This window comes from Haliotis cracherodii, unplaced genomic scaffold, assembly GCF_022045235.1.
Source record: "Haliotis cracherodii isolate W230 unplaced genomic scaffold, xgHalCrac1.p SCAF_10, whole genome shotgun sequence".
NCBI classification, from domain to species: Eukaryota; Metazoa; Mollusca; class Gastropoda; order Lepetellida; family Haliotidae; genus Haliotis; species Haliotis cracherodii.
Genome location: NW_027266265.1, coordinates 13,533,455 through 13,605,543, shown reverse-complemented (window position 1 = coordinate 13,605,543; position 72,089 = coordinate 13,533,455). Strand labels below are relative to the sequence as shown.

At 41.9% G+C, this 72,089-nt stretch overlaps 4 protein-coding genes across 4 annotated transcripts in view; 2 read left to right on the top strand and 2 right to left on the bottom strand.

Moving 5' to 3' along the window:
* Positions 1 to 24,337: 24,337 nt before the first annotated feature.
* LOC139446751 (uncharacterized) lies at positions 24,338 to 30,924 on the bottom strand. Its single transcript, XM_071228062.1, has 2 exons — positions 30,876 to 30,924; positions 24,338 to 25,558 (listed from the first exon to the last, which is right to left on the bottom strand). Exon 2 carries the CDS (start codon positions 25,548 to 25,550, stop codon positions 24,936 to 24,938), a length of 615 nt encoding a protein of 204 aa, XP_071084163.1. The 5' UTR covers positions 25,551 to 25,558; positions 30,876 to 30,924; the 3' UTR covers positions 24,338 to 24,935.
* Positions 30,925 to 37,397: 6,473 nt separating this feature from the next.
* On the top strand, positions 37,398 to 44,878 carry LOC139446743 (neuropilin and tolloid-like protein 1). Its single transcript, XM_071228049.1, has 4 exons — positions 37,398 to 37,494; positions 38,331 to 38,543; positions 39,244 to 39,381; positions 42,830 to 44,878. The coding sequence occupies exons 1-4, from the start codon at positions 37,398 to 37,400 to the stop codon at positions 43,126 to 43,128; spliced, it is 747 nt and encodes a 248-aa protein (XP_071084150.1). The 3' UTR covers positions 43,129 to 44,878.
* Positions 44,879 to 48,977: 4,099 nt separating this feature from the next.
* LOC139446733 (trichohyalin-like) lies at positions 48,978 to 53,192 on the top strand. The gene is made up of 3 exons (XM_071228037.1): positions 48,978 to 49,083; positions 49,359 to 49,478; positions 50,443 to 53,192. The coding sequence occupies exon 3, from the start codon at positions 50,451 to 50,453 to the stop codon at positions 52,509 to 52,511; it is 2,061 nt and encodes a 686-aa protein (XP_071084138.1). The 5' UTR covers positions 48,978 to 49,083; positions 49,359 to 49,478; positions 50,443 to 50,450; the 3' UTR covers positions 52,512 to 53,192.
* A 13,782-nt stretch (positions 53,193 to 66,974) lies between these two features.
* LOC139446725 (uncharacterized) overlaps positions 66,975 to 72,089 on the bottom strand; it is an 11,540-nt gene continuing 6,425 nt past the window's right edge. The window contains exon 2 of the mRNA XM_071228026.1: positions 66,975 to 69,525. Coding sequence (XP_071084127.1) covers positions 68,364 to 69,525 — 1,162 coding nt within the window. The 3' untranslated portion in view covers positions 66,975 to 68,363. The remainder of the gene's footprint in view (positions 69,526 to 72,089) is intronic.

The window sequence follows — 72,089 nt, the reverse complement described above, 5'->3', positions numbered from 1 at the left end:
ATGAAAATAAACTGTTCCACTAATCTGGGCCTGCGATAGTCACATGATCATACGCTTCCTCGTCATCGTCCCTTCCCGCGGTTCAGAAATTCTAAGAGCGTGTTTTCATAAAGGCAGTGAATTAACCATGGGAAAGGACGATTAGAGTTTACCCGGTTCGAGTGTGAAACACGGCAGATTTTTTTTTTAGAGTAATCCAAATTGAATTTGAAACCCAACATCGGTCGGTGTAGAGTTTCTTTCTCAAACAGGATTCTCGCCCATCCCGACCCATTGTAGAGGTTTGGTTCAATGCGGTTATCAAGTTTTCATTTTTTTAATTCTCAAATCGCCATCGACGGTGGTACATGGGCAGTTGTTTTTAACAATTACAAAACAACAATTAACATGATCACAATGGCAGCTACGTTTTACATTTAGATTTAACGGTACGATGTACAATTGAAATAAATTAAGACATTTTTTCAGTGAACAGAGTTTACTGTATGTATACAGGCTAGCCATTCATAATAACTGATGCAATATATTTAGATCTAGAGTTTACAAGGGCGTTGCGTTAGAATAAATAGTGGATGACAGGAGATACAATTATAGCATCTGTGAAACGGCCCTGCTCCGGAAACTCACTTTCCGGGCGATCTTGTTGGAGACGTGAACATTTATACTTAGAACAACACACCATACACCATACTCGTTAATCCGGATATTTGTTATTCAAAGCATGATCCCTGATTGCGGTGCAGTCCGGACAAACGAGGTTTCGTGATATCGAAAATATCATCCCCCCGTATATCGATTGTCTAACTGTGAGGAATGTAATAATGTATACAATCGCTCAGTTTACAACTCACGTCAGCTCATGACCTACCTAGAGCGTCAATCGATATACATCTTCGTTTTTGCGACTCGCGTCTGCCTCCAAATCGCAGCTCTGTACAGCCATGTTGGAGAATGAGACGACTCCATGGCGACAGCAGAGAAGCCACGGGGCGGACGGTGTTGATGGCAGACTCGGGTGTGCGGTGCATCGCCATGACATTTTATCCTTTTGAGTGCAGGAATGTTAGAGGTTCTAATGAGAGAGTGAGAGAGTGAATTTGGCCGTTTAACGCCGTTTAGAAATGCATTTCAGTTATATCAACGCCTGTCAGCTTTCTGTGGAAAAACCCGCCCCAAACGAGGTCTTAAAAACACTTTAATTTATTATTTGAATATTGCTGTGAAAACCGTATCGAGCTAAACGAAGACAATCCACAATCCAGTTATCGATAGATCGATAGTGTCAGTAATCAATATCGATCGGTATGGTTGGTTCTCGGCTTATCGCTCGAATGTTCAAGAGGTTTTCATGGGCTTTACAGAAATATGTTTAACCTGACATAGTGTTAGACTGTTGCCACAAAAAAATTCTATCCGGGAAAAACGCGCCAGATAAGGGTGTACTAGGCGACACAGGTGAACTGATAGCCTTGCTCCAAGGCTGTACTGAATAAGTACATGGGTGTACAGTAATTCTATCCTTATGACAGGCAAGTCTAGATAAGCGGACAGTATACCAGTCTCTTATAGGGACAACTTGTTCTTAATATCTATATAATCTAGAAATATGATTTTAACTAATAATATTTGCCTTATAGACCTGTGCAAGTCTAGTGAACTGACTTCGCGTGCAGTTACACACTGCTCGTATTCCACCTGGTGGCAACAGGGATGGGCTTCAACATCTGCTGCTAGTTTGTTGCTGGCAAACATAACGCGTATATTCTTACATTACCCCTATTAACGAGGATATTTTTCATTACTACGTTAGCATATATATATATGTTTTAGATATAATATTTCCCTGTCCTGCTTTCAAAGATTTAAAACATGTTTGTTTGATTGCCATGCATAGCAGTTGTAAAGCTAGATGTTTCTTGCACGGTCTATGGGGGTGCCATCCCGTTTTGGTACGCCGGAAGCCTAACCCTGTTAAGTTGTATTCCGGATGCCATAGTGCAGTACTCTGGATGCCATCTCGTTCGCGGATGCCAATATCTCAATGTTGAAATATATTTTTCCCTCTTGAGGGTCAAATCAATAGCATATGTAGCTCTAGGATTATGTGAACACGCTCGGTCATGTATTACATGTGAAATTCCAGTCTAATTGAGAGAGAGAGAGAGAGAGAGAGAGAGAGAGAGAGAGAGAGAGAGAGAGAGAGAGAGAGAGAGAGAGAGAGAGAGAGAGGGGAGGATTCCGTCCTAGTCGTTGGGTGTCGCAGTAAAAATATTGAGCCGGGTACACACATGCATCTGAATAATAGCTAGGTGTGGCTAGGCACAGGCGCACCGAAAGAAAATGCATTAAGGCAATTTTCTTGTAGTACGCGGTAAGCAATTTGAATATGAGCCAGAATTATTAATCATACATAGCCGTGAACACAGCTGCCCTTTGTTCTTAGCCATGTGAGCATATCAATTAAAGGAAGTGACGTAATAAAACATACATCCTGGCCAGTGCATGATATACAAGTAGTACCTATTTTTAACCAACCATAAAACTATTTAGTGAAGGTACAAAGTGCAAGCATGAGTCAATGTCAATATGTCATGTGACTCACAAGCTTCTCAAGAAGCATTTGATAAATATGTCAATCTAAATATAAATCTTAGTTCAAGTAGGACTCTGAGGACAATATGCACCGCACGGAGACTGCTGATAAAGCGAAAATGCCCAAACCAGATCAGCATTCCTTTTGCATTTAAGGGTGGGTGTGGTGGTCGTGGGGGTGGGATGTTTGGGTGGGTGGATGTGAGTGAGGCTGGGGCCTTGTCAGGGATGCACTATCGTGCACTGTTCCTTGGGCGGCGACGGGCTCTGACCTAAGGTACCCTGATATAGTTGGTTGTAGCTACATTTATTTTCCTGAGAAGCAGGGCGTGCTGTTGTTGCCATGGCAATCAGCCAAACTCAATTCTCAAGACGTCATTTCGCTATGGATATTGACAATTCACATCGCTTGAGAAAATGTGAAAGATGTCAAAATTGCTAGGACTAATATATACTCAACAACAAAAGTTCCTGTGACAGCAATATTTTAGTTTTTTTTTCAAACAAGTTTGGTTTTCAATATTGTAGTACATGTATGGAATCAAGTCACAAAAACGCAACTGCTACAGAAAAGCATGCATTCCATGCAAAAGTTGACTTTTATGCAAGCCCAATGCATTTCACTACCCAAGAATGGGTATAAAACATGTGCGTTAACGGGATTCCATATGCATTGGTTGGCATCGTGCTGACAACAACCAGTCAGAAAAAACAACAAAATAACGCAATTATTCAACATAACGAAATGCCACGCCTGTCCGAAAATGAGCCATTTGGTGTTTATGCCAACGTTGGCAACAAACGAATGCAGTCAGAGACCATCCACGAGTAACCAATAATCGACAAGACAACTGGATTCGAACATCATACCTGCCAAATCGATTCCAGCCAGCAACAGTGACTGCAAGAAGCATCCCTGGCCTTCGACGAATATCTTCACAAACCGTGCGTCGTCGCCTCAGATGTGCAGGGATTGTCGCCAGAAGACCCGCCAGACGTCCCATTTGACAGGAAACCACCGTCAAGCACGTCTACAGTGGTGCAGACAGTGTCTACGCTGGACGGCCATGCAGTAGGGACAAGTTCTATTCACTGACGTGTCTCGTTTTCACCTCAGCCACAGCGATGGACGGATTCGAGTGTATCGACGTCGAGGTGAACGTTACATCAATCATTGTGTCATGGAAGAAGATCGGTTCGGGTGCTGCAGCGTAATGGTATGGGGTGGGATTACAGCAAGACAGTGGACCCGTTTGATAGTGGTAGAGGGAAATCTCAATGGACAGCGCTACCGAGACGAGATCATCGGCCCTATTGTTCTACCGTTTTTGCGTCGTCATGGCCCAGGCATTACCTTTCAACATGACTGCTCGACTTGTTCAGGAGTCTCTTCAACAAAACAACGTGAATGTCATCCCCTGGCCGGCTCGTTCCTCTGATCTCTCACAAATCGAGCACAGGTGGGATGAGATGGATCGGCGCCTTCGACGTCAACCACGTGTCCCACAGACACTCCAGGAACTTCTAAACATTCTCCAGCAGATATGGACAGATATCCTACAGGACTTTGTGCGACGCCTAGTCCATTCCATGAGACGATGATATGTTGCTTGCATCGCAAGCAGAGGTGAACACACACGCTGTTTATTTGTAAATTGACATTTTGGCATGTTCATGTTTTTTTTATTTATGAAATCACGCATTTTCTGAAGTCAGTATGGCAAATTAAACCATTTGAACACTTACAGGAGTCTTTTATCTGTTGCAAACCGAAATTGTTTCAGATTTGGTAAAAAAAACGTAACTTTGCATTAAATCTTATTCAATGTCACAGGAACTTTTGTTGTTCAGTATATCTGCTCCAGAGGATGAAACACAGGGGTATGGTCCAAATGGGATTATCCTCGCTAACGGGCGGTCGGGTAGCCTCGTGGGTAAAGCGTTCGATCGTCACGCCAAAGACCCGGGTTCGATTCCCGACATGGGTACAATGTGTGACGCCCATTTCTGGTGTCCCTCACCGTGATATTGCTGGAATATTGCTAAGAGCGGCGTAAAACAATACTCAGTCACTCACCGTCCTCGCTTACTTGAGAAAAATAATTTTCTGGACTTGGACTGTCTTTGAGTATGCGAAATCAAAATGTCCGGTAACTATCTCCTTTCCTGAAGAAGGGTGTATCGGAAAGCTAGGTCACCTTCACCTGTATCGCAAATACAAGGTGTCATCACTGTACACATACAAGACATTCAAGATGGGAGAGCGTCTGTCTGGAGAGCGGAAGGTCGGTGATTCGACCAGTACCCTCCGTGTCATTAAAAAAACTCGTTCATAGATAATCTTTTTCACCTTGTTTGGCGCTCGGCATTACGAAGATAAAACAAGGACTGGTCGGTCGTATAGTCAGTATACTGTGTCTGAGTGGGTATTCATGTTAAACTGCTCATGGTATATCACTGGGCTGGGCTAGGACGATAAAACCTACATTAGTCTGGACTAGTACAAGCAGACACACACACACACACATACCTGGTGGCTATGTCAATGCAATAATCTTGAACTCAACGTTAAACCCCATTTCACCTCAACTTTTTTAATTTGGACAGAGACGCGAGTATCAAAACCATACGGTCTTGTCTATTGCTATATATTGAAATTAAGAGCTCACAGTAAGGTAAATTGCTTGAGGTATCCTAGCAACAACCCGGGGGTGTTCAGCTGACCTTGTCGAACATTGCTCTAACGCTGGTCGCTGTTAGCTGGAAAATAGACCACGTGATTTCCTTTCTATACAAAATATTTGCTATGTCTTATTTCCGTCAATGCATTTTCCTCCCAACCTTGCAGTCTGTTGAAAGGTTTGGTCTTATTACTATAGAGAAGTAGGCCGCCGTTCCACAAAGTGAACTTGGCGCTATGCTTTCATAACTCTCAATAATCTGACACAGGCATAGTCCAAGTCCAAAGGTCGCTTTATGTATCGGGGCCCATAACCCAAGGTTTGTTCCCATTAAAGTCTTGCGTTTTGATGCTTTATCTGTTTTCATGATGTTAAATGGATACCTTATTTTGCCTTATTTCCCTTGTAAGGGTACAGTTTGACTATGGATTATCAACTCAAACATCCACCTTAAACACGATACCGGTAAGCATGGAATACCAGTCTGATATAACGATTAGTCGGATATAGCGAACATAGTAGGATGCAAGGAATAGAAGGACACCATGAATAGGAGAATACAGCAAATAGGACAGTGTGCATAGTCGGATGTAGCGAATGTAGCAGGATACAATAAATGGAAGGAATAGATATTGCGAATTCATCAGAATACAATGAAAAGGACAACGTGAATAGCCGGATATAGCGAATAAAGTAAGGTATAACGAATAGGAGGACAATAGTTGGCTACAGCGAATAGAAAGACAATATGAAAAGTCGGATATAGCGAATAGGAGGACAGTATGAATAGTCGGATATAGCAAATAGAAGGACAACATGAACAGTCGGATGTAGCGAATAGAAAAAGCAAAGCATGAATAGTCGGCTATAACGAATAGAAGGACAATATAAGTAGTCGGAAATAGCGAATCGGAGGACAGCATGTATAGTCGGCTGTAGCGAATAGAAGGACAGCATGAATAGTCGGAAATAGCGAGTAGAACGACAGAAGGAATGGTCGGTTATAACGAATAGGACAGGATGAAACGTCGGCTGTAGCGAATAGAAGGACAGCATTAATAGTCGGATATAACGAATAGAAGGACAGCATGAATAGTAGGCTATAACGAATAGAAGGACAACATGAATAGTCGGATATAGCGAATAGGAGGACAATATGAATAGTTAGATATAGCGAATAGAAGGACAGTATGATTAGTCGGATAGCGAATAGAAGGACAATGTGAATAGTCAGATATAGAGAATAGAAGGACAGCATGAATAGTCGGCTATAACGAATAGAAGGACAATATGAATAGTTGGATATAGCGAATAGGAGGACAGTATGATTAGTCGGATATAGCGAATAGAAGGACAATATGAATAGTCGGATATAGCGAATAGAAGGACAGCATGAATAGTCGGCTATAACGAATGGAAGGACAGCATGAATAGTCGGCTATAACGAATAGAAGGACAGCATGAATAGTCGGAAATAGCGAGTAGAACGACAGAAGGAATGGTCGGTTATAACGAATAGAGGGACAGGATGAAACGTCGGCTGTAGCGAATAGAAGGACAGCATTAATAGTCGGATATAACGAATAGAAGGACAGCATGAATAGTCGGCTATAACGAATAGAAGGACAACATGACTAGTCGGATATAGCGAATAGGAGGACAATATGAATAGTCGGATATAGCGAATAGAAGGACAGTATGATTAGTCGGATATAGGGAATAGGAGGACAATATGAATAGTTAGATATAGCGAATAGAAGGACAATATGAATAGTCGGATATAGCGAATAGAAGGACAGCATGAATAGTCGGCTATAACGAATAGGACATGACTAGTCGGATATAGCGAATAAAAGGGCAGCGTGAATTGTCTGATATAGCGAATAGAAGAACTGCATGAATAGTCGGATATAGCGAATAGAAGGACAGCATGAATAGTCCGGATCAGCCACAGACAAATGCAACGGTAAAAATATCAACTTTCGCGGAAAAATTACCAAAATTCTGCTGCTAAACTTACACTATTCTGCAGTAAAAACATCCCCCCCCCAGACATTAATACAAACTCACATTTTTTCTTAAGTTTTACTCTCGTATTAGACAGTACAAGACATAAAATTATGCACAAACTGGTGCATGGTACCCAATATGTATTTATGGTTTATTATGTAGTCGTCATACCACAAGAACAATTAAAAGTGAGAATGATATATTTCAAAATACGTTTTATTGTAGGTTTCATATTTTGTATGTCTGAATCGCATGTTAAATGTTTGGGTATCACTCGAGTGCAAAATTCTATAGAAAAGCTTGAAAATATTGAGTGTATAGATGAAAAAGGGCAGTTGGTTCGAATTCTTTGATTCGGCTTGACTATGTATGTTTTGTCATAACCATATAACTGAAATACCTGTACTTTTCAAAGCAGCATTACACTCACTCACTCACTCCATCTTTTGTCATAACATCATCAGTCGTGCGTTGAAAGTTCTTGTTGACTACTGTCAGTGTACAGCCGTTGCAATTAATGACATGCGTGAAACGTGGACATTAGCTTCTCTCTTCTGGTCAGCCTAGCTTGGACACACACTGTCCAGTGGTTTGTGTATGTTTGTTTGTTTTTTGTTTACCGCCGCACTCAGCAATATTCCAGCTATATGACGGCGGTCTGTAAATAATCGAGTCTGGACAAGACAATCCAGTGATATGGCCATGGGTATAAATAGAAAAAGCACAGTAAAGTTCTTTCAGTAGAATTATATATATAATTTTAACTGTTGTGACCTATTTATAAAAGAAACTTCTAGGTCATATGACCGATAGGAAACTGACCCTAAGTGGTGGCTGACCGCATAGGAAACACGAGTAACTGACCTGAATGCCTTATATAGGCATCGGTATACTGATTTTGATAATTTGGTCCTCTGTAATGTGTAGATCAGGGTACAAGTCCTGCATTCTTCACTTTCCGGTGTAGTGTGTTTGCGTCCAAAGTCGTTCAAACACCGCCATGAATAAGCGCTTCAGTGCATTCACGTACAGCACTAACCCTGTTTCACAAAATAGTTGACACCTAGGCTAAAACAAACTGACTGCTGCGGTGAGGTGAGGTGAAATGGGGTTTAACGTCGCGTCCAAGATTATTGCACTTATATAGCGACGTGCATGCACGTGTGTGTTTGTGTGTGTGTGTGTGTAGCTGCTTGTACTAGCCCGGACTGATGCCTATTTATAGTGCTAGCTCACTCAGATACCATGCCGCAGTTTAACATGAATACGCCACTCAGACACAATATACTGACTCCGAGCCGACCAGTCAGAAAATATCTGTTTTAGCCCCTTAATGCCGAGCGCCAGCCAGGGTAACAACAAGTACTATCTTTTAACGTCTTTTGGTATGACGCGGTCGGGGATCGAACCCCGGGCCTTCCGCTCTCTGGGCGGATGCTCGACTACTAGACCACGGAGACGGTCCTGTGACTAATGCGTGTCGTGTAGACTAACATTTAGTCACTGAAATCTTATATTACACAATATCCTTCTTAACTCTAAAAATAACAAAAACTTCCCTGTGCTGATTTCAGTGATGCTGTGGAATAGAACTAGCTTCAGTTGGCTAGAATTGCTTTTGTATGCATTTCTAGAAATTTTTCATAAAATAAATATATTCCACGGTCATGGTGCAGGACTACGTGTCGTGTTCTTCTGTGTTTTCAAAGAATAAACGAACTAAAGCATTACAGCTCGAGTCTTGTACATTGCACAAACTTATAGTGCTACATTTTTACTTATAAAAGATATTTGTTTCACTTAATTTAAATTATACATAAAATAGGTCACAACGGTTAGAATTATATATATATATATAATACTAGAAAGCTCGTTCTCGTCAGTGAGTTTGTTTGTATAGAAGAATATTACTTACACAGTCCTATGATGAACCAATCCTGAACGTCCGACACACTACCGACCTCTACAGCATAGGGTTTCAAGCAAAGTTTTCGTGACTGAGACACAAAGATCAAACCAGTCAAATATTTGATCAGTTGGACCAGCTCCAGAAATATCTTTTCACTAATATAACCATCCACCGGTAGAAACAAGATATGACCGATATTATTGTTGTTTTAATTGAAAACACACATCCAGTTGTAGCTGGTTTTAGCTAGATTTCTTTGGCATGTGATGTTTTCGTGCTGGAGCGGTGAACGTGTTGAAATGTGATGTCATCACATATTACATTCTTTTGATCATTATAAAAATATTATGAGAAATTGCAGTTATTGTTATGTTTTATGGCGTGACTCACTGACATAACTGGGCCAGCGCGTTATGATATTTTTGGTGGTAACGTTTTGTGCATTGTTATATTAAAGAATGAATTAAAAAGGCGGTTAGGATAATATTCATTTATTTCAGTGTACAAAAGGCTGTCTGGTACACGTGGCACGGTGGCTTATGTATATACGGAGATATACCAGTCCGTCCCACGTCCCTAAACGTTTTATTTTCTCTTCTGCACGGCCCTAACTGTAATTTAAAGGTCTAAATGAAGCAAGTCTAGATTTTTCACAGATAACTTCCATCTCACTGGGGCTCCTTTTCAATCTATATGTAGTTGCTTGTTTCTATCAAAATTATATATTTTCAGAGGCTAAACGTAAGTCCAGGTGATTTATTTTTTGAAAACATGCAACCAAATGATTCAGTTATATATTTTTTATACGTTAACATGAACAGTATGCCTAAAAACGTGGCGTGCGCAGCCCTGCAACCCCCGCCTTTAAAAGGGGCCGCGTACGTATGCCCATAATCTGTCATAAAGTGCTGTAACAAATAAATATATCGATACAGCCCATGCAAGTCTATGCTAGTTTACAAGTCTATATTACTGCAGTTTCATGTGAAAGCGAAGAATGTCTCTGGACTCCTTTTGAATATAGTTTTTTTTAAAATTATTCAAGAACTGTATTTTAAAAATAATTAAAAAACTGTGAAATACGGCCACTTCAGAGAATAAATGTTACACCGGGTCAGTACAGGTATTTGTTACTTGTAAACTGGTTGGGTGAAATCGGAGACTGAGGACTGGCAGCGAGGCAGGCAAAACACATCTTGGTGTTGTCGAATGTATTTTGACAGCTGTTGTCCTTTTGGTGCCGACCCGTGAAGATCCGGGGTAGAATAGGTCTTCAGCAACCCATGCTTGCCGTAAAAGGCGACCATGCTTGTCGTAAAAGGCGACTAACGGGATTGGGTGGTCAGGCTCGCTGACTTGGTTGATGCATGTCATCGATCCCAAGGGCGTGGATTGATGCTCATGACATTAATCACTGGATTGTCCGGTCCAGACTCGATTATTTACCGACCGCCGCCATACAGCTGGAATATTGTTGAGTTCGGCGTTAAGCAACCAAACAAACATACCTTTTGGTGTTCTTTACCTTGATATGTAACCAAACATCGGAATAATTTATAACGGAACTGACCCTGGACTGAATATGGTGAAAAAGAAACTAGGTGTTACGAAATGCTGATTTTCACTGATCATATTGTTCAGTGTTTTCATCTTATTTTAATCTCGAGTGGAAAGAGCTGAGCGATGTCCGCCATGTTTTGACGCATCTATGACTGACGGAGTAGTCTCCCCCTGATGTGTGCGATCAATCTGCAATGTCGCATTGGACCATACATACATAACGTGTGCATCGTCTGTAAAGCAGACACCACTGAGTACACCTATGATACAAGAGAAACAGAAGTGCATCTGCATAACAATGCGTGTGAACACAGCATGCTCACTTTGTAATATACAATACATAAATAATTAATTATACATTTATTATTAATTAATCTACATTTTGGATGATGTTATTGACATCGATAAATTGACTTGACTTTGAACATGACTGTGTGTTTGTTGTTTAACTCAGCAGCTATATGAAACACACCAGATCGTTCAATAATTTATGGCAGCTACTAAACAGGGTTCATCGCGGCGTGTCAGCTTAATGTGGGAGGAAAGCCCGAAGTGATGCAGGTCTCAGACGTTTACCACTTCGGTGAAACCCACGAGCACGAGCACGGTGCTGACAAACCTAGAGACATAATCGGGGCGAACCGGGATTCGAACCCACAGTCATAGGTTTCTGGCGTGCCTAAGGGACGCAACTCTGCACAGCGAATCGCGGCGCCTTAGACGACTGGGCCACCCGTGCCCCCACAGTCAATATGATCTCTGGACAGATGTTAGCGCATCCGCTACATCTCCTGGGCTGCATTTTGGTCATCTTCCCGAGGCAAGAGCGTTAACCGACTTTGAAGGTCAAGTTTCCACCCTTGCTGAACTAGGCTGGAATTCCTGGGCTCGATCGTAGCGCCACCAGTGGCTATTACGAGTTATGTCCATTCTATGCCTCCCCCAAATGGACCAATCAGATTCCACCTCTCGTATCACATGCATTTTCTTCAAACAAAATGGTGGCGCCCATTCAAGACGATCTGATCTACCATCAAGATCTATTTAGTGATAAAACGGTTCTTACTTCGCGAAGTGCATCAAATCACGTGAGCACCTTGATTAAAAACATGAAAAGATTTGGAAAATATCTGTTGACAACGAGTTGGCGATGCACATGTTTTGCAAATCCTGCAATCGACCGAACTCTGCATGACAGTTTACCAACCGGATTTCGATTTTGGTGCGCGATTTTGATTGGACTATGCATAGACTCGTTAGTCCAGCCAAACTGTAACTCTATAATCCCAGCCTAGTTCAGCAAGGGTGGAAACTGGACTTTTATAGTCAGTTAACTCTCTTGCCTCGGGAAGATGATTTTGGTAAGCCTACACACACCCCTAGATCCATTCCCGTGGTTCGCGTATCTGAAATTACCCGCCCTTGATTTCCATTTGCAAATTTGATTGGCTACGCTACTTTGTCTAACGTACCAATCAGAATGCGAGTCACAAACTAGATTCAATGATGGGTTGGCAAGATCAACAACATGGTAGCCGGACCCATTGATTATGATCGAGTTTGCAATAAATTCAACATCGAAAAACTGACTGACTCTCTAAAGAAAGCCCTAAACAATCCTTTTGATGGAAAGGATGCCTTTATGTCAATAAACATGGCGGTGGATTTGGTTTCCAGGCAACACGAATTACCTCCCTTACCCTTTTCCTTGTGTCGACGTTTGATATGTCGGCGTAAAGTAAATAAAAATCAAGGGTGAGTAATCAAAGCGTTGGATTGTCACGCCGAAGACCAGGTTCGATTCCCCACAATGGTACAATGTGTGAAACCCATTTTGCGGTGTTCCCTGTCGTGATGTTGCTGGAGTACTGCTGAAAGCGACGTAAAACCACACTCAAACACTCACTGCTGGCTCCGGAGTTACAGTGGATGGGTTTTGCGTTGAAGAATGGGTAACGCTTGTTTAGCGTGCGACATCAAATCACTGAATGATCTGTTTCAAGTGAATGGACAATGTTCTAAACACCAGCTCCTGATAGCGTTAATGGTAAAAATGAGTGAGTGAGTGAGTTTGGTTTTACGCCGCTTTTAGAAATGTTCCAGCAATATCACGGCGGGGGAAATGGGCTTCACACATTGTAGCCATGTCGGGATTCGAACCCGGGTCTTCGGCGTGACGAGCGAACGCTTTAACCACTAGGCTACCCGACCACCAATAATGGTAAAAATGACGAATCGTCCTACAATATGAGTTTCACATTAAATCCAAATGGTAGTGACAGTTGATGGTAGTTTTCTTTGCTGTTTCCGATGTCAAGTTAGATTACCACACATTAAATCTTTTTCTTCGGATGTTTTGATGAAAAGTGACCATATATTTCACAATTTTGAGTTCATGGACAACGGAGCGTATAAACCAGCCTTTGTTAAAAGTAAACTCTGTGTGCGATCTTTGCCCCGTAGGTCAAGGAAAAGGAAATATGACCCCACGTAACCATGACCTTTGATCCTTCCACTTATTTCATGTGGGGGGCGGTCGGGTAGTCTAGTGGTTAAAGCGTTTGCTCGTCACGCCGAAGACCCGGGTTCGATTCCCGACATGGGTACACTGTGTGAAGCCCATTTCTGGTGTCCCCCACCGTGATATTGCTTGAATATTGCCAAAAGCTGCGTAAAACCATACTCACTCACTAACTCATGTGGACCAGTGAAAGAAACAATAACATCGGTTTTATGATTAAGGTAGTTCATCTACAACGACTCCACTACCGCCATTTTTCAAACCAGGTTTTTCAATGACGCAGCTTATATTTTTATGAATGGTACGCGTGCGTTTGAGTTTCTTCACTTCCGCTCAAAATATGAAATAAATGAAAGAGAACAGAAGGGTTTATCGAAGCCAAACATTGCAAACAACAAATGATAAATGATACAGTCATAACTTTGAGTTCACAGTAAACGGAGCGTATAAACCATCCTTTCTCAAAGGTAGACGCTGTGACCTATCTTTGCCCCGTAGGTCAAGGAAAAAGAAATACGACCCCACATAACCATGACCTTTGACCCTTCCACTTATTTCAAGATGGCCGATCCTCTTGAAACCGTGGCTCTGCAAACTTTTAATGGCGGCAGTGTTGATGGTGAAGGTATCAGTAAGGATACCATCGTAGCCTCGTCTGAGGCAGTAGTCTATACCAAAAGTCCCGACGAACTGAGAAATCCTTTTACTTCGCTCAGCTTCTGTAACTACGAGAACGACATCCCTTATGCTCCTACATCTACAATACACGCAAGGGATAATGCATAAGTAGGCAACAGGTTTGTTCGTACATTTCTCTTTGAAGACAAATTTTTCAGCGTCTTTCACTCCGCGTTGGAACTCACCCCACCCTCCGTATTCATCCATTCCAAACCCGTCCCCCTTCTCTGCTGCCGATTCAATCAAGCGGAACATCTCGGCTGTTTCCGTGTCTGTCATTTTGTCAATGGTGTAACGTTTCCCATTTGGAAGTATGGCGCCAAGGGGAAACGTTATCGTCGGTGATGTTGGATTGGACTCAGACATCACTTGAAAGCTGTGTTATAATGATAAGATAAGATAAGATTAGATAAGATAATATTTATTGCAGAAACGTTCCATTACGGGACAGATGCAATTTTAAAAGACAAGACATTATAATTCATATATACATATATACAGACACACATAATTTACATTCCTGTAGACACATACAAAAACAAAACAATCAATATTACATATTTGATGAAATTATTATACATAAAATGTCAACGGTTGATTATGAAGGGGTATTTATTGTTTGAAATTATAGATATGGAAACAAATGCAGTTGATATTGACTGCTTCATTATTTGACAGGATGTAGTGAAATAATTTGTCTTCATGACTATGGACATTTACATTTACATTTTGTCTGGAATTTTTTTCAAGGAGTATATTTCTTTCTTGAGTGTGTTTAATACAGTGAAGTAAGTAGTGTTTTTCGTCATCAATAGTTGAACATGTAGAGCATAGCCTCTGATGTAGTGGGGTTGGTGGCTTTGTATGTCTTCCAAGTTCCATATTTAATTTAGGGTTACTTAATCTTAGTTTAGAAAAGTGCACTCGAAATATTTTTACTTTACAGTGACTGAGATAGGGTTCTAATTTTATTTCATTTTTAACTGTCCTATATGTCCTAAGTTTGTTTCCTGTGCCTCTTGTTGCATTTCCATCTTGAAGAGATTCCTTGAAGAGGGAGTTGAATTTAGATTCACGGTGACTCTAATGTACTTGTTATAATGCATACATAACAGGACACGACACACATTGAATAGAAATGAATGTGTCAGCTCCAAATGTTAGAGGAAAGCACAAAGTTCCAAGCACGGTATCATAAAAAGGGGAATCTGTGATTCAAAATCACGATCATAAGACCCTGTCACACTTGATATTGCTCAGTACTAAGATTATTGTTGTAAGGTTGACAAAAGGGGGTTTATCTTGCACTCGTTTATTCTCTTGTCCACAAAATAAAACAACCTTAAGATAGTTTTCTCAATATCTCAAACTGTCTATTCAATGACACATTTACTGATATTTCATTAAATATTAATGTTAGCAAAGTACTAAAGTACTACTTTGTATAACGTATTTACCAGCATGTCACGAAAATAAGTGACACAAACGCACGAGCTCTACAGTCATATCAAATAAACAATAAATTTAGCATGAAAAAGTCCTAACCATACAAACCTATCCCTAACAACAGAAAGACAATTTAATGACACATATTGTGTACATACTCACAAAATTTCTTGGCCCCTATTGCCACAAATACTGTGAATTTTGTCAACCTCAGCTGACATAACCTCCGGCTTTTAACCCTGCCTGTATTAATATCCGGATCTGATCCGGGAAAAAACCATAAACTGTCACTAACATGTAACAAAATGTTAGTTCTTGTTCGTTAACGAAAATTTAACACTAGTCCGACACTGATTCCAGTAAACAGAGTTTATGAATTGGTCTTATGAACGTTAATCCTCTAGATTTTACTTCTACAGTCCTCACAAGCCCATCTCTTCCTGGAAATGTTGTGATCACATTACCCAATGGCCACATCTTTCTTGGTGAAGACTCATTCAGCATAACTATATCTCCAACAGAGATATTGGGTCTGGGTGTCTGGTGCTGTTTCTCCTGACCTCTTCCCAATAGAACATTTATGGGATGAGATCGAACGACGCCTACGACAGGATCAAAACGAGCCGGTAGCGCCGCAGCTGCTTCGCCTGCATCAACGCACATGGTGGTCACACCTGATACTGACATTGTCCTTTGAGTTGTTACACCACCCATCTTGTACCAGGTATGCTTTTATCAATGAATTTGCTATGATGAACATTGAGTGAGTGAGTTGGGTTTAACGCCGCTTTTAACAGTATTCCAGTTATATCACGGCGTGTCAGCTTAATATGGGAGGAAAGCCCGAAGTGATGCAGGTCTTAGACGTTTACCACTTCGGTGAAACCCACGAGCACGGGTATGGTGCTGACAAACCTAGAAACATAATCGGGGCGAACCGGGATTCGAACCCACAATCATAGGTTTCTGGCGTGCCCAAGGGACGCAACTCTGCACAGCGACTTAGACGACTGGGCCACCCGAGCCCCCTGATGAACATTGATAAGACGAATGACCAAATGTCATATAGTTATTTTCAGTAACATAACATTTACACCACTTTATATGAAGCACATTTACATTTCCCCGTTAGCATAAAATCTGACCAATTGGGAGACAAACCTACAGTGTTTCATTTTATGGTCGCCCCACTTTTGATTCGATACCTGTAATTTTTAATATGGACCTGTGGGCTTTGTCATGAATAAAGTGTCTTTTTACAAATTTCTAATGTTGACTTTTATTATTGTTTGCTTCAGTGAGAAAATACCGAACATGTCCTCAAAAGTTTTATAAACGTTATCATTTGTATGTGAACGGTATGCACATAAGCAGTGTACGGATCAGTTCCATGAATGGGTTCAAGGCTGCGTTTAGTTGGTTAATTCTTCCCCATCTAGGGGAAATGAGTGTAAAGTTTGAACTTTCACATGATACCACCACCAGGCGTATTTGTCATCGAGGTCTGACATGGATTGTTTGTTTGTTGTTTATCGCCGCACTATGTCGGCGGTCTGTAAATAATCGAGTCTGGAACAGACAATTCAGTGATTGATATCGTGAGCATCGATATTCGTTTGCAGTTTAGTGACAAAATGTATGACGGATAAGGAACAAATTGCGGGATGGCTACTGTAGTGACGATGTTCTGTCAATATTGACGCAGACCGCCAACTCCCCCCACACTGATTGTGATGTGAGTGAAGCTGGGGTCGGTCGTACTTTGACAATTATCAAATATCATGAGCATTGATCCACGTAATTGGGATACATTGACATGCATCAAACAAGTCAGCGGGCCTGACCACCCAAACCCGAAAACGCCTCTTAAGTGGAAACAATGAAATGACCACCAGATTGACAAGTAAGCCAGGTGTGCAAACTGTGAATGAGACATAAGGTTGACTAGCGAGTCAGGTGTGCAGAACATGATATAGCCACAAGGTCGACTAGCCAGCCAAGTGTGCAGACTGTGATATAGCCACAAGGTTGACTAGCCAGCCAAGTGTGCAGACTGTGATATAGCCACAAGGTTGACTAACCAGCCAAGTGTGCAGACTGTGATATAGCCACAAGGTTGACTAGCCAGCCAAGTGTGCAGACTGTGATATAGCCACAAGGTTGACTAGCCAGCCAAGTGTGCAGACTGTGATATAGCCACAAGGTTGACTAGCCAGCCAAGTGTGCAGACTGTGATATAGCCACAAGGTTGACTAGCCAGCCAAGTGTGCAAACTGTGATATAGCCACAAGGTTGACTAGCCAGCCAAGTGTGCAGACTGTGATATAGCCACAAGGTTGACTAGCCAGCCAAGTGTGCAGACAGTGATATAGTCACAAGGTTGACTAGCCAGTCAGGTGTGCAGACTGTGATATAGCCACAAGGTTGACTAGCCAGCCAAGTGTGCAGACTGTGATATAGCCTCAAGGTTGACTAGCCAGCCAGGTGTGCAGACTGTGATATAGCCACAAGGTTGACTAGCCAGCAATGATGTGCAGAGTGTGATATAGCCACAAGGTTGACTAGCCAGCCAAGTGTGCAGACAGTGATATAGCCACAAGGTTGTCTAGCCGGTCAGGTGTTCAGACTGTGATAAAGCCACAAGGTTGACTAGCCGGCAATTATGTGCAGAGTGTGACATAGCCACAAGGTTGACTAGCCGGTCAGGTGTGCAGACTGTGATATAGCCACAAGGTTGACTAGCCGGCAATGATGTGCAGAGTGTGACATAGCCACAAGATTGTCTAGCCAGGCAGGTATGCAGACTGTGATATAGCCACAAGGTTGACTAGCCAGTCAAGTGTGCAGACAGTGATATAGTCACAAGGTTGACTAGCCAGTCAAGTGTGCAGACTGTGATATAGCCACAAGGTTGACTAGCCAGCCAAGTGTGCAGACAGTGATATAGTCACAAGGTTGACTTGCCAGTCAAGTGTGCAGAGTGTGATATAGCCACAAGGTTGACTAGCCAGCCAAGTGTGCAGACTGTGCTATAGCCACAAGGTTGACTAACCAGCCAGGTGTGCATACTGTGATATAGTCACAAGGTTGACTAGCCAGCCAGGTGGGCATACTGTGATATAGTCACAAGGCTGACTAGCCAGCCAGGTGTGCATACTGTGATATAGTCACAAGGTTGACTAGCCAGCCAGGTGTGCATACTGTGATATAGTCACAAGGTTGACTAGTCAGCCAGGTGTGCAGACTGTGATATAGTCACAAGGTTGACTAGCCAGCCAGGTGTGCATACTGTGATATAGCCACAAGGTTGACTAGCCAGCAATGATGTGCAGACCATGATATAGCCACAAGGTTGACTAGCCAGCCAGGTGTGCAGACTGTGATATAGTCACAAGGTTGACTAGCCAGTCAGGTGTGCAGACTGTGATATAGCCACAAGGCTGACTAGCCAGTCTGGTGTTCAGACTGTGATATAGCCACAAGGTTGACTAGCCAGCCAAGTGTGCAGACAGTGATATAGCCACAAGGTTGACTCGCCAGCAATGGTGTGCAGACTGTGATATAGCCATTCAGTTGACAAGCAAGCCACGTGTGCAGACTATGATATAGCCACAAGGTTCACTCGCCAGCCAGGTGTGCAGACTGTGATATAGCCACATGGTTGACTAGCCAGCCAGGTGTGCATACTGTGATATAGCCACAAGGTTGACTAGCCAGCAATGATGTGCAGACCATGATATAGCCACAAGGTTGGCTAGCCAGTCAGGTGTGCAGACTGTGATATAGCCACAAGGCTGACTAGCCAGTCTGGTGTTCAGACTGTGATATAGCCACAAGGTTGACTAGCCAGCCAGGTGTGCAGAGTGTGATATAACCACAAGGTTGACTAGCCAGCCAGGTGTGCATACTGTGATATAGTCACAAGGTTGACTAGCCAGCCATGTGTGCAGACTGTGATATAGCCACAAGGTTGACTAGCCAGTCAAGTGTGCAGAATGTGATATAGCCACAAGGTTGACTAGCCAGCCAAGTGTGCAGACAGTGATATAGTCACAAGGTTGACTTGCCAGTCAAGTGTGCAGAGTGTGATATAGCCACAAGGTTGACTAGCCAGCCAAGTGTGCAGACTGTGCTATAGCCACAAGGTTGACTAACCAGCCAGGTGTGCATACTGTGATATAGTCACAAGGTTGACTAGCCAGCCAGGTGTGCATACTGTGATATAGTCACAAGGTTGACTAGCCAGCCAGGTGTGCATACTGTGATATAGTCACAAGGTTGACTAGCCAGCCATGTGTGCAGACTGTGATATAGTCACAAGGTTGACTAGCCAGTCAAGTGTGCAGAATGTGATATAGCCACAAGGTTGACTAGCCAGCCAAGTGTGCAGACAGTGATATAGTCACAAGGTTGACTTGCCAGTCAAGTGTGCAGAGTGTGATATAGCCACAAGGTTGACTAGCCAGCCAGGTGTGCATACTGTGATATAGTCACAAGGTTGACTAGCCAGCCAGGTGTGCAGACAGTGATATAGCCACAAGGCTGACTAGCCAGCCAGGTGTGCAGACTGTGATATAGTCACAAGGTTGACTAGCCAGCCAGGTGTGCATACTGAGATATAGTCACAAGGTTGACTAGCCAGCCAAGTGTGCAGACTGTGATATAGCCACAAGGTTGACTAGCCAGCCAAGTGTGCAGACAGTGATATAGTCACAAGGTTGACTTGCCAGTCAAGTGTGCAGAGTGTGATATAGCCACAAGGTTGACTAGCCAGCCAAGTGTGCAGACTGTGATATAGCCACAAGGTTGACTAGCCAGTCAAGTGTACAGAGTGTGATATAGCCACAAGGTTGACTAGCCAGCCAAGTGTGCAGACTGTGATATAGCCACAAGGTTGACTAGCCAGCCAAGTGTGCAGACAGTGATATAGCCACAAGGTTGACTCGCCAGCAATGGTGTGCAGACTGTGATATAGCCATTCAGTTGACAAGCAAGCCACGTGTGCAGACTGTGATATAGCCACAAGGTTCACTCGCCAGCCAGGTGTGCAGACTGTGATATAGCCACGTGGTTGACTAGCCAGCCAGGTGTGCATACTGTGATATAGCCACAAGGTTGACTAGCCAGCAATGATGTGCAGACCATGATATAGCCACAAGGTTGGCTAGCCAGTCAGGTGTGCAGACTGTGATATAGCCACAAGGCTGACTAGCCAGTCTGGTGTTCAGACTGTGATATAGCCACAAGGTTGACTAGCCAGCCAGGTGTGCAGAGTGTGATATAACCACAAGGTTGACTAGCCAGCCAGGTGTGCATACTGTGATATAGTCACAAGGTTGACTAGCCAGCCATGTGTGCAGACTGTGATATAGCCACAAGGTTGACTAGCCAGCCAGGTGTGCATACTGTGATATAGTCACAAGGTTGACTAGCCAGCCAGGTGTGCATACTGTGATATAGTAACAAGGTTGACTAGCCAGCCAGGTGTGCATACTGTGATATAGTCACAAGGTTGACTAGCCAGCCAGGAGTGCATACTGTGATATAGTCACAAGCTTGACTAGCCAGCCAGGTGAGCAGACCATGATACAGCCACAAGGTTGACTAGCCAGCCAGGTGTGCATACTGTGATATAGCCACATGGTTGACTAGCCAGCAATGATGTGCAGACCATGATATAGCCACAAGGTTGGCTAGCCAGTCAGGTGTGCAGACTGTGATATAGCCACAAGGCTGACTAGCCAGTCTGGTGTTCAGACTGTGATATAGCCACAAGGTTGACTAGCCAGCCAGGTGTGCAGAGTGTGATATAACCACAAGGTTGACTAGCCAGCCAGGTGTGCAGACCATGATATAGCCACAAGGTTGGCTAGCCAGTCAGGTGTGCAGACTGTGATATAGCCACAAGGCTGACTAGCCAGTCTGGTGTTCAGACTGTGATATAGCCACAAGGTTGACTAGCCAGCAATGATGTGCAGAGTGTGATATAGTCACAAGGTTGACTAGCCAGTCAGGTATGCAGACTGTGATATAGCCACAAGGTTGACTAGCCAGTCAGGTCTGGAAAATGTGATATAGCCCCAAGGTTGACTAGCCAGTCAGGTGTTCAGACTGTGATATTGCCACAAGGTTGACTAGCCATCCAGATGTGCAGACTGTGATATAGCCACAAGGTTGACTAGTCAGCAATGGTGTGCGACTGGGATATAGCCACAAGATTGAATAGCCAGCCAGATGTGCAGACTGTGATATAGCCACAAGGTTGACTCGCCAGCCAGGTAGGGAGACCATGATATAGTCACAAGGTTGACTCGCCAGCAATGGTGTGCAGACTGTGATATAGTCACAAGGTTGACTCGCCAGCAATGGTGTGCAGACTGTGATATAGCCATTTAGTTGACAAGCAAGCCAGGTGTGCAGACTGTGATATAGCCATTAAGTTGACTAGCCAGGCAGGTGTGCAGACTGTGATATATGTGTGTGTGGCTGCTTGTACAAGTCCGGACTGATGCCGATTTATTGTGTTAGCCCACTGAGATACCATGCCGCAGTTTAACATGAACACCCCACTCAGACACAGTATCCCGACTCCAACCTGACCTTCCTTGTATCAGCCCCTTAAAGCCGAGTGCCAGGCAGGGTAACAACAAGCACCATCTTTTACCATCAGTCGGGGATAGAACCACTGACCTTCTGCTCTTCGGGCAGACACTCTACCCACTAGCCCATGGAGGCGGTGCCACTACGTTGAAGATAATAAATGCGACATTGATTGGTCTGACAAAATCACATATGTATTGGGTTTGAAATAAACAATTCCTTGCAAATGATACATACATTATGTAATGTGACCTTCTGATTTTTGGGTGGATGACCATAAATACTTTCATGAATAATAAAATGGAAACAAATATAAGATTGTATATATATTTATTTGAGAAGCACCTTACAATGAGTAAAACTGAGTGAGTTATGTATACATTAGTATTCCATTCCAAAACGAATTAAAATACCTAAAAAGGTTTCAATATTGGACAGTGCAGTATCATTGCATGACCTCTAAAATGTACAACAGAGGACGAAACAGCCCTGCTCATGTGTTGTTTGTTTGTTTGTTGTTTAACGCCGCATTCAGCAAAATTCCAGCTATATGATGGCGGTCTGTAAATAATCGAGTCTGGACCAGACAATCCAGTGATTGACATCATGAGCATCGATCCACGCAATTGGGATCGATGACATGCATCAACCAAGTCAGCGAGTCTGACCACCCGATCCCGTTAGTCGCTTTTTACGACAAGCATAGTCGCCTTTTACGGCAAGCATGGGTTGCTGAAGACCTAACCTATATGCATGACAATTAGACCTGTTCATTTCAACACATGCATGTTTTGGACTTGAACACTAAATGTTCACATTAACCTAAAATGTGTCGAGGAGTCCGATATTAGAACTTTTCGAGCAGCAATTTATAAATATTTGAATATTTGAACAAAGTCTTTGACCCAAACTGATTTTCCAATGAGTTTCCAAACATATGGTAAAACATGTACAAAATTCATCTTAATTCACCATGTTCATGGACTCATTGTTAGATTTTTTCTTGAGGATGGAAAAATCCTGTTTTTTGCTCATAATAGCCATTCTTATGTACTAAAACGTCAGAGGTCAAACAGCGTTATCACTATACCCCGCCATAAGAGAGTGAGTGAGTAACACCATTTTGAACTGTATTCCAGTTATATCATGGTGTGTCAGCTTAATGTGGGAGGAAGCTCAAAGTGATGCCTGTCTTAGACATTTACCACTTTGTTGAAACATGTGAGCACAGGTATGGTGCTGCCAAACCTAGAAACATAATTGGAGCGAACCGGGATTCGACCCCACAAACATACGTTTCTGTACAGCTCAAGGGATGCAACTCTGCACTCAGACAACTGGGCTACCCATGCAAACTCCCCTGCCATGGGGCACATTAGAATTTTGTTTGTTCCTATTAGTAGTGAATAATATGGAAGTTAACGTTAACTGTAAAAAAGAGTCCTATAAAGGCTTAAGAAGAGATAGGCATGGGTGGTTTTATGTCATGAGAAAATCTGATTAAATATGAAATTACAAAAGGCCCCTTCTCTCGAAAAAATAATTAATGGCATCAATTTTCAAATTTAGTCTTGAGAAGTATAGGCTCTCTTACATATGCTTGCAAAGTTTCATTCATGTAACTACAGCAGTTGTTAAGAAAACTTGTTTATTACTTGCCCGTGAAGAGATCACCCGTTTAATAAACATACAGTTGTATTACACATTGCGTAATACCAAAACGCGTGCTTATGTACTCTCGGAACACGTTTCACGAAAAATATTGAAAGCTCTCAACATCCCTTGGCTTATTCAACGACATTGCGTGTGGAGATGATAGATCACTGAGGGGAGCTTAAGCACACTCGATGACCACAGCAACCTTGTTGCTAGGCTGACGTCACATGGCATTGTTTCGCCGAAGGATCTTGCAACAAAATTCACAAATTACGTCATCGGGTATTGTGACGTCATTGTAAACTTTGAGGTGCAAGGCTCCGTTCCACAAGGCGATCGTGCGGTAGCGCAACGACACTCGTTGGTCTAAGTTAAAGTATGTGAGTTGCGATAACCTTAACGCTACTATAATTTTGTGGAACGGACGCCTGAATTCTAAAGATAGACCGTTGTATGGTATTAAATTCATACGTTTCAACTTTTGACGTGTTTGAAGTATTATTCTGTTAAACTCAATTGTATTTTGCCGTGGATCGTGTAGGTGTCAGCCTATTCACACTCGACAGTGTAATTCTAAAAACGTTTTAAATGGCAAGTGATAAATAAAATACTAAACTCGCTACCGTGTAAAACCAATTTTATGAAACTCGTGAATAGTTGTGGTATCTGACTCGCTTTCGCTCGTCAAATACCACAACTATTCACTCGTTTCATAAAATTGGTATTACACGGGGGCTCGTTTAGTATTCTATATATACATCACAGCTACTATGCACAAAGTAAAATAACATGGATCAAGGGCTGTAACTGAATCTGAAAGCATGTGGCAAGCAACATAACTATTAAAATAAAAATTCATGGCACCAACTTTCAAACTCAGTCTTGATATGCATCTATTTGATAAGTATCTCTTGGATAAGCTGAGTTTTATTCAATTAACTTCAGTTGTTCTGAAAAAGCATGAAGCAAGGGCCATAACTCAGTAAAAAATATATATGTACAAGTCCAATTTTTAAATTCATTTGAGATCGTGAACAGTAACATAAGTGTGTAAAATTTCATTTGTCTAACTTAAATAGTTTATGAGTCTATTTGTCCCCATTGAGAAGTGGACGGCTGGATGAAAAAGGTTTGTTATCAGCCATTTAAACACATTTGATAATTTACACACCATTGTTACAAATTTCCTGCAAACTTAACATTTATATTAACACTGTGGAAAAAAGTCCCCAATATTTCTTTATTGTTTATATCCTTTGTTCAAGAAATCACTAAAATATGATCATGAAATGACAAATACATATTTTCCATCCTTTTTCTGAATAAGATTCTTCAAAGCATCCAGCTTGCGAACATCGAGGTAGTACAACAGTCCTCCCTCGAACTGACCACTGGGCAGTAGACAGCTCACAGGCAGCTCTCCGACTCGCGTAAAACCAAAATAATCAGACAGTTTCTGCATGACTGTGTTATTTCTGACAATGTTCAACAAAAGTCCAAAATAACCATAGTCGCGTGCCAGTAGAATTGATAAATGGAGGATGAGGTATCCAAGTTTTCGACCTCGTTCAGAGCGTTTTACAACGAGGAAGGCTTCCACGACCACCTGTGTCCGGCATGTATGTCCGATGCTGTTTCCCACCCCTGCTATCAGCTCACCTGTGTCTCGTCTCATGATAGCCAGTTTCTGGCCGGTCCCCAATTCAGATCGAAATCCTTCCTCATTTAGATATTCATCCATGCCATAGCCCTCGCCATGCTGGGCAGCATCCACAATCATCGCATACATCTCGGTCATGTGGGCATCGGTCAGCTGGTCAATAGTGACGTCTCCACCGTCGGGGAGAGTAAGGGTCAGGGGGAGTGTCATGCTCAAAGGGGAGACAGGATCTGCCATGTCTCAAGCTGAAAACAATGATGTTATCATGGTTATACTCATTTGGACAAAATAAAGACACACATCAATTTACTGCCCCTTCAACTACTGTGTCTCTCATAACAACTGCATTTACTGTTGCTTACACGAGTTTACTGCTGCTTATGGATACATTTACAGCTGTTTACATTTCTTTACAGCTGCTTACTGATACATTTACATGTCTACTGCTGCATTTACACCTGTTTACATTTGTTTACTGCTGCTTACTGATACATTTACATGTCTACTGCTGCATTTACAGCTGTTTACATTTGTTTACTGCTGCTTACTGATACATTTACATGTGTTTACTGCTGCATTTACAGCTGTTTACATTTGTTTACTGCTGCTTACTGATACATTTACATGTGTTTACTGTTGCATTTACAGCTGTTTACATGTGTTTACTGCAGCTTACTGATACATTTATACGTGTTTACTGCTGCATTTACTGATACATTTACATCTGCGTTTACTGCTGCAATTTCAGCTGTTAACATTAGTTTACTGCTGCTTACTGATACATTTACATGTTTACTGCTGCATTTTCAGCTGTTTACATTTGTTTACTGCTGCTTACTGATACATTAACATTTGTTTACTGCTGCATTTACAGCTGTTTACATTTGTTTACTGCTGCTAACTGATACATTTACATTTGTTTACTGCAGCTTATGGATACATTTACAGCTATTTACTGCTGCATTTTCAGCTGTTTACATTAGTTTACTGCTGCTTACTGATACATTTACATGTTTACTGCTGCATTTTCAGCGGTCTACATTTGTTTACTGCTGCTTACTGATACATTTACATGTGTTTACTGCAGCTTACAGATACATTTACAGCTGTTTACTGCTGCATTTACAGGTTTACATATGTTAAGTGCTGCTTACTGATACATTTACATGTGTTAACTGCTGCTTACGGATACATTTACAGCTATTTACTGCTGCATTTACCGCTGTTTACATTAGTTTACTGCAGCTTACAGATACATTTACAGCTATTTACTGCTGCATTTTCAGCTGTTTACATTTGTTTACAGCTGCTTACTGATACATTTACATGTTTACTGCTGCATTTACAGCTGTTTACATTTTTTACTACTGCTTACTGATACATTTACATGTGTTTACTGCAACATACAGTATACTGACTCTGAGCTGACCAGTCCTTGTTTTCACCCCTTAATGCCGAGCGCCAGACAGGGTAACAACAAGTACTATCTTTTAACGTCTTTTGGTATGACACGGCTGGGGATGGAACCCCGGACCTTCCATTCTCCAGGTGGACCCTCTACCATTAGACAACGGAGGCGGTCGCATCATTATAGGTTCACTTAAGTATGTAGGGTGTCAAACATGAATACATACGTACAAGCGTCAATAGATCTTAGTATGTTGACTCTGACAGTAACAAATGAAGAACATGTTGTTTATGCCTGTGTCGCACTGATTGGGTGCTTTTATGTAACTGGAAAAATGGACAACTAAAAACAATGAAGTGTGATGGAAAAAGCTACCCAAAACAAACACATGAATGCAACCATTGGTTTAGTCCATGCACATGCAATACATGACAAGTAACAGTCAATGTGGGTATAAAATGGTTCTTTCCAGAGAAAATGCTCGCTTGGAAGCTGAAAATGCTGATGATGTTATAATATTTACTCTTATAATCAGTGTGACACTTCAATAATGGCACTGAGTAGATATAGTGATATTGAGATGACTCAGCACTGTCCATATTAAACATATCTTAATACATCAGAGTTGGGTTGGTCGGTTGGTTGGTTTGTTGTTTAACACCGCACTCAGCAATATTCCAGCTATATGACGGCGGTGTGTAAATAATAGAGTCTGGAGCAAACAATCCAGTGATTAATGTCATGAGCATCGATCCACGCAATTGGAATCGATGACATGCATCAAACAAGTCAGCGAGCCTGACCATCCGATCCCGTTAGTCGCCTTTTACGACAAGCATAGTCGCCTTTTACAGCAAGCATGGGTTGCTGAAAACCTATTCTATCCCGGAATCTTCACGGGTCTATCAGAGTTGGGACAGTCAGTGTGTCACTGTACCTGAGAATGGCACAGATTGTTGCTTTAGCCATCATACCCTTTTTAAGTCACTTGTTTAGGCAACACAGTAATGGTGGAACACGCTGGTTTATGGTTATAACACTAGTCCCAAGTGATGTCAGTTTTGACGCGTCTACCAGGGATTACCTCGGATTCAAACTAACTGATTTTGGTGGCAAGATGGGAAAATAAAATAATTATTTTGTTCAAAATTGGATATTCTTGAAGCTAAAGTGGTAATGTAACACTGTATTCAAATCAATAATGCAAAGCTAAACATAAAGCTTCTCCGTCTCTAGTGGCCCTGTTATCTGTGAAATAAAAGCTACTTGACCAAGCCATCTCATTAGACAGCTAGACAGGGTTTTACATGACACACAATTGTGTGTCTAGAATGCGCAAATGTTGAGATGTTGTGTGTGTATGTGCTTTTGTGTGTGTGTGTGTTTGTGTGTTGTTTTTGTGTGTGTGTTGTTTTTGTGTGTGTGTGTGTGTTGTTATTGTGTGTGTGTGTTGTTTTTGTGTGTGTGTGTTGTTTTTGTGTGTGTGTGTGTTGTTTTTGTGTGTGTGTGTTGTTTTTGTGTGTGTGTGTGTGTGTGTGTTGTTTTTGTGTGTGTGTGTGTGTGTGTGTTGTTTTTGTGTGAGTTGTTTTTGTGTGTGTGTGTGTGTGTGTGTGTGTGTGTGTGTGTGTGTGTGTGTGTGTGTGTGTGTGTGTGTGTGTGTGTGTGTGTGTGTGTGTGTGTGTGTGTGTGTGTGTGAGAGAGAGCAAAATATGATACAGTCTTAAGACCAATCTCACCACAGTCCCCAACTAACAAATAACATGTCCCTTAGTATATGGTGTTTGGATTAAAAAATTAAATTAGACTTTGACCTAGATCTCTAAGTAAACAGGATATATCATAAACTAATGATAAAAAGGTCATGAGAAACAATATCTTTTATGTGGCTTTATATGTAAGACCTTGTACTTCTTTCGTGGGTTGATATCACTGTTTGTTCAACCTGCATGTCGGCATATTTATCTCGACAAGGGTAACTATTAGATGCACATGTATCCTGTTCAAGTCAGGTTGCAGTAATATCGTCCACAAAACAACCTTGTACACGGAAAGTTTGGTAACCTTGTACACAGTTTAGTATGTAATATTGTACATTAAAAAAATATGTACATAGTTTTATTTACTGGAAATATATACTTTGATCATCAGGAATTAAAAATATTTGACTTTCAACATGTTAAGACATGTTTCCGCGGACGTGGCACCATCTTGAGGGGTGCAACTTGGCTAAATTTAAATGTAAGCAAAACTAAATTAGATGCTCTTAAACGCTATTTTCTGCGTTTTGGGACCATTTAAGTTAGATTTTATTTGTAACAAATATTGGTGATTTATTTATTATAAAGTTACATTAGTTATATATGTATGTGTTCTCCCCCCAACCAATATTTCTACTTTCATTCAAGAAATATCTATGACAAATGAAATTTGAACATTAAAACGAATCGATATTACTTTTGTGTGTTTTTACAAGTTCATTCGTGTGCCTAAAGATAAGACAAGTTAGACAATATACATCATGTTCGACTGTGTAGAGTTTGAATTAATAATTTAGTGCACAGATGATAAATTGCGGTTGACTCATTGGCTTTTGAGGTGTACAAAACATTATGCTTTTTTTTTTAAGGTGTAAGCAGTTGCTTTATGCTTCAATGGAAGTTTTGCGCTGATGTTAGTGAGCTGGTCGTTTCGAAGTGTCTCCAAGGTAAACGTCAACCCATGACTCTACCAGACATCGAGTGAAACTTAACTGTTGAGTGAAACTGTGAACTATCGAGTGAAACTGAGAAATTACTGAGAAATAGAAAAAACCCAGTTAATTAACTGATAAAGTATTAATTGAAAATTTATAAGTATTTTAAGAACACTCATTTCATTTACCATTTTGTTGTTATTTATATATTTGTTACAAATGTTATGTTCTGGATAACACTTACTCAGTAAAGTACAGATTCTCATACTTTTTGGGTTGAGTGTAGGGTTATACCAGAAAACGTGGATGACAACAAGGGAGTATACGTAAAGTACTCACGGAAATGAAAAAAAAATGTTTTTCTCAATTTAAAAATCGACACAAAGTGTTACGTAGCTGTATATACGAAAAAACAAAACAACTCGAAAAGTACTAGTCTGGATTTGCTAGTTTGATCTCAGTGAACAATAAAAAATGTACTTTACAGGAGGTAATTTGTCGGCACTTTCAACATTCAGAAATAAAACTAAGTCCAAATTGACATAGCAGAAACAGACTATAGGCATTATGCACCTGTTCTCACCTGTCGTCCAGGTGTCATAGGTCACCTTGATCTACTTACACCTGGTTATGCCCTGTTTCACAATAGTCTGTTTTATTCTCATTTTTACACACTTTTACGTGTAAAAGGGCATAAAAACATTTGATACGCTGTATTTGTGCCACAACAGTTTTTTTTCAATTCCGTGAGTACTATAGTAATCTTATTATCGACGCAAACCGAAATTGCTTTCACTGCAGGGATACTTTTTTTATTATTAAACTATAACCATCAGGGTTATTCCATATGATGACATCGGATGAGCTTCCGCCATTCTTTTTGTCTGTTTGTTTAGGCTAAAGAAATTGATTAACATGCGCTGTTTTTTTACTTTTTCACAGATCACGGGAAAGCAATGTTGAAAGTGTTGAAAAATGCGTAAAACAAATATTGCCTCCAAGTTAATTTACGCTTTCTTTACAGACGGTAGCCCAGTCTCTTGTCTCGCTCAGTTGCGTTAGTGAGCAAATCGACTCACGTCAGCTTGTGAGCCCCAGCGGCCACTGTCAGACAGCCGAGAAGCCAAAGATTAGTGCCCCTTAATCAATGAAATCGAATCATGAAAAGTCATATTTTGCATTGTGCTTGGGTATCATTTTTTCATTATATACGAACAGTTACATTTTTATCGTGTACAAGATTGTTTTGTGTACGAAATTACATACACCCGTCCCGGCAATCCGCAATACACGGCTGGGAGTGGAAGTCTGGGACGCTTGCACTACCTCTCACCAGAGATCTATTATATGGTCTCTTGTCTCACGCTTCTACAATGTCCAGAAGAAATCCCCCCACACTGTTGACAAACACATACTCGCGTTACTGTAGCTAACTGTAAAAAATGACTGAATAAATACTTACATATGTCAGTGTCGTCACTCAGAAATACATGGTCTCCCTGTTTTCTCTCGTCAGGAATGAGGTTAGTGTTGGAGTTATCTCCCTTGCTCCCGTGACCACATTTCCGGGTCCAAATATAGATTTTTGTTTGTTTGTTTGTTTATTTGTTAAAACAAACCAACACTTTAACGATTCTACAAGCTCGGGTTACTAATACATCTTTGCAAAGATATCGACATACGTCTTTGGTCTTTGTAAATTGTTTGATAGGCATTACTTAGAAGTTGACGGATGACAAGATAGACACAATTTTTTATTTTTTTAATTTTTTTTTTTATGGATAACAACTTCTTTAATACTGTAAAAGGCGACGCTTCGGTATAGATCTTGCTTGACAACGGTATAAGGATCTATACCGAAACGTCGCATTTTACAGTATTAAAGAAGTTGTTACCCATAAAAAAAAAAAAAATTGTGTCTATTTGGTCTTTGTAAACGAGTCAGTCTGTGTGTAGGGGCGGTCGGGTAGCCTAGTGGTTAAAGCGTTCGCTCGTCACGCCGAAGACCCGGGTTCGATTCTCGACATGGGTACATTCTGTAAAGCCCATTTCTGGTGTCCCCCGCCGTGATATTGCTGGAATATTGCTAAAAGCGACGTAAAGACATATTCACTCCATCAGTCTGTGTGTTTATCGTTGGCCATAACGCATTTACGTCCACGTTAGGAGGAGGTCAAAATGGCCTCAAAGGGTAAAGTCCAAACGACCACAATCTTCCCAAGGTGTCAACAAGCCGATATCAAAGTGTAGACACCCTTGCCTCAGGAAGATGAACGGCCGCGGAAGTCAAAACTACCGACATACCCCTTCCCATAGTAGAACAAAGCAAACTTAGAATTTCTGTATGTTTTTTGTATCCAGAAGATTAGAAAATGATGGTTGTGGTAAAGTATTTTGTTATCAGATACTGTTTTTGTGTTTAAAGGCACATTTCTGTTGTAAAAATAGAAAAAAATTCAAATAATGTCCCCTAAAAAGTGTGTGTGCATGGAGCCATCTTTTTTTTTTATCATTTATGTGATAGTTAACACATTGTAGACTTGAATTATCATTACTTTTTAAACTATGACATCGGAGAAATTTAGTTATCAGTAAAAGCAAGCCAAATAATGACCCAGTTTCGCTTTAATTTTATTTTCCTGCTATTGAAAAACGAATTGCAATGTATTAAATATATATTTTTTTAAAAATGGAAAATTTTGTCAAAATGTGCCATTTTTTATTCCAATTGTTAATTCCATCAAAATCGCTTTATAGAACACATACAAATCACCGTTTGCAAATACCAATTCTATATAGGACGTTATTAAAGGTTTACCTAAAATCACTGATTTTCTAAACCACCGTAGAGCTCAATTTGAAGGTCAATGTCACTTTGAAGGTCAAGTTCTAAATCAATATATAAACAGTAGAAAATAGGCTACAAATGCACATACAACTACCATAACTGGTATAAAATTTGCGCAACGAAAACATAAATGCTTACTCTCACAAACAGATGATGGTGTGTACTCAATCTCAAGACAGATAGTCCCTTGGGCACGCCAGAAACCTATGATTGTGTTCGAATCCCGGTTCGACCCGATCAGGGACATTTGACAGCAAATCGCTACAAATTCTTCAACCTGACCGTCGAGAGCTCCAGATCTCCAGATCTCAACCCAATCGAACACCTCTGGGATGAGCTCGATCGACGTGTACGTCAACGTCAGAACGCGCCGCAGACACTCCCACAACTGGCCAACGCGTGTAAAGAAGAATGGCGCAGAATTCTACAGGAGAGAATTCGTACACTTATACAGTCAGTACCGAGGAGATGCAGAGCCGTGATTGCGGTCACAAGAGATAATGAGTTCAGCGCAACCTTGTGGCTTTATGTGACATGACAATGAACAGTTTCCAATGCCTTTGTACAACGACAACATGTGACGATCGAGCTCCAAAATTTCATATTTGTATGATGGTTTGACGCTTTCGTATTCAGACCGTCACAATATCTAGAATTAGCCTTGGGAAATTAGCTCGGGATCGGGCAAAATCTTCAAAGAAACCAAACACAGTATCTATGGCCAGCTCCTTTATTGGGGATTTCTCGACTGTTAATTCACATTTGATTTCAGAAATATTTTTACATATAAAGTACAAAGTCATATAGAACATTTACAGTTCTCATAAAGGAAGCAGTGATCACAATAGTATGTGATATTAAACAATGATAATATATACTGAACCAATTTAAAAACTTCACAATCCTAAAATTTTAACATTTTGACCAGTTATCATTGTGGGCCCTTATTGTGTATTTAAACAGTAATGGACACGTATTGTCCTCAGATAACACCCGTTTTTGTGCAGGCGAATCGATCAAAATCATGTGCACAGCGCTATAGTGGCAAAAGTGTTTTTTTCACGTGCAACTGGTCACGTGGCCATAATACCGCACGTGTTTTCTGCCATACTTGTTAGCAGTCATTAACCAAAAAAGAAAAAACACAAGAAAACAAAAGTCTTTACGGCCATTTATCATGCCACGCCTTTCAAATGTGCAACGTGAACGTGCCATCGGCATGTTGCAGACGGGAACGTCCGTAGCTGAAGTCGCAAGGACGATGGGTTGTAGTCGACGGACTGTTTATGATTTACAGACGCGTCTACAGCAAACGTGTACCACTGGTGATCGGTCTCGTCCAGGTCGACCACGTGTGACGTCAGACATGCAGAGGGTCGTCAGATTGTCTTACGCCACCTCCGTAACCGATTTTTGACGGCTACATCAACCAGAAATGAACTGTTTAGGGGGAGACAGAGTGCGCACACTTTTCGAAACCGTCTGAGAACTGCTCACCTTCAAGCACGACGGCCATACTGCGGGCCGATTCTGACTCAATTACACAGACGTCAACGTCAATTGTGGGCACAGCGACACTTACAATGGACTCAGAGGAATTGGAATCAAGTCGTCTTCAGTGATGAATCCCGATTTAATCTTCGATTTGCTGATGGTAGGGTGAGGGTGTGGAGGCGCCGTCATGAACGTTACGCCCAGTGTTGTGTACAGGAAGTTGACAGATTTCGAGGCGGAAGTGCCATGGTGCTGGGTGCTTTCTGTGGCAATGAACGTTCCAGGCTTCTTGTCATCCTTGGCAACCTCAACGCTGCTGCTTACCGCGACCAGGTACTGGCACCAGAACTTCTGCCTTTCATGGCAGCACATGGACCCGGTTTGATCTTCCAACACGACAATGCCAGACCCCACACAGCAATTTTGAACACGTCTGGGATCCTCTTGGCAGAATTTGCAAGAACTTGGCACCAATTTGCAGCAACAATGGCGTCGTCTTCCCAATCATGTGTTCACAAGCATCACAAGGTCCATGCGGAGGAGTTGTGTGGCAGTTGTCAACGTACATGGTGGCCATACACGCTACTAAACCTGTGTGCCTTCAGATTCTCGTGCTTGGGACTTATGATTTAAACTGTTGATGTTATTACCGAATACCGTAGGTGCGTGGAACAAATTATGGTTACCACCGTTAATTAAAATCCTTCTTTGGACATTAATGATTAAAAAATACCTTCTCTGATTCATTTGTCCGTTGTATATCATATATGGGGTTACTTTTAAAAAAGTTTTTAATTTGACTAATTTAATTTGAATTTAATGTGTAAGTTTCATGAGCGGAGTGATAAAAGAACCAATTACGAATAACACTATTAAAGTCAGTCTTCAAAGATACCTTTGAACAAAGCTTACATAATCTTATGTGACACTTATTTTCAGACACTTCTAGCTATGATTAGGCCTTTCTGAATGGCACTGCCATACGTTATATCTTATTTACGTATAAACCTCGTTAAGCCGAAAAGTCGGTATCAAATGTACGCAGATTTAAATATAAATAACAACACGCGTTGGCTGAAACGTCTGAGCATATATCATTCATTTTTTTATGCTGGTATATCTCATACATCGATAATCTATATATATCTATAACTTATCTAAGCTACCGTAGCAAACAAACTATATCTGTAAGCATCTACATAAAGTGAGTTAACGGGCCCATTAACAATATGTCCATTCACATTACTGAATGGTATAATATATGGATATATGTACACTTTAGGCATTGCTCGTAATGTAGACATGTATGCTGAAGCTGTGTTACAAATTCGTTATGCTCAGACCTATGTAAGTACAAGAGAGTTACCTATCTTATGTGTACATCGCTAACAGATTAACTTAATGATTACATGAATATCATTACTGCTTTTAGCTCTGGCTTAGTTGTGCTATTAGCATAAATACATCAGCTATAGAAATTAACGTTTTCTGCCAGTTTAAAGCAGTCTGTTGATGAACAAGTAATACATGCAATCATAGAATCCTTACATTAATATATAATGTACATACCTCGTGTGATATAAAAAGTCTGATAAAAGTGAGGTGGTTCGTTTGCATTTACACAATGTATTCACATAAACAAAATAACTGAATCACACTAAAATATCAACACGCAGATAAAATACACAGCTTGCTACCATGATTGTTAACAACCTTATTTCCGACTCGGAACATGTTTGATATTCAAAGTATGCTATACCGTGGAGTTAATACTCAAACGATAGTTTTGTCTAAACCTAACGCACATACTTTTGACAGATAACCCACTTAATATTTGCCCTTGTGCATGGTCAATAACATAAGATTAAATACCTGATAATGTTGCTCCATATACGATTCAAATTATAAAACAATTTAACTTATAAATTTAGAGAAATAGTGAAGTGAGCATGACTTACCTTCAAAGAAACCAAAGTGTCTGTTGCCAGCTCCTTTATTGGGGATTTCTCGAAAGTGAGGTACCCCCGGGGCTAGCCAGAATATATACTCTAGACACTTTGAATGGTCACGAATTTACTGCATCTTCAATTATCAGCTTGATGAGAAAATTTGAGTTCGTGCGCCGAGAATAGGGATTAAGGCTTTCCTAAGAAGTTTGACCAAATGATGTCCACAGAAGTTGAATAATAATTGACGAGTAGTCCGAAAATATTTATAGGAGTTGTGTGAATTTTAGTGTTGTCATAGTAATGGTTTTAATATGTAAATATATATTTGTGTTTTTAACGTGTGAGTGTGTGTGAGTGAGAGTGTGAGTGAGTGTGTGTGTGTGTGTGTGTGTGTGTGTGTGTGTGTGTGTGTGTGTGTGTGTGTGTGTGTGTGTGTGTGTGTGTGTGTGTGTGTGTGTGTGTGTGTGAATAGAACACAATCTACAGACTGATATGTGTGTGAATAGATCTCATTACCCCGTTACTTGCAATTGTTGGATAACAAGTCATATTCTTAACCTTAACATTATAGGGCGAGTTCCTTGAGTCAGTGATCACTGAAACAGGTTGAATGTGTTTTTTACCAACGGAAAGTAATTCTTCTACATATAAAGTTGTGTAAATGTGATGTTATTGAAAATAACAACATAACATTCGGTCGCCATGGTGGCTAATTTTTCAATGCCATATGTCAAGTTTTATTAACGGGGCTTAATATTTTAATAAGTTGATACCTATTCATACTCTCTCTCTCTCTCTCTCTCTCTCTCTCTCTCTCTCTCTCTCTCTCGCGGTTATTAACTTCGCGTACCAGATGGCATCATGTGACTTACCATACGACCCCCCCCCCCCCCTCTCTCCTCCCTCTCTCCCTCCTCCCTCTCTCCCCTCTCTATAGTTCTGTCTCTCTCTCTCCCCTCTCTATAGTTCTGTCTCTCTCTCTCCCCTCTCTCTCACTACCTCTCCCTCTATACCTCTCTCTATCTCCCCTCTCTCTCTATTTCTCTCTCCCCCTCTTTCTCCCTCCCCTTCTCTCTGCCTCTCCCCTCTCTCTTACTCCCTCTCTCTATCCCCTCTCTATCTCCCTCTCTCTCACTCCCTCTCTCTCTATCTCGCTCCCTCTCTCTCCCCCCCACCTCCCTCTCTCTCTCTCTCTCTCTCTCTCTCTCTCTCGGGACCGGGTTCGGCATCCAGGCTATGTCGGGGTTCCAGGGCCGTGATATTAATAGAATATTGCCTACAGCGACGTATGACCATACTCAATTCTCCTCCTTCTGCTAAACGATCCCAGCATTAGGACCCCATCCTCGCTTATCCAGTGTATCATGGCTCTTTTTTATAAGGCTTAAACCCTGGATCATTTGGCCACCGAAGTTTCGTTTCGGAAGTGACGTCACTTGCTCCGTCACTCTCATCACTAGCCTAGCAAATAAAAGTACATGTACCTAAATACTGTTAGTTCAATACACCTATAGATCAAATAATTAATATAAACATTCTGGAACGTCTATCTCGAAACACGACAACAGCGTTCAACGCGGCTCCATACAGTGGAAATTCGTGACGTGTAATGAGTAAGTGTTTCCGTTGTCCTCGACACTACTTCCGGTATGGGCAGACACATATTTGTCAACACTGCGATCACTGTCTTAAAATGAGTTGGTATGTGCCAAGTGTGTGTTCTTCCAGGGCCCTCTACAGTATTTATTTTCTGTCTGTTGTCGTACATGCTGTCTCCACTGTGAAGAAATGTAAGTCACCTTCACATATTTATTGTTAGTTTGCTTTTTTTTCACTTAGCACTATTCCAGCTATCTTACGTCGGCTCATAGATATTCTGGTCTGGACCAGGCTTAATGATATACAACGACACGCTTGTTTGTTTGTTGTTTAACGCCGCACTCAGCAATATCCCAGCTATATGACGGTCTGTAAATAATCGATTCTGGTTCAGACAATCCAGTGATTGATATCCTGAGCATCAATCCACCCAATTGGGATCGATGACATGCATCAACCAAGTCAGTGAGCTTGACCATCCGATCCCGTTAGTCGCCTTTTACGGCAAGCATTGGTTGCTGAAGACCTATTCTACCCCGGATCTTCACGGGTCCTACGACACTCTGCCCGATGTGATCGTACTGTGTTGCATTTAATTACACCTCCATCCCCGCACGCCGAATCACACACTAATGGGATCGAGTGGTCATGCTGGCTGACTTGGTTGATGCATGTCATCGTATTCCAATTGTGCGGATCGTTGGTGAAGATGCCAATCACTGGATTGTCTGTTCCAGACTCGATTATTTACAGACCTCCGTCATATACCCGGAATATTGCTGAGTAAGGCGATAAAACACACAAAAAGCAACACAACAGACGACCGGATTGCTTGTTGTCGAGCACACTCTGCTAGCCATCATGAAATGGTTGTACTATTGCTGAATATAGCGACCACTCACTCACTCAAGTACCCAACCACCCACCCACTCACACACCCATTCCGCAAACACCCAAATCACGCCCTCAGGCAACTTACGTTCCGACAAATCCACTCACGCCATCAAACGTAGGATGTTTGTTTCAGATGACATGGGAACGATGTGTGGAGACAGACTAGACATGGAGGTACCGGGACTCGAGAACGTGGAGATCACCAACATCGTCGCCGTTGACCTCCGACGTGACTGTGACCTGACCGTCTTGGCACCTTCAGGCAAGATGCTGATGGCGACCTTCACCTTCGTCGAATTCACTCCGGGCCCTTTCTGTGAGGCTGTTGGTCACGTGACGCTAAATGGTAATATAATTTATTACCCAGAAGAATATCACCTCATATATCAAACCGTGAACACACTCACACGCAGTTTTACAGGATCCCCACAGACGGTTAGACCAACGATGTGTGAAAAGAATGTTGCCCAAAATGAGTGTGTGTGTCAGTAAAATTTGAATCGGTCCTAAGACCAATCTCATATAAGTGTATCACTGACTCTCTTTCACATTGTGTATTGGTAGCCAGAATGAACCAGTATATGATTGTCCCTCTACCCGACAGTTCACTTGCACTCAGAATGAGAACCATTGTCCTTGTCTCGCTTATATACAGTGCACGTGCAGTCAGATGAAACAATATATCATTGCTCACTGTCATATAGTGAACTCACAACCAGAATGAACAAGTACATGATTTTCTCCAAATGACACAATATTTATTGTCTCGTCCAGTGAATGAATAGTTAGAACGAAACAATATATCATTGTCTCACTGTCGTACAGTGAACTCGCAACCAGAATGATTCAATATATCCTTCCCTCTATACCTTTCAACCATTTATTATAGACGTAATCCTCCGACCTGCACATAGCCATCATGAACAAGTTTATCATTGACCCTCTCGCCCACAGTCTTGTCAAATTCCCGGTTATGTAGTTCGTCACGCCCTGAAGGTACATTGTTGGAGAAATGATGCCTTCATATCGACGTCTCAATCTTCCAGGTGAGAGATGCAGGACCCGGTTTCCTGTTACAAACGTCCCCCGCTTCTTCCGGCGAGTCGACCTCTCCATCTCTTTCAGGCCTGGAGGAAGCAGGGATGGGCCTCGTTTCAATCTCCTCCTGACTGCATACAATACTGGTTGGTAGTCTGTTAACACTTTGTATTGTGCATTCGGTGGTGGTTGGTAGTCTGTTAACACAAACCCAAGATTATATGTATCCATAAAGAAATCTTGGACTACATTCCAATCGCCACAAATTACAATGTGATCGCTGCTTCAGGATTTTGTCAACAGGTTCAGTTCTTCATAAAACTTCTGATCATCAGTATTAGGTCCATACAAATTTATCAATCCAAGTTTATATTTATCTATTGTGATTTCAATTGTAATCATATTGCCCTTGCCGTCACAAAAGATAGTGTCAATATTAAACGCAAGATTATTTGAAAAGAGTATGGCGACGCCACGAGCGTTACTTTTATATGAGCTAAAGAAGCAATGTTTGTTACCCCATTCTTGGCATATTGTCTGTTTCATATCTTCAGTAAAAAGTACATCTTGCAAACAGTATATTGTGGACCTTTTACGCTTAAGAAAATTAAATGTCTGTTGTCTTTTAACCCTGTCATGAATACCCCTACAGTTCATTGATGTTATCTTGATCTTTTCAGTCTGTTAACTCTTTTTATTGTGCATTCAGTGGTGGTTGTTAGTCTGTTAACTCTTTGTATTGCGCATTCTGTGGTGGTTAGTAGTCTGTTAACACTTTGTATTGTGCATTCTGTGGTGGTTGGTAGTCTGTTAACACTTTGTATTGTGCATTCAGTAATGGTTGGTAGTCTGTTAACTCTTTGTATTGTGCATTCAGTAATGGTTTGTAGTCTGTTAACACTTTGTATTGTGCATTCTGTGGTGGTTGGTAGTCGGTTAACACTTTGTATTGTGCATTCAGTAATGGTTGGTAGTCTGTTAACACTTTGTATTGTGCATTCAGTAATGGTTGGTAGTCTGTTAACACTTTGTATTGTGCATTCTGTGGTGGTTGGTAGTCTGTTAACACTTTGATTGTGCATTCAGTAATGGTTGGTAGTCTGTTAACTCTTTGTATTGTGCATTCAGTAATGGTTGGTAGTCGGTTAACACTTTGTATTGTGCATTCAGTAATGGTTTGTAGTCTGTTAACACTTTGTATTGTGCATTCAGTAATGGTTGGTAGTCTGTTAACACTTTGTATTGTGCATTCAGTAATGGTTGGTAGTCTGTTAACACTTTGTATTGTGCATTCTGTGGTGGTTAGTAGTCTGTTAACACTTTGTATTGTGCATTCAGTAATGGTTGGTAGTCAGTTAACACTTTGTATTGTGCATTCTGTGGTGGTTAGTAGTCTGTTAACACTTTGTATTGTGCATTCAGTAATGGTTGGTAGTCTGTTAACACTTTGTATTGTGCATTCAGTAATGGTTGGTAGTCTGTTAACATTTTGTACTGTGCATTCAGTAATGGTTTGTAGTCTGTTAACACTTTGTATTGTGCATTCAGTAATGGTTGGTAGTCTGTTAACACTTTGTGTACATTTAGTGATAGTTTGTAGCTTGTTAACTCTATTTAGAGTTCTAGTGATGGTGGTGGTCTGATAACACAGGGATGAAATGCTATTTTTAGCGGAAAATAACCAATCGATTTTTTCCTCGAATGTAATTACACTTTTTTACATTTTGTCTGACTCAATGACATTTTTATCACAAGACCATTAAGCTGGGCAATTAAATTATACATGTTGCGGTTCACTGAATAATATGATAGCACACAATATCAAACGAGAAGCATTGCCGTTTTAACGATGCGAACTGAGCGCTCAGGTTTCCCTCTCGCTTGAACCAGGCTGTCGCTTGATTCTTTGGTTTAACTCCCAAACTTTAGCACAGACACTCATAAGGCTAAGGTGGTCGTAACTCCCATACTTTAACACAGACACTCGTAAGGCTCAGGTGATCGTAACTCCCATACTTTAATACAGACAGTCGTAAGTCTCAGGTGATCGTAACTCCAGTACTTTAACACAGACAGTCGTAAGGTTCTGGTGATCGTAACTCCCATACTTTAATACAGACAGTCGTAAGGCTAAGGGGATCGTAACTCTCATACTTTAACACAGACAATCGTGATGCTAAGGTGATCGTAACTCCCATACTTTAATACAGACAGTCGTAAGGCTGAGGTGATCGTAACTCCCATACTTTAGCACATACAGTCGTGAGGCTTAGCTGATCGTAACTCCCATACTTTAGCACATACAGTCGTGACGGTAAGCTGATCGTAACTCCCATACTTTAACACAGACAGTCGTGAGGCTTAGCTGATCGTAACTCCCATACTTTAACACAGACAATCGTGATGCTAAGGTGATCGTAACTCCAATACATTAACACAGACAGTCGTAAGGCTCAGGTGATCGTAACTCCCATACTTTAACACAGACAGTCGTGAGGCTAAGGTGATTGTAACTCCCATACTTTAATACAGAAAGTTGTAGCGCTGGGGTAATCGTAACTCCCATACTTTAACACAGACAGTTGTAGCGCTGGGGTAATCGTAACTCCCATACTTTAATAGAGACAGTTGTAGCGCTGGGGTAATCGTAACTCCCATACTTTAATACAGGCAGTTGTAGCGCTGGGGTAATCGTAACTCCCATACTTTAATACACAAAGTTGTAGCGCTGGGGTGATCGTAACTCCCATACTTTAACACAGACAGTTGTAGCGCTGGGGTGATCGTAACTCCCATACTTTAATACAGAAAGTTGTAGCGCTGGGGTGATCGTAACTCCCATACTTTAATACAGAAAGTTGTAGCGCTGGGGTGATCGTAACTCCCATACTTTAATACAGAAAGTTGCAGCGCTGGGGTAATCATAACTCCCATACTTTAACACAGAAAGTTGTAGCGCTGGGGTGACCGTAACTCACATACTTTAACACAGACAGTTGTAGCGCTGGGGTGATCGTAACTCCCATACTTTAATAGAGAAAGTTGTAGCGCTGGGGTGATCGTAACTCCCATACTTTAATACAGAAAGTTGTAGCGCTGGGGTGATCGTAACTCACATACTTTAATAGAGATAGTTGTAGCGCTGGGGTGATCGTAACTCCCATACTTTAATAGAGAAAGTTGTAGCGCTGGGGTGATCGTAACTCCCATACTTTAATACAGAAAGTTGTAGCGCTGGGGTGATCGTAACTCACATACTTTAATAGAGATAGTTGTAGCGCTGGGGTGATCGTAACTCCCATACTTTAACACAGACAGTCGTAAGGTTAAGGTGATCGTAACTCCCATACTTTAACACAGAAGGTCGGAGCGCTACGATCGCTTTGTCAAACGGGGCCAAGTGAAGTAATGACGTTGATTAGTCATAGCAATATGTTCTTTAAATTTTGACCAAATTATATTGACCGTTTAAACAGTGACAATAAAAAACCCTTTGACATTGTACATTAATATTTTAAACATTGACTCGGCGAGGGATGACATATATAATTATGCTAATATTTCCAGTGCAATGTTTCGCTATATGTTCTTCAGCTCCCTGCTACTCCGGGGACTACACCTGCTCCAACAACGTGTGCATATCTCGCCGTCTCCTTGGCAATGGGTTAGACAACTGTGGGGACGGGACGCTTCAGGAGAAGGATGATTCTAAAACACCTGTACCGATATGGGTGCTGGCAGTGTTCATTGTCATAGCGGTCTTAACCGTCGTTATCGTCGCAGTCTGTGTTATTCGTTGGCGGAGAAAAAAGCAGGATGAGACATCAGCAATTCAAACCATTAGTTTTACCAATGAAAACTTCCGTGTATCTCGATCCCTAATCGATACCTAATGTGTTTTATTCTGTATTACTTCCAGGCTATAGGGGGCACGGGTGGCCCAGTCGTCTAAGGCGCCGCGATTCGCTGTGCAGAGTTGCGTCCCTTGGGCACGCCAGAAATCTATGATTGTGGGTTCGAATCCCGGTTCGCCCCGATTATGTTTCTAGGTTTGTCAGCACCATACCCGTGCTCGTGGGTTTCACCGAAGTGGTAAACGTCTGAGACCTGCATCACTTCGGGCTTTCCTCCCACATTAAGCTGACACGCCGTGATATAACTGGAATACTGTTAAAAGCGGCGTTAAACCCAACTCACTCACTCACTCACTCCAGGCTATATCCGTAAAGAACAAGGTTGATAAAGTCCCGCATTGTCGCCCTTTGGTAAAATAAAAAAAGGTTATTCAAAGCGGGACAATGCGACAAATTGCCAAAATGTCGCCATGTCGCATTGTCACAGAGTCGCGCTTTGGTTATGTTTGACACTTTTTGCTTGTTTTTGTAAGGGCGACAATGCGACAATGTGACAATGTGACAATGACCAATCTAGGATTCCACACCTTTTGGCCCACTGGAATGATTAAATTTAAGGTTGCGGAAAACGTTGTAATATCAGTATAAACATTGTCAGACATGTCTCAAATGGATCAAAAGTAGTCTTTTTCCGTTCTTTTCATTCGTTTTAGACTCTTGATATGACAAAAAAACATCAAATGTAAAACATTAAGTGAATTTTAGTGACCCAAATCATTTTTGTACCATATGTCCAGTGTATTTTCCATCCCCTAATAAATTGAGCTTGGGTCAAATATTAGAAATATACCTCTCGCAACCTCTAAAATAAGCTTTATAACACATTATAGCCGTAACTATGCATTAAGTGTTGGTATAGGACATAATTATGAACTTGTTGAAATGAACATAGTCTAATTGTCAACCATATGAAAATTTTCATAAACATTTGTGAAGATTTTCCCCGTGTCTTAAGTTATGTATGATCCCTCATACCTACCTCGTCTTGTGGCAGTGGGGTAGCCTAGTGGTTAAAGCGTTCGCTCGTCACGCCGAAGACCCGGGTTCGATTCCCGACATGGGTACAATGTGTGAAGCCCATTTCTGGTGTCCCCCGCCGTGATATTGCTGGAATATTGCAAAAAGCGGCTTAAAACCATACCCACTAACTCACAACCTCGTCTGTGTAACTTCGAGGCAAGTCGAGTTTTTTTACCTGAAAGGTTTGTAGTTGTTCCAACTGACGAGGTCTCGAATAACATAATCGTTGTTTGTAGGCATTATTACATTAATTGTTTGATCAAATAACTTGGTATAATAAAAGCTACGAAACCCTTTCCAAAGTCACAGAGTCGATTATGGGATTCCGACTGTATCATGAGCATGTGTTTATGAATCACTATCAAAGAGTGATAAGACCAGGTGCCCGCGAAAAGGTGGGCATACCCTGCTCAAACACATGCAAAGGCAGGTCAATTGTTCACAACAAAACCCGGGTATTTTTACTTGTACCATATGATCCTGTTTTTTTCTTCAGGTGAACAATTGACTTGCTATTGCATGTTTGTTATGGGCGCCACCGGCAAGATACGCTTATAGTCATAAACACATGTTCATGATATAGTCGGAAGCGTACAATCGCGATTCATTTGATTATGGAAAGAGGCTTGTCGTCTTTATTATTTTTACAGATTGGCAACAAACTCTGCCTTAGTTATGTACATAACACATCTAATTATAATAAATTTATAACTCATTTACTTCAATAAATATTTTTTTCTGATAGAAAGGTGTTGTGTATAATTTTTAGATGAAAATGCTGGCGTCAAAGCACATTGTGCACGTACATACCCTGCTATTTGATCCAACGATCATGCGATCTTGTGTAGAGTGGAAATAATGTTCCATAGTTACAATATCACAAGCGCACGGTTACAAAATATTGCCTGTGTGACGTTAAATTGTAGCGCACTCACTGTAACAGACGAAGTTATGTATGACGCTGAAAAATACAATCCTGTCATAATAGTTTTTAATAACTGAATTCAATAGCTGAGTATGCCACGCATGACAAACATAGAACGTGCAGCAGATGTATGCGTCTTGGTGCGCCGACGATGGCGCCGTCGTCATACCAGGACCGGAGTTGCAATACGTTGATAAGGTCCCAAATGACTCCCCGCGCTCATAGTATTGCAAATCTCCATATATAATTGTATGTTTGTGTGTGTTTGTTTAACTTTATTTGAGCCGTATGTGGTTGGTGACGTGGGATGTGTGTGTTACTTGAATGTCAACCCTCCCCCCCCACCCCCTATCCCCCCACAAATTAAAAAAAAATACCAAGTGGTTTTCCTATCCCATATGTATGTGCTATAACGATATTACTCTTTCATACAGTGTAATATCAATAGTGCATCTTCAGACATGTATTAGAGTGCTACAGTAAACTACGGTTATAACGAACTCAAACGGACTACTAATTTTAGTTCGTCATAACCGTAATTCGTTATAGGCATATATACAGTATAACTACAGCAAGTAGTCGGGACTAAAAATTTAGTTCGTTATATCCGTTAGTTCGTTATAAGCGTGTTCGTTATAACCGTAGTTTTCTGTAATACAAATTGTTGTTGCGTCGCTTTGTCGGATGGATACACCCGGAACCTACCTGTACACGTGGTCGTGACTTCGAGGATCAGTATCACTACATATTTATGTGTTCACTGTTTACGCTCGAAAAACGAATAGAAATATCTTAATTCTGAATGCAATGACCTGAGCCTTGGCTGAAAGCACTTTAGAGTGAACTTTCAAGGAATTGATTTGTCTGATACATCGGAGCATGATGGTTTGGAATGGTTGGACTCGACTTTCACCTTGTACTGGGCCCCTTGAGTTGTAAGGTAACAGGCTCCGTTCGGATCCACCGTCCTAAGCCCCATGTGACGTCACAGGCATATCCGGAAGTGACGTCACATGACAACGATGACATACGTGTAACAACCGGAAGTGGCATAGTAAAGGCATTCTGGGTAATACTCATAACAGGAAGTGACGTCACAAATGGAAACTAGAACTTACTTAAAGGGGAAGTGTACACGCAAAAATCACTTTCTTTCTTTTTCTAAACAAAACGCAATTTTAGAATTAGTTAGTATCTGTGTTTGAAAATATACACTCATTTTTTTCATAGTGAAAGTAGGAAGCTCACAATAGTGTGAAAGTGATATGCCGTTATGAGGCCTTCGTTTTACGAGCGAAATAGGCCTGAGTTATCCCCCTTAGATTATGACGTAATTGGTGCCAATTCAACTGGGTCCCTGTCTATTCTCAACGCAAAAGATATCAAGGACCAGTTTGCGGTAAAACAACATGGTCTACGACACACTCGGGCGCAGGGTGACTCAGCATAACACAATTCTGGCTGGCATCTGAGATGCTAGAATCACAAAACTGTACCTACACCACGTGAAGCGGCTCTAACAAAGCATGATGACGTCATAATGTTTATCAATTGGCACCAATGACGTCATATTGCAAGGGGCATAAGCCATGGTGTTTTTGTTATGGAAATAGAACGCTTGGTAAATGTGAAAAATATAAATCGTTTTAGTGCAAAAAATATGTTAATTAAATATGATGTTTTTATATTTTTGTCTATGACACTTCTATGTTAACACTTTTAATGTGGAAAAAGTACAAGAAAAAATGGTTCATTTCCGTGTGAACTTGCCCTTTAAGAATTTAGTATCTTTATCTCGAAGTTGGCATTTACCATATTAACAGATTCGAGAAGCGCAAATAAACATTGCACAAAGTTGTGAGGAATTCTCCTAGATGCAGGCCGGGGGATCTGGATTGAAGTAAAAAAACAGAGATCCGTTGTGTCAGTAAGTTTCATTTACAGCAAATCCAGTACGTAAAACATGCACACATGAACATTTGTCACAATTTGCTGCGAAATACATTAAAATGTTCAATTGGTCATCGAATACACCTGCTGCCTACCACATTTCTGGTTCATGCGATCGTATTGTACTTAGGTAATACCCCATAGTTTATATTTAAACACAATTATATTCATTACAATAAATTAATATTAAAGGGATTAGTAAACAAAGAACTCATTATCTATGTAAAACATGTCTATAATAACGTATATTTTAACACACCCAATGTTTTAGAAACAATAGTTAATGTTATACATCCATTCAAGCCAGATGCCAGCTGTTATTGATTCTACCATGACCACATGATTGGACAATCAATAAAATATACATATTATTAATCAATTTGGATTGAAAAAAAAATGCGTCTGATTTTATGAGCGCTTCACTGCACGCTAACATTCCTGACAACACTGTCATTGCTTTACTGACTCGTAGGACCGATCAAACAAGGGGCAATCCTTCTATTCTGCAAGGTTCCACTGTAAATGTCCATTTAAGTATTGAATGATCTAATTTCATCGTAGCCTGAGCATCTACAGACCCCACACACCCTGCACTTTTTACCAGAACATGTGGACGTATGACCCTGATGGCAGACACCACCTCGGGGAATCGTATGAACACTGTTGCCTACCACTGATGTACTCGTGTTGATGCATACGTAAAATCATGTAAAATGGGAACATTGCAATACCGTAGTTGGCGTTCATTCAAAATCCATGAACACCATGTTTTGTTTGTTTGTTTGTTGTTTAACGGTGCACTCAGCAATATTCCAGCTATATGACGACGGTCTTTAAATAATCGACTCTGGACCAGACAATCCAGTGACTGACATCATGAACATCGATCCAGGCAATTGGGATACGATGACATGCATCAACCAACTCAGAGAGCCTGACCACCCGACTCCTTGAGTCATCTGTAAGACAAGCATGGTCGCCCTATACTATGTATTGATACCTGAATACACTCTTCAAAAAAGGAAACGAACAGGTAGCATGCACTTCATTGAAGCGCCGAGCACCCTCATTCAAATGAAAGTGCTGAATCACTGACAGTCTAAAAATAAACCCACTCAACATTTGAAAGGGATATTCTGAGTACGCGACCTGAACGTGTGTGAATTGCTGCTTGCAGTCACACCAATAGTACCCTATATTCCAATGCTACTGTAGCATATAAGGGGCGGTGGGGTAGCCTAGTGGCTGAAGCGTTCGCTCGTAACGCCGAAGACCCGTGTTCGATTCCCCACATGGTTGCAATGTGTGAAGCTCATTTCTGGCGTCTTCCTGGCGTCCCACTGAATACTATATTCCGTATTTCAGAAATGTATTTCTTCGCTTCAAAGTAAATCGTCACTGAGAAGTTTAATTATTCTTATTAACCTTATTTCAGGATAAGTCTAAAGGTACTTAAACCCAAGGAGGAAATTGTTCAGTCCACACACACACACGCACGCACGCACGCACTATTTTTATTGGAAATACTTTTCACTGCGGTGGAAATACTTTACTGTATTTTCATTGTAGTTTTTGACATTTTCGCTTTTGTTTTTGACCTTTTCGTTTTTGTTTTGGACATATCCCTTTTAGTTTTTGACATTTTTGCTTCAAATTTCAGCGATTCGATAGCTACTTTTCCATGTTTTCGGTTGTTTTTATACATGATTTATCACATATTTGTATGACAAATTGCGTTAATTTGCAAAAGGTTACGATAAAAGTAAGTGAAATATCAAAATATTGAAAAACAGACTCCATGTCCCTTATGGGCCACCGTAAGTTTGGGCACTCCCAGATGTTATCGCGTACACAGTGTCCTTGGCATACTTAGTAACACATGCCCTATATGATGTAGTTCTTAAAATAGCTGCATGGGGAATATCCCGTTTGAGCAGGCACAAATCAGAGGTACTACATTACATGCGCCGACCCAGACACAGGGTTTGCAAACACTCTAAGAAGGTTCCTGCTATATTCATCATTGGAACACTCGTCAGGTACAAGATTTGGGTTAATCATGTTAATGTGCTGTCAGTAGTTATGGATTTACCCCGCGGGGATTCCGTACTGCATAATGGATCAACCCGTGAAGATCCGGGTTACAATAGGTCTTCAGCAACCAATGCTTGCTGTAAAAGAGGCGACTAACGGAATCGGGGGGTCAGGCTCGCTGACTTGTTTGATGTATGTCATCGTATACCTATTGTTTGATTGGATGTTTGGAGACAACACTAAAATGTTGCTTCTACTTTCACTTTTGCTTTTGCTTCAGAGAAACTTATGACAATTCCAGGAACATTTGAAGTCCCAACTCAAGTATTCAGTCAGTTTGGTGGTCATTTGGAGTCTATATTGGCAGCGTTATAGTAGCCCTTCTACAGGTTTGACATAGGTTTGTATTGTTTAGACAACTTAAATTTACTAATCAGCAAAATACCATTTTATCCAAATCAAAATGCATGCATTTTGCATCTTTCTTTTAAATGAGTTCATATTATCCTTTCATTTTGCAAACACCCATTTACCTTCCACCCGTGAAGACCCGGGGTAGTATAGGTCTTTAGCAACCCGTGCTTGCCGTAAAACGCGACTGTGCTTGTCGTAAGAGGCGGCTGACGGGATCGGGTGGTCAGGCTCGCTGACTTGGTTGATGCATGTCATCGATCCCAATTGCGTGGATCGATGCTCATGATATTAATCACTGGATTGTCTTGTCCAGACTTGATTATTTACAGACCATCGTCATAAAGCTGGAATATAGTTGAATGCGGCGTTAAACAACAAAACAACCAACATTTACCTTCCCCACTAAGTTTGCTGATAATAGTTATGCTGGTTCATTCACCGCATCACATGATGTTGATGTTGAGGGTTGCTGACTGACTGTTCATGCAATCATAGGCCGGCTTATCTATCTTTAAGGATGAACGAGGTGAGGTGAAATGGGGTTTAACGTCGCGTCCAAGATTATTGCACTTATATAGCGACGTGCATTATACATGCACGTGTGTGTGGCAGCTTGTACTAGTCACAATTTATAGTGCTAGCTCACTGAGATATCATGCTGCAGTTTAACATGAATACCCCACTCAGACACATTATACTGACTCCGAGCCGACCAGTCCTTGTTTTAGCCCCTTAATACCGAGCGCCAGACAGGGTAACAACAAGAACCATCTTTTAACGTCTTTTGGTATGACGCGGCCGGGGATCGAACTCCGGACCTTCCGCTCTCCGGGTGGACGCTCTACCACTAGACCACGGAGGCGGATGAACGAAAAACACCAGCAGTCCTCTCCCACAATCTCCTTGTATTGTTGAGGTTATTTCGTCAGAATTATTACTTTTACTTTCAGGACACAATATGACCACCCAATTTTACGAATGCAGTAAGTGCCCCAAGATCGATACACAGAGAAAATTAACAGAGCATTTTATCCGAAGCCACGTGGCAAAGGAGGAGGCACCATGGAGGTGTTCCTTGTGCAATTTCAAGGCTCTGTCGCATCATCAGCTTCTGAATCATACAAATCATTTTCGCCACCAAGAAGCACTGAAGCGATGCCCTCGAGGAATATCAGAGTACATAGAATCCAAAACACCATATAAAGTACAATTTGGTAGAGATATTTTTCCGCATCGCGAGGATGAACCTATGTACAATATCGGCGTGGACAAGGTTATCGATTACCACCACAAATCATTCGGTATCGTTGTCAGTACTGGTTTGGGTTTTGACTATTCCGTTGGCGAGACAGAATCGGAGGAAGACGAAATAAGAAGAAATAGATTTTGTGAAAGAGAAGGAGACACGAGGGAAAGGAGAAACAGATCTCAGGAAAGAGAAGGAAACGACAGGGAAAGAAGAAAGAAATCTGAGGTAAGAGAAGGAAACACAATGGAAAGAAGAAAGACATCTGAGGAAAGAGAAGGAAACACAATGGAAAGAAGAAGGACATCAATGGAAAGAGAAGAAAACACAATGGGAAGAAGAAGGACATCTGAGGAAAGAGAAGAAAACACAATGGAAAGAAGGAAATCCAAGGAAAGAGAAGAAAACACAATGGAAAGAAGAAGGACATCCAAGGAAAGAGAAGAAAACACAATGGAAAGAAGGAAATCCAAGGAAAGAGAAGGAAACACAATGGAAAGGAGAAGGACATCCAAGGAAAGAGAAGAAAACACAATGGAAAGAAGAAGGACATCCAAGGAAAGAGAAGAAAACACAATGGAAAGAAGAAGGACATCTGAGGAAAGAGAAGAAAACACAATGGAAAGAAGAAAGACATCTGAGGAAAGAGAAGAAAACACAATGGAAAGAAGAAGGACATCCAAGGAAAGAGAAGAAAACACAATGGAAAGAAGAAAGACATCTGAGAAAAGAGAAGGAAACACAATGGAAAGAAAAAGGACATCCAAGGAAAGAGAAGAAAACACAATGGAAAGAAGAAAAACATCTGAGAAAAGAGAAGGAAACACAATGGAAAGAAAAAGGACATCCAAGGAAAGAGAAGAAAACACAATGGTAAGAAGAAAGACATCTGAGGAAAGAGAAGGAAACACAATGGAAAGAAGGAAATCCAAGGAAAGAGAAGGAAACACAATGGAAAGAAGAAAGAAATCCCAGGAAAGAGAAGGAAATGGCGGGGAAAGAAGAAAGAAATCGGAGGAAAAAGAAAGAAAAGGCGGTGAAAGAAGAAATAAATCCGAGAAAGGAGAAAGAAAAACAAGCGAAATAAGAAATATTAACGGGGATGAAGAAAGAAACGGTGTAGAAAAAGGAAGGAAATCGAAAGAAAGGGGAAATAAGCGACATCGAACATCTGAACCAGACAACCAGAACAAAAAGCCCAGACTGACATCTTCATCGGATGAGGGCAGCAGAATTAAGACAACAAGGACACCAACCACACGACGAGAAAGGGTACACATGGCAACAGACGATGCTGGCGTAAACGAGGAAACAAACATGAAAGATCTTCCCGAAGACAAAAATGTGACCGGAATTACCAAAACCTATAAAGAGGCCCAGAGGGCGAAAACATCTTTCCCACTTAAAACAGAAGAACTAGACCTGCCATTAAACAACAACCTGAACCAGAACAAACAAATATATGACCATACTAACGAACCTACGCCGGATGTTGAAGAATCAGCCGAGGTCAACGTCGAACTAGGCATTGCGGATCAGCCATCACAAGCTGGAGCAGAGAGTGAGCCGGATGTAGAGGTTGTTGGGGAAGAGGGCGTTCTTGTCGACAAGATATCGGACCTGATACAGAGTCTCCAGCCCATGAAGAACATCTCGAAAGCCCTCATTAGTCTGGACTTCCACATGAGACGACTCTTGCCACTGTTGGAGCAGTGTCAAAATGGAAGGCATTCATCAACAGCAGGCTTATTGAAGGGCAGCAATGAATGTTAACACTGGAAGAACTGTATGTCTTTTATCACTGCATAGTGACATTTATACCAGCCATATTTAGGTTAATAAAATATGTTAAACTGCTATTTACAATCATGATATCTAAATTAAAACAATGATTTATCATGTCCATAACATAAAGACCACAAGAAGCGTTCACTTGTTTTTAAATTTCAGATGTCAAAATTTTTGCAGTTGCCACTGTTTTTTTAATATATCTTTAAATTTTAGCAAGGCACTATATACCATAGACATAAATATGTTGTTCTTTCTTGCATAACTGTGTACAATTTATGACATGACAAGTAAGTTTAGTCACTATTCATATTTCGAGACCCGTGAAGATTCCGGGGTAGAATAGTTCTTCAGCAACCCATGCTTGCCGTAAAAGGTGACTATGCTTATCGTAAAAGGCGAATAGACAATCCAATGATTGACATCATGAGCATCGATCCACGCAACTGGGTTGGTTGATTTGTTGGTTTGTTGTTTTACGCCGCACCTCATCAATGTTCCAGCTATATGACGGCGGTCTGTAAATAATCGAGTCTGGACGAGACAATCCAGTGACTGATATCATGAGCATCGATCAACGCAATTGGGATACGATGACATGCATCAACCATATCAGCGAGCCTGACCACCGTACCCCGTCAGTCGCCTTTTACGACAAGCATAGTCGCCTTTTACGGTTGCTGAAGACCTATTGTACCCCGGATCTTCACGGGTCGGGTCAGTTACTGATATTGTCAGCACAGAAAATTAGTACTGAAGCGCTCGTAAAATAGCTGGTTCTTACAATAAAAATTTCATCCGTGACCAACTCCTGTCATAACCAGTACCTTCAACATATGTTTCATGTTTCTGCATTTTCCATTCTTTTATATATCAAGTTTTAAAAGCTAAAAACCATCTGTTGATCGCTTCGTGTGGCATCTAACATCTGTATGCAAAGTCGAAAAATCTGTTGCAGTTACAAGAAACAGACCTCTTAATTAACAGTCGTCACGATAAGGCTGAAATACTGCCGATGTGACGTTAAATATTAACTCACTCACCCACTCACTTAATTAACAGACAGAAATGGAATACTTGCAGATAACATTATATAATATATCAAAAGTGTTATAATGCGTGTCATAAAGCCTAATCTAATGAAGATTGTCCATTTCAAGCTGTTTTATTTGTTAAAAAACGTACATATATCGTCCATCGTATACCTAACGCAACATATCAATCTTGGGAAATAGATAAATAAACAAATATTTAAAAATTGTCAGCATTATAAATTTAAAAAAAAAACCAGAACAAAAGCAAGAAAACACTCCCGTTATTCCGGGACAAGCCGAATAGCGACTCGTGCCCCTCTCGTGGCCATTTTTGGCGCAACGGGCATAGAAAAAAGAATTGTCAACTTGTTGCGTAATGATTCACGTATATCATCCGCATATAAACTGACGTCAAAAGAAACTTTACCAGAGTTTGAAATCACTCTTGCTCAAAAACAACAAAACAAACATACATGAAGTAAAGTGTATTGAGAAGATCAATATATCAACATAATCAACACTGAAAATGACAATCATGCTGCGACCAAGGATGATGTCAGAGCCCCCCGGAGTTGAGTGTGGTACAAAACTCGAGCTTTCAGAATCATGGACAATAGGCAGAGTACATAAACAATCGCTCACGTTCAATAACAAGTCATTAGTAGCGTGTGTGACCACCAAATGCCTAAATACACGCAAAAACTCTTCGACGCACAGAAAAAGTCTGTCGTCTGATGAAGTCAAGATGGATTTGACGCCATTCTTCTTTGAGGGCCAAGATCAGTTCTTGCTGGTTTGCTGGAGAGTGTGGTCGTTGTGGAACACGACGATCCATCAAGTCCCAGAGGTGTTCTATGGGGGACATGTCGGGTGAGCGTGCAGGCCAGGGCAGGGCGTTGACGTTGTTGGCTGCGAGGAAGTTAGTGACAATTTTGGCTGTATGGGCTCTAGCGTTGTCATGCTGATAAATGACACCACGTGGCTGCTGTTGGAGAAATGGTAGGACAACTGAACGAATAATGTTATCCATGTACCGCTGAGCTGTCAAGTTTCCGTCAACGATGACCAGCGGTGTCCTCTCCTGCCCACAGATCCCTCCCCACACCATGACACTCCCTCCACCATATGGAACGACCTCCTGCACGCAACACGCCGCCGTTCGTTCACCCCTTCGGCGGTAAACACGTTGTCTTCCATCAGCCCTAGACATACAGAATCGACTTTCGTCAGTGAAGATAATCCTCTGCCAGTCACGTCGTTGCCAACGTCGTACACAAGTTTCTTTTGGACGTCAGTTTATCATGTATATTCCTGATGCTATTGAAAACACAACGGGGAATTATATTGAGCAATAAGATTGAACACATTTAACTGTATCTTGGGTATATTTTAGATACAAGACATCAAAAATATTTCTGAGGGATTCTTTGACCGAAGAACTTGAAGTCATACGCACATTCTGATTGGTTTGTCGTATTTCCGTGAAAATATCTCCGTTCCCCCGTCACTCGATGATATCATGATATTTCACTCGACACATGAAATGTCCAATTTAATATACATGTATACTTTTTGTGTAGTTGTCTACCGGAAAATGTAATTATTTCATTACAAATGTAAAACCTTGAGACGTGAATTCTCCCCACCCAATACACACATGGACGGTTAACAACCCCTTGTAATTGCGACTAGTTTCGTGTTTGCAAAATCTTAAAAAATATAAACAAAAATAACAAAAAATATTTACGGTCACGAAAATTCTGTATCATACATATAGATGTGATTATAATTATACAAAATCATCTATAACAAAAATATTCTTGTAAACTTCGCTTATAATAGTCTCGATTGACGAGTTAAATGAGAAATGTACAGTTTATAACAAAACATTTAAAGGGAATACCAAACGGCAGGAACCGATATTTACTCCATAAATGACCAACTGTCATTATTTTGTCTTGTCAATGTGGAACTAGCGTAAAAAGGAAGTCAACAGTTTGTGCACGGGCCAGACACTTACGATAAACGTGGAGGGAAGGGAGATCAATCTTGTATGACAATAGTTCCGTCAAAGCGTTATGTTCACTGCAATGAATATATTGCTTACTCAACTTTCAGACCCAGTCTTTCATACTGAAGTATATGATAAAATGTGTGATCTTGCTGGGCCCTCTTGTGTCACTTTGCCCCGGCTGAATGGATCCTTGCTGATGTCATCAGCTGATTGTCAACAATGGTTTCCCTGCCAAAGGACCCGTGAACATCCGGGAGGGAATGGGTCTTCAGCAACCCATGCTTGTCGTAAGAGGCGACTAACGGGATCGGGTGGTCAGGCTCGCTGACTTGGTTGTTGCATGTCAACGGTCCCAATTGCGTGGATCGATGGTCAGGATGTCAATTACTGGATTGTCTTGTCCAGACTCGATTATTTACAGACCTCCGTCATATAGCTGAAATATTGCTGAGTGCGGCGTTCAACAACTATCCAACCAACCCTGCCAAAGACTGTTTTTATTATTCACAGAGTTCAACATTGCTGACTGCCACGTACGCCCGTCACTCAATGGTTTCTCTTATCTGAAGAGATAAAACGATCTATTTGCAATTAATTGTCCGACCAGGAAGTATTGACTTTTCACTACACAGTGACTGTGTCTTTCCTCTCCTTTAACACTGGTAAAGTAATCAGCTTTTAAACTCTGGGCAGGGTCGATTCTAAAATCAATTTACCGTCACGTCACAAGACAACAGTGTATTGTTTCCGTCACCCGGACGGCATTGTTGACGTCATTCGGATATTATTGTGACGTAAGGGCGGAATGACGTCACACTAGAAACGACGTCATAGCTTAATATTTTTGACGTCATTCGACAAATTGTGGTTCCGCTGCTGTTGCGACTTGCTGTCCTTAAAGGTAAACACTAAAATTCGTCTCTGATTGTGGACATCTTCGGTAATAAATAGAACAATATATTCGTGTTCATGTCATGCTATGCTTACGACACTCGTACCTAAGATCCGGAATTTTGACACTCGAGTCCTAAACATAGTATGATATGAACACTGATATAACATCCTCTATATTTTTATTATGCCTCAAAGTAAGATCGAAATAATATCGTCTCTACAAATGAACCAGCTACAGCCTGAAAAACAACATACACTGACGATGAACTCCATTATGTTCTCATTACATGAGTATGAGTGTCTCGTTTCACCACCACAGAGATTATGAATAAATTATTGGGATAAACAGTTGTGATAGAACAGCAGGTGTGAAGGTGATACATGCAACTCCCACCTCTGTCCATAGTCTCATACAGGGAGAAGGCGAGAGAGTTGGGAGTGTGTCAGTGTGTATGTGTGAGGATGGGATGGGATGGGATGGGATGGGATGGGATGGGGATGAAATTGGATGGGTTGGGATGGGGATGAAATTAGATTGGTTGGGTTGGGTTGGGATGGGATGGGATAGGATGGGATGGGATGGGGATAGGATGGGATGGGATGGGATGGGGATGGGATGGGATGGGGATAGGATGGGATGGGATAGGATGGGATAGGATGGGATGGGATTGGATTGGATTGGATGGGGATGGGATGGGATGGGATGGGATGGGATAGGATGGGATAGGATGGGATGGGATTGGATTGGATGGGGATGGGATGGGATGGGATGGGATGGGAAGGGGTGGGATGGGATGGGATAGGATGGGATGGGATGGGATTAGGATGGGATGGGATGGGGATGGGGATGAAATTAGATGGGTTGGGTTGGGTTGGGATGGGGATGAAATTAGATTGGTTGGGTTGGGTTGGGTTGGGATGGGATGGGGATAGGATGGGATGGGATGGGGAAAGGATGGGATGGGATGGGGATGGGGATGGGATGGGATGGGGATGGGATGGGATGGGGTGGGATGGGGATGGGACGGGATGGGGATAGGATGGGATGGGATAGGATGGGATGGGATAGGATGGGATGGGATGGGATCGGATTGGATGGGGATGGGGATGGGATGGGATGGGATGGGAAGGGGTGGGATGGGATGGGATGGGATGGGGATGGGATGGGATGGGAAGGGTGGGATGGGATGGGATGGGATAGGATGGGATGGGATGGGATAGGGTGGGATGGGGATAGGATGGGATGGGGATGGGGATGAAATTAGATGGGTTGGGTTGGAATGGGATGGGGATAGGATGGGATGGGATGGGATGGGATGGGAATGGGATAGGGTGGGATGGGATGGGATAGGATGGGAAGGGGTGGGATGGGATGGGATAGGATGGGATGGGATGGGATGGGATAGGATGGGTTTGGATTAGGATGGGATGGGGATGGAGATGAAATTAGATGGGTTGGGTTGGGATGGGATGGGATAGGATGAGATGGGCTGGGCTGGGCTGGATGTGGATGGGTTTGCTTTGGTTAAGTTGGGATGGGATGAGATGGGATAGGATGGGGATAGGATTGGTTGGTTTGGGTTGGGTTGGGTTGGGTTGGGTTGGGTTGGGTTGGGTTGGGTTGGGTTGGGTTGGGTTGGGTTGGGTTGGGTTGGGTTGGGATGGGATGAGATGGGATAGGATGGGGACAGGATTGGTTGGGTTGGGTTGGGATGGGATGAGATGGGATAGGATCGGATGGGATGGGATGGGATGGGAAAGGCATAGGGATGGGGTATGGGGTTTTAACAGGAACTCGAACAGTTTTCCATTTTTTTCAGATAATAATATGGAAAAAAGGTCCACTCTTGTGAAACCTAAACAAACCCGGATTCGAACCAAGGGCGCCTTACGCTGCACTGTCGGGTGTGACGCCTAACTCTGCCCCCGTTTACCTAAATCCAAATCGTGACACGATAAACCATAGTGTATTATGCTACTATATATAAAACACGTTTAATGCTATATTTAACACAGTGGCCTATATGGGGGTACACGCTATGCTATGTACCAGGAAGTACACTGGTCACGTTGACAAGTAACTGATTACATAGGCTTAGACATGGCGTGCTATTCAAGGCGCTCTCAATAGATTACTTGTCGGTGTATGCATCGAAGCAGTGGGATTTACTGGAATCGTCTAGGGGCTTCTATTATATAAAGGTTACCTTGTCAGAAGAAGAACAGACACGACATGGAGTGTAGGGTGTAATGACTTACTGCTGTAACGAACTGTAACTAATTGACAGTTGACCAACTTATGCCACAAAACTGTCAACGTTTATGTCGTAGATTGATGACGGTTATAAAATAAACAAATATAATTGATGATAGAAATAATTCGAATAATATTTCCAACTGTTCTACAAGTCAAACAGGTGTAGCCTGAATACCAGACTGACTAGACCCGTGAAGATCCGGGTAGAGAGTAGGTCTTCAGCAACCACTGTTTGCCATAAAGGCGACTATGCTTGTCGTAAGAGGTGACTAACGGGATCGGTCGGTCAGGCTCGCTGACTTGGTTGATGCATGTCATCGTATCCAAATTGCGTGGATCGATGCTCATGAAGTCAATCACTTGATTTTCTGGTCCAGACTCGATTATTTACAGACCGCCGTCATACAGCTAGAATATTGCTGAGTGCGGCGTTAAACAACAAACAAACAAACATACAAACAGACTGACTAACAGTATATATTGTAAACAGAGTGGGTGAGTATAATTTTACGCCGCTTTAAGCACTATTCCACCAATATCACGGCGGGGGACACCAGAAATGGGCTTCATCCATTGTACCCATGTCGGGAATCGAACCCGAGTCTTCGCCAGGAAGAGCGAACACTTTAACCACAAGGCTACCCGACAGCCCCATTGTAATGGACAACAAAGGACATACAAACAGACAATGGAAAGGGTCTTATGGGTGTGATTAACGACGCGATCGAGATGATAATGATTAAGGCTATATATGTCATAGTTATAAGTAATGAATTGCTGTGTAGGTCAAGGACGCAATTAACCGCTGTTACACGTCTAGATTCCCATAACGATGTGTAACTCAACACTGAACAGACCTTTGATTGTTCCTTGTTGGTTAAAAATAATTTATTGGGCAAGATATGCGCCTTAATGCAGTATTAGGTTTGTTTGTTTGTTGTTTAACGCCGCACTCAGCCATATTCTACCTATGACGGCGGTCTTTAAATAATCTAGTCTGACAGACCAGTCACTGAAATCATGAGCACCGGCCTATGTGATTGGGATACCATGACATGCCTCAACCAAGGGTTGCTGAAGATGGGAAGCATCTCATTTGAATCCTTCACTTGATGCAAATACAAATGTTCTTCTCATATAGTCGACTGCCTAGTTCCCCCATAACGTAGCCCTCATAACGTGGGTTGCCCCGAGAACACATATATTGTATATAATTAACTGTCAAGGACGCACATGCACCTCAATGGGATATTGTCATGGATGCACATAATCTCATATAATAGAATTCACTGTCGTGAACGTCCGGGGTAGAATAGCTCTTCAGCAACCAATGCTTGTCGAAAGAGGCGACTAACGGGATCGGGTGATCAGACTCACTGATTTGGTTGATGCATGTCATCGATCCCAATTGCGTGGATCGATGATCATGATGTCAACCACTGGATTGTCTTGTCCAGACTCGATTATTTACAGACCGCCGTCATATAGGTGGAATATTGCTGAGTTCGGCGTTAAACAACTATCCAACCAACCAACCCTGCCAACGACTGTTTTTATTATTTTATTATATTTTATTATTCACGGGCCGCCGTAGTGACTGCCACTACACCACTCGATCAATGATCTATTTGCAATTAATTGTCCGACCAGGAAGTATTGACAATCACAGACTAATGCTATCAGTCTGGGAGAACAGATCTGTGAGAGCCGGAAGGACAATCACAGACTAATGCTATCAGTCTGGGAGAACAGATCTGTGAGAGCCAGGAAGGACAATCACAGACTTATGCTATCAGTCTGGGAGAACAGATCTGTGAGAGCCGGAAGGACAACCACAGACTTATGCTATCAGTCTGGGAGAACAGATCTGTGAGAGCCAGGAAGAACAATCACAGACTTATGCTATCAGTCTGGGAGAACAGATCTGTGAGAGCCGGAAGGACAATCACAGACTAATGCGATCAGTCTGGGAGAACAGATCTGTGAGAGCCGGAAGAACAATCACAGACTTATGCTATCAGTCTGAGCAAAAGAAACGTCACCTCAAGTAACATTGCATGAAAAGTTGTCATTTAAATATTTGGGTATTTTTTGGTCAAAGTTTCTAAAATTTAACATTACCTTGTCTGGAAAAAGCTGATGAAATTTGATGATAAAAAAACAAAGCAGATGACAATAAAACCGATCACCCAAACGCATCACGGCAACGGCTAAATTAACCCGATGCACGTGTTTTCCGTGCAAATTGAAATACACATGCCTTCTGACATGCATTTCTTGCCTATAAAAATCCACCCAGATCGGATAACATTCATTCGTTATTGAATTGCTATCACATGCCAAGATTGACAAGAAATCTCCGACACCAAGCCCTTGGACAATTGCAAGCTGGACAAACCGCCCGGCAAGTAGCCAATGCATTTCAAGTCCACGTACGTAAGGACCATATATAGGCTCAAGTAACGGTACCAGACCACCAACACTACAGGTGATCGATCACGTAGTGGAAGACCAAGGGTCACCACCCGGCGTCAGGATCGTTAGATTGTGCGACAGCATCTTCAAGAACGCTTTCTTACTGCTGCGGAAACTGCTCGACAGACCATGGGGATACACCAGCGACACATTAGTGCGGACATCGTGCGTCGACGATTGATGAGCATACACCTCCATTGTCACAGGCCACACCGAGGACCCTTTCTGATACCACGTCATCGCCGGGACCGTCTTCAGTGGGCAAAACCGGGCCAGCTCTCAGACGAGAGCCTTTACTGTATCTCAACAGCAAATGGCAGAGAGAGAGAGAGAGAGAGAGAGAGAGAGAGAGAGAGAGAGAGAGAGAGAGAGAGAGAGAGAGAGAGAGAGAGAGAGAGAGAGAGAGAGAGAGAGAGAGAGAGAGAGAGAGAATGGCGACGCCGTGGGGAACGTTATATGGATGCTTGTGTTGTTGAGAGAGACTCGTGGGGTGGTCCGAGCATCATGGTGTGGGGAGGAATTGGAATCTTGCACAGAGGGTCGGCCCTGTGGTCTTCAAGAACATCGGTGTCACAGCAGCTCGGTACATTGATCAAGTCTTGAGACCACACGCCATACCTCATTTGGCACGTCGCCGCAACCACGAGTTTCAGCATGATAACGCCCGTGCCCACACTGCGAGAGCATCAAGAGATTTCCTACAGCAGAATGAAATCAGAGCCATGCAGTGGCCTGCCCTCAGACCCGATTTAAATCCCATTGAGCACCTGTGGGACGAGATTCAAAGACGGCTGAATGATGTCCGACCAAGGCCGACAACTGCACCTGAACTGTGTCAGGCATTCCTCAGAGTGTTGGCTCAAGTGCCTATGGCCTTCACCACCCGCCTCATTCATTCCATGTATCGACGTTGCACGGCAATCATCAATGCACATGGCGGACACACGAGATACTGACTTGTGATGGCATTTTATCAGAGTGTTGTGTTTCACTTTAAGAACATTTGACACTTTAATTTCAACCTTGATGATCAGTTTTGCCAAGTTTCATCTTTTTAATATCTCTCAAAGTATGTTTACAGTGTTTGGACAAATAAGGTTTCTCATATATCTATCCATAGTGACGTTTTTTTGCGGTTCGGTATATGTGCATCAATAAATGTCAAATAAGAAAATTCAAAAGAATCATTTTGTACAATATAAAGTGAGTTCATCATTGTGAACGGTTATGTCAATGAGATACTCTCATACTGTACTCGTCGCTCAAAGCACATAAGTTGAAACACGTTTGCAGGCTATTAAAAATGTTCTTAAGATTCAGGTTCTGTGTTCAAACTTTTAAATGAATCTGGCCAATCACAGAGCTGCAAGTCAACCAATCACAGTGTGCTTGGACAGGGAAGTTACCCTGAGATCAACAACTCCTTACAGTGTAGATATAGACAGATGGGGTTGACAGGAAAGGTCGTGTGATCGAGAAGTGTACATGTGCCGATTTACGACCTTCGACACCGTTTTGTTACCATGTGACACAAGGGGCGTCCTGTGTAGTGCATGATATTGACAGCAAAGCTTTGGGAGCGCTATGTGTACGTGAGAAAGACTGTGATCATTGGTTACAGGGTGTGTTGTGTTGGGTGAGGTGAGGTGTGGTGTGGTGAGGCGCGGTGCGGTGCGGTGCGGTGCGGTGCGGTGCGGTGCGGTGCGGTGAGGTGAGGTGAGGTGCGGTGTGCTGTTGTGTTATGTGGTGTGGTGTGCTGTGTTGTGGTATGTTGTGTTGTGGTGCGGTGCGGTGAGGCGTGGAATGGCGTGGCGTGGCGTGGCGTGGCGTGGCGTGGCGTGGTGTGGTGTGGTGTGGTGTGGTGTGGTGTGGTGTGGTGTGGTGCGGTGCGGTGCGGTGCGGTGCGGTGTGCATGTAGCTGCCAGCGTCGTGTGGCAGAAATACTGCTGTGCGGCCTGAGGCAACAAACAAATACTTTAATTATGCAAATTGTGCGAGTCGCGGGCAGGACAGGCTTACCCCTCTCTAAAAACACCTGGTGTCATCACTGATTTTCAGTGATCCATTGACGTTGTATATTGATGTGGTCATGTGTGTATCGTGGTATTTTTAATGTGTGTATCGATGACCTATGTGTATGTGTGTTTTGAGTTTGTGGTATATGGTGCATGTAGCATAGGTATGTGTGTGTGTGCATGTGGTGTATAAATGTGCTTTTTTGTTCGTGTGTGTGTGTGTGAGTGTATGTGTATATGTTTATGTGTGTGCTTAGGCTCAAGTGTGCGTGATGAGTGTGTGTGGTATGTTTGTCTATAAACGGTGTGTGTGTGTGTGTTGTGTGCGTATAGCTATGTTTGTGTATGTGTGGAGTATGCATGAAATATAGCATATGTTGTGCTTGTGGTGTATATTTGTATATGATTAAGGTTCGCATGATTTGTATGACTCGTGCAGTGGTGAATGTGTATTAGTGTGTGATGTTTGTATGTAGTGTTGTGTGAGGGGTGTGCGGTATATCTTAGCTTGGTGTGTGTGTATGTGTGTGTATGTGTGAGTGACTGTGTGTGATACGTATGTGCATAGGTGGTATGTATGCATGTATGTTAGGTGGTTGTGTATGCGTGTACGTTCATATAAGAGAACAAAAGTGAACATTATGGACCAGATATTCTGTGAAACCCGTATGAAAAACATGTTTTTTAAAACTTTAACTCAAAACTTCGAGACAAAGGGGTCAATACATATTACAGTGATCGTGAACCGCCATCGATACTACAATATCTCGTTATAACGCGATGTGTTTTATTTCATAGCGGCCACATACCAATATCCTCTTTATAACACAGCACATATGTGAGTTAATTTACAGCAACATCAGTACCTACATACGTGGCAAGAGTATTATATGACCGCTTAGACGTTATATAACTATAAATATTATACACATCACGCAAACTAACATTTCCACTGAACGCTCATGGAATACACACACCAACTCCCCTGTAAGTGCAGGGCCCACTTGCACAAAGCGATCTTAGCGCTAAGATCGCTTTGTGCAAGTGGGCCCAGATCGGTAAGATGTTAATGACAATCAAGGGCGGGTAATTTAAGATCGCTAGAACCAGGGGAAGGGATCCAGTTACGATTTTATCGTTCTTACAAATTAATCATTATCACAACTTACAAAATAAAAGCAACAAAACAAATTCCATAGTCATGATCAATCTCTACCGAAAGTCCACTGTTGGATTCCGACTGTATCAGATCAGAAGCATGTGTTTATGAGTCACTAGACCCGTAAAGATCCAGGGTAGAATAGGTCTTCAGCAACCCATGCTTGCTGTAAGAGGCGACTATGCTTGTCGTTAAAGGCAACTAACGGGATCAGGTGGTCAGGCTCGCTGACTTGGTTGATGCATGTCATCGTATCCCAATTGCGTGGATCGATGCTCCTGATGTCAATCACTAGATTGTCTGGTCCAGACTCGATTATTTACAGACCGTCGTCGTATTGTTGGAATATTGCTGAGTGCGGCGTTAAATAACAAACAAACAAATATGAATCACAACCGAATAGTGATGAAACCAGGTGTTCGCGAAAAGGTTAGCGTATTTGAACAACAAGATTATGTCATTAGCGGGGGCACTGGATATTTCCAGCTGTATAATGGCCTTATATAAGACAGCTACGCGATAAATCGCAAAGAGCGCCGAAGAACGAAGCGTGGTTTATTTCACGATAAAACATTGTTCTAGCATGACGTCATTTCTGGAGATTCGAACATGCGCTCGCAACTTGATGATGCCGTATTCATGCCAACGTTATTTTTGAGAGGGGAGTGTCTAACGAGTGTCCCACAGATGTAGCTGGGCAACGCAGATAAACGCGATGGCCGAACGATCGCATCCCAAAGTGAGTGAGTGAGTGAGTTAGGTTTAACGCCGCTTTTAACAGTATTCCAGTTATATCGCGGCGTGTCAGCTTAATGTGGGAGGAAAGCCCGAAGTGATGCAGGTCTTAGACGTTTACCACTTCGGTGACAAACCTAGAAACGAAATCGGAGCGAACCGGGATTCGAACCCACAATCATAGGTTTCTGGCGTGCCCAAGGCACGCAACTCTGCACAGCGAATCGCGGCGCCTTAGACGACTGGGCCACCCATGTCCCCCATCCCAAAGCGTGAGAGATATGACAATCGGTATTGGGAGAAATGATACAGGTAATCGACGTGAGGATTGTGAGAATATGCGGAAAATACCCACCTGTGCATAAGATGGACTTGTCCGACAATGCCGTCGGATACTGAGGGAGTCATATTATTTAAATTAAATTAAATTATTTAAATACAGGTAAATAGTTTTCAAAGCTTGTACAATTTATCGTCATCCGTAAAGAGGCTATGCATCATTTTGATATCTCTCTCATAAATACGAAATAAAGGGGAGGTGAGTGAAACGTCGCGTCCAAGATTATTGCACTTATATAGCGACGTGCATGCACGTGTGTGTGTATGTGTGGCTGCTTGTACTAGTCCGGACTGATGCCGATTTATAGTGCTAGCTCACTGAGATACCATGCCGCAGTTTAACATGAATACCTCACTCAGACACAGTATACTGACTCCGAGCCGACGAGTCCTTGTTTTAGCCCCTTAATGCCGAGCGTCAGACAGGGTAACAACAAGTACCATCTTTTAACGTCTTTTGGTATGACGCGGTCGGAGATCAAACCCCGGACCTTCCGCTCTCCGGGCGGACGCTCTACCGCTAGACCACAGAGGCGGTCTTAAGAAATAAACGACACTTGGTCGTTGTTTACCGTATAATATATCACTGCAGGACAGCGTTCCTCGTGGTTGATTCTCCCTGCAGTGTTTTATGTGTACGATAAACAACTCCCACTCGTCGTTTATGTCTTAAGTACGCGAACATCACAACACAGCAACATCACATCGGGAACACCAGAAATGGGCTTCACACATTCTACCCATGTGGGAAATTGAACCCTGGTCTTCGGCGTGACGAGCGAACGCTATAACCACGAAGCTTCCCCAGAGCCCCGATGAGACATGAGAAAACCATATTTCTTTCATGAAAGTTTATTTAAAGAAATAAAGTAACAATACATTTCACAATTTAACAAATCCTGTTTAAATACATCGTTAAATCTGACAAGCATGCTCCCGTCACTGAAAGCATGACGTCGTAATACTGTTGGGTAACTGTCAGGGAAATCATATTCGAGACTCGAGGCTTCACGTTCCTGATACATTTAACCCTGAACAATCTAGACTTACATACACTTACAACAATATCACAGCTACTTAACGTCTACCTGCAAACTGGATTCGATCCAGGTAAACTAGTGGTTGATAGTGTGAGCAAAACATCCTAATACCGAATTTGTCAGCAGTCTTCCATTTAGATAATATCACACCAAGGAGCCATTGTGTCCAACGAATCAACTTCGCAATCCATGGGCCTAGTCTATGTTGTCCCACATCGGTCGTTCGGGTGGGTTGGGTTGGGTTGGGTGGGGTTGGGTGGGATTTATTCACAGACCATGACTCAGGATGGGTTGAACAGTGCTGGTGAATAGGATAGACTACTGGCTGCCTTTAAAGCGTCATTGGTTATCATTGAAAGTACTGGTAGCATGGGCGGTACAGCTTTTTTTAAAGGGGGGGGGGATGTGTGTGCACAACTAAGATCTATTTATTGTCTTTGGTGGTAATTTATACAGAACACACACACTATCCCCCCCCCCCCCCCACCCCCCATGGGTAGAATCCGCCCATGGGTAGCAATAACGCGACTGATGAGAGTGAGTGAGTATGGTTTTACGCCGCTTTAGGCTACACCTTCGCCCTCAACCGAGGAGTGTAGGATTTTAAAAATCTACACTAACATGGGAAATATATTTTAGGTTGATTCAATGCCTGCAAAATAAAGCATACACCCTTGTTTGACGGTTGCTGGAAATGAAAATAAACGGGAAATCGTTATTCGATGGTGATGTATTTGATACGGGTATCATAGTCGTCTGGATCTTAAATTGGCAGTGTTTCGGTGACTGTTTTCAGCCTAGTATTGTTTTGATAATGTTTCTAAGTTGAACTGTTTGATAGTCATTACTCTGAAGTAGACGGATGACAAAGTAGACACAATTCATGGATAACCACTTCTTTAATACTGTAAAGGCGACGTTTCGGTATAGATCCTTATACCGTTGTCAAGCAAGATCCTGATACCGTTGTCAAACAAGACCAGCCTTGCTTGACAACGGAATAAGGATATAGGAAGTTGTTATTCATAAACTGTGTCTAATTTGTTTCTAAGTTTTGGACAAATCCAATTTTTCGGTGTATGCTTTTCTTTGCTGGTCAGTTTACATATAACAATAAGCTAGACAGTGACCCTTAACAATGTGGCATTGCTAGCCAGTTCTTTAAACTTAAATTTGCTTATGAAATTGATTTTCAATATTTTCTGAGTTTAACTATAGGAGCCGCGATATATTCCGTTGAGTTATTAAAATAGCGTAACATTTCTAGAATACCGATATATTTGCTATATGTATTTGGAAAAAATAAATTGGGTAACTATGACAATTCTGTACACAAAACATGAGCACCCTTTGGCAGTCGTGAATATCGTCTCACAATAAATCACATCCATGTTTGGTTGTGCGACAATTCTGTACACAAAACATGAGCACCCTTTGGCAGTCGTGAATATCGTCTCACAATAAATCACATCCATGTTTGGTTGTGCGATTACCTTTCAGTTGTGAATCACATTTTTGCTTTTGGTGGTCGATGGCAGGCTTAAAAAACACATAAGCAGACGCATGCATATACTAGTTAACGAACGTACGCGGACGAACACACACACGCACACATGCACCACAGCAAACACTGAGATATACACTATAACAGTATAGGTTTTCAGTCTTTAGTTCAAAACACACATGTGAGATTTGGAACCGAACGTGTATTTGTTTTACTCAACACATTCCTTGTAGTACATCCAGCACGAATACACACACGCACGCATTTACGCAAACACACACACGCACGCAAACACACACACGCCTTGGTCGATTCCTTAAGACCGGACGAACGAGATTCCTCTTGGTACGAAACATTTGAAAATTACACGGCTACCCAGCTCCACCTAACGCTGTGAAAGAAGGGTCGGCTGTTTCCGAGAGTGCTGAGATTGAACTGTTTGTTGCGATTGGTATCTCCGGGAGATGCTGAGGATGCGGCATCACATTCTGGGTGAGGACTGAGGTGGAGCAGCAGCTCGTGCTCGAACTGCTGCTTCGCACGCTCCCTCGTGACACTCTTGATAAATCGGTCCCAGCAGAACTCATTCGGCTCGTTTCGTCCTGTAAATGTAACCTCGTGCTGAAATTGTTGTGAACTACGTCAACGGAATTGCTGGAAACGTCATCAGTTTCTAATCCCACAGACGTAGAGGGTAAACGTGGCTCTTTGTAGACAAGTATTGGTTTGGATACGTTCTTGCTACAATGGTTATTTTTACCGTTTACGTTATTACAAATGTTCCTGTTGTCGTAAGATTTAAGATATCCATAGTTTAAATTGGAAAACGTCACACACTGTCTTATTCCCTGAGTCCCCGGAAGTGCTATGTCACGTGACTGGGGCTCCATCTGATTGGTCACTTGATAATTGGAGCTCTGTTCAGTGATATCGCCCGTCCCACACGGGGAATATTTAATGACTCGGCTCACATTTTGCAAAATCATCCAGAAATTCAGAACACAGAAGAACACAATGCACATAAAAAAAAAAATCATTGGGGGAAACGCCATCTTAAGCGGAGAATCATGTTTTAAAGCTATGGCTAGAAACACAACAGGTATAACACCTCTTGAAGCCATGGTAACAGCACAACTGACAATGCCCGTTCTCCTATACAGAGCAGATGATTTCAGCACACCCAAGTCTCGCATAAACCGACCGATTTCTATGGGAATGACGTTAAGCTCCATCAATAAGCCAGCAACACTGAGAAATATATTTTGTTTGTATGCAAGGAATATGGTGTATGACGCCGTTGTAACTATATGATGAATCAGATCGGTCTTAAAACGTTCTAGATGTTGGTGTAGGAAACAGTCTTGGACAGTCGTGTAGATGTAGCGACCCACATTTACAGACATGACTGTCTGGATAATCGGGTCGAGGGGTGCAGTCTGGTTTCCGGTAAATGGTAGACGTGACACGGATGTACTTGACAGAGCGATTACAGACAGCGTGATGAGGAGGCAAGTCACCAGCAGCTCTGTTATCCTGGAATATAGAATAAAATATACAGTGATATGATTAAGCTATCGTATGAACTCAATGCTAGATAATCTCAAACATAGTAGTTACAGTCAGTGGGTACATTGTTTGGGTATTTGGCAGCGTTGCGACAACATTTGGTGACTATCGGGGTTCGAACCAGTCTTTTAAGCCCGACAGAATTACCCAATATCTCAATTAAAAAAACCCCGTGCAGATCCGTGGTAGAATAGGTCTTCAGCAACCCATGCTTGCCGTAAAAGGCGACTATGCTTGTCGTAAGAGATGACTAACGGGATCAGGTGGTCAGGTGAGGTGAGGTGAGGTGAGGTGAGGTGAGGTGAGGTGAGGTGAAATTGGGTTAACGTCGCGTCCAAGATTATTGCACTTATATAGCGACGTGCATGCACGTGTGTGTGTGTGTGTGGCTGCTTGTACTAGTCCGGACTGATGCCGATTTATAGTGCTAGCAAACTGAGATACCATGCCGCAGTTTAACTTGAATATCCCACTCAGACACAGTATACTGACTCCGAGCCCACCAGTCCTTGTTTTAGCCCATTAATGTCGAGCGCCAGACAGGGTAACAACAAGAACCATCTTTTAACGTCTTTTTCGGGTGGTCAGACTCGCTGACTTGGTTGATGCATGTCATCGTATCCAAATTGCGTACGTAGATCGATGCTCATGATGTCAATCACTGGATTGTCGTGTCCAGACTCGATTATTAACAGACCGCCGTTATATAGCTTGAATATTGCTGAGTGCGGCGTTAAACAAACAAACAGACAAACAAACAAACAAACAAACAAACAAATCATATAGATGGAATATTGCTGGGTGAGGCATTAAACAAAAAGAAACACCAAACAACAGTTTTAAAGTCAGCATAACCACACTGAATATATCCTCAGTATAAGTAACTGGGTACGTGTGAACTTAGTGTCAGCAGCTGACGAGCGTTCCCATCACTGAAACTTGATACAAAGTACATTCCATCAATCCCACACGCATTCATGTTACTATGACAGCATAGGAAAACACTGTCACATCCGTATTCACGCTACTCGTGGCATTTATCAAGTAAACAATCACACCTTTGTACCAAGTACGACCAGGACCATGGACAAGGATTTTGTCACCAATCTAACTAAGATAGGCTTAGGCTGAGACGTATAACGAAATAATGATTTCAAGGGAAATCCTGTTTCTGTGTGTCGTTGTCTTAGGACCGCACCTTAGCAAATACGTCATTTACAGTAGAAATTCAGTAACGCACGAACTGCAGTATTGAATCGCATTGTAGATCCTGTTTTGACATCCAGATCGAATAGGCATGCGTTCACACACTTTGATCCGTGTAACGCGAATCTCACGTTATACTGGCGGGAAAAAGAAAGTATACACCTGAACATTTGATTTGACCAAACATTGCATTCGCTGTCAAAACGTTACAAGGCTAAAAACTGTCGTCGAAACACTGCAAACTTAAGGCCCTAAACACAACCATGATACCGTATGTACTGTTTACTTCAATTATGCCAATATCCGTTTAGTTCGTATAAGTAGCCGTTTATAAGGCGGTTTACTTTCAGCTTATCTGGTTTTCACTTGGAGAGGAAAGTAAACAGAAATACAATAATGTAGTGTTCACTGCCGTGGGGTTGTGTCGCTTGATAGTCATATTGATTCCTTTCAGGACTGTCCGAGGTCCTTCTGGGTACATGATCCTGTTGTTTCATATGATAGGCACGTGAACGAAACCAGTTCCAATATGGATTCTGTCAGTGGGGGCGGTGGGGTAGTCTGGTGGTTAAAAAACTTCGCTCGCCACGCCCATGACCTGGGTTCGATTCCCGACATGGGTACAATGTGTGAAGCCCATTTCTGGTGTCCCCGCTGTGATATTACTGGAATATTGCTAAAAGCGGCGTAAAACCACACTCACTCACTCCTGTAAGGAATCGAACCCGGGTCTTCGGCGTGACGCGCGAACGCTTTAACCACTAGGCTAACCGACCGCCCCAACACGTATTCAAACTTGTCGCATTGTGATAAGGTGATGATAGTGACTACATGTGTATGGCTTTACAGACTAAACAAATGAGTGCCACAAGCCACTTGTCAAGATAGTCAAGTGCAGCTAGACGTAACTTTGATGCATTGGGGTTAAGTGTAAAGACACATGTCATTGTTCTTCCTCTTTCAAACTGCTGTAAATGTGCGATGGGAAACGATATTAAATTAAATTCAATTTAAATTAAAACAAGAATTTATAGAAACCCCATTAGGTCCATCACTATCCCAATTAAACACCAGTGCACTTATTTAAAGGAGTTTGAGATGAGTGCGTTTAAATAAATTCGACAAAATAACAATATTTTTTAAAAAAAGGTTAAGTTTTCCATTTTCCATTAGACGAGAGGCCGGTCACATGACCGTGAAACCGACGTTCATAACTGTATGAACGATACGTTTTGACGCCCTATACGTTTTTCGCGTATTCTGAACATGACGTATTCACTTGAGGATTTCCTTTACGGGAATTCCTAATCACAAATGAAAACAAT

Coding starts and splice junctions, on each gene's coding strand:
- LOC139446733 (XM_071228037.1), top strand. CDS start 50,451: ATGACCACCCAATTTTACGAATGCAGTAAGTGCCCCAAGATCGATACA.
- LOC139446751 (XM_071228062.1), bottom strand. CDS start 25,550: ATGGCAGATCCTGTCTCCCCTTTGAGCATGACACTCCCCCTGACCCTT.
- LOC139446743 (XM_071228049.1), top strand. CDS start 37,398: ATGAGTTGGTATGTGCCAAGTGTGTGTTCTTCCAGGGCCCTCTACAGT. Junction 37,495..38,330: donor TGTCTCCACTGTGAAGAAAT/GTAAGTCACCTT, acceptor TGTTTGTTTCAG/ATGACATGGGAACGATGTGT. Junction 38,544..39,243: donor TGGTCACGTGACGCTAAATG/GTAATATAATTT, acceptor TCAATCTTCCAG/GTGAGAGATGCAGGACCCGG.